The sequence below is a fragment of the Lycium barbarum genome, chromosome 11 (assembly GCF_019175385.1).
Source record: "Lycium barbarum isolate Lr01 chromosome 11, ASM1917538v2, whole genome shotgun sequence".
Taxonomy (NCBI): Eukaryota; Viridiplantae; Streptophyta; class Magnoliopsida; order Solanales; family Solanaceae; genus Lycium; species Lycium barbarum.
The window spans coordinates 7,046,244-7,118,332 of NC_083347.1; the positions used below are offsets into that span (position 1 = coordinate 7,046,244).

Here is a 72,089-nt window from a genome sequence, read left to right on the forward strand (position 1 = left end):
CAGGACCTCTGGGTATTAAGCGAAGGGCAAATATTAAAGACCACCAATTTGAGGGACAAAAATTAAAGACCACCCCAAAAGAAGGGTAATCTGCGCAAAAAAATAAATAATGATACATGCTAAGAGATTAAACTAATTATGCAATAGAAAACTATAATATAAGTTTTATTTTTTAAAAAATAAACTTAATATCCTTGTAGTATGAGTTTGGAGCACGGGCCTCATGTAACTAGTTAGTTTAGTAGATATTATAACAAGACGTCATAAGAATATATCTCGCGACGACCTTTATGGCAATCAAAATATTTTATTACTTCGATGAATTTAAGCTTCTTCTGCAAATAAACACGATTCAGGATGTTATACCATGCTCAACCCCAACAGAGTTTTATTTACATGGGATACGCCGATAATAATTGGCAGTGGACATTATGAGCTAGCCAAGACCGTGCTTAAACCTTTTGACACAAGATTGCCTAGTATATTTACCTTTGCAAAAGGTTTCATCTTTTTTGGTAATAAAGGACACTTCAAGTGTTTACAGTCATCAGAAATTAATTAGTTGACTATAATTGGGGCTAAGTTAGAGTCAATCACAGTTAGGTAGATAGGCCATGAATCAAGACCTTTTAGTCAACACAAATTAAAAACAATCGATGGAGAAGACAATAACCGAGTGTAATCCACATCACAAGTGTCCATTTCAGAAATCATAGTCGCGGAAGAATTCTACAATGCACGTTATCACTTATCAGCATTTAAAATTTGCACCTACTTCCTCCGTTCACTTTCACTTGTCCAGTTTTGACTTTTCACATTGTTTAAGAAATAATAAATAAAATGTGTATTTTACCATGATGCTCATATTAATTGGTATATAATGGTATTGGTTTTGAAAAGAAAATTGAAATGGGTAATTAATGTTAAAGGTAAAACAGGATAAAAGGATTTGTCTTATCTTGATATGTGAAAAATGACAAATAAAAATAAAAATCTATTTTAGAAATAGTGGACAAGTAAAAGTGAACAGAGGGAGTATTTGTCAAACATCATCAAAAGTTGTACATAAGCGAACAGTCCACACACAACATTTAGTTCGTAGCCTGTTTGGACAAGCCTCCCAAAATCAGCTTATTTCCAAAAGTAATTTTTTACAAGTATGTTTGAAAAATAACGCTAAAATAATGAATTTCTGGCTTCTCAAAAAATTTGGCCAAACAGGCTATTAAAATATAATGCCACCCAAAGAGATAATAGCATCTATTGTTATTGTTTCCCCAAGAGTTCTACATTAGAGATGCGGCCTTTCAAGTAAGACGAGGTGAAAGAATCGGAAAAGGGTCCAAGAAGAGCAAATTGGGATCCAAATTTATTGCCAGAGCTTGGACAAGAACAGTTTATTCGACTTAATTTTTTCCTCAAGTATAGCTTGTTGAAAAAATAGGTATTATCTCAAAAAGATGGTATCTTAATTATGTAAAACAAAAGATTTGAGCCTTAATGGTAAAAACATGACTATTGCAAAACCGTTTTCTGGCAATTAACTTGGTCATTGACTAGCTGTTATTGAGCATTATTTCTAATTAAACTACTAACGTTATTTTCAAACAAATTGAATAAGTCTTAAAAGTCTTGTTAATGAGAATTATTGTCTGCTTCTAACAGATCCTTATATTCTTTATGGCTTATATATATCTATATAAAGCTGGAACTTAGTCACGCTTACGTGACAGCCTCACAGATGACAGCCTCACAGGCAAGTATTCTCATTTATCTTTTTCCTCAATTTTTTTGGTTTTCTCTATTTTAAATATTTAAGTAATATGCTTAAAAAACCAACAGTCACCTCATTTAAGAAAAGATGCATCTTCGGATGCCAATAGTGATTGTTCAATTTCCCTTAATATTAATTACTACTTTTTCTTCTTAGCCATATTTTGTATTCCATGTGAGACAGTGTTCATCCAAAAACACCTCCTTGGATTTGATTCCTCTCCTCATCTCCTTGCCACTCACAACTCTTCGTCTAAGAGCAACATTTCAAATGGCCTCCAAATTTCACAACTTCACTCAAATCAAAGAGAAAATTAACATAAAACGGGTCACTTTTTCAGTTTCCCATTTCTTAAACAAAGAATTGTAATGGTTCAACTGATAACTGCAGTTTTGGCACTTGTAGGAGAAAAAGAAATCAGTCGCCATCTTTCGTCTCCTTTGAATGCGCTATCTCCTATAAGTGATAATTTTTGTTCTATTCCAGTGAGAGATCCTCTTCCTATTCAGTTTATGTTAATATACCAAGATGGCTTTCACTAATGGCAGAAATGAAACGGACAAGATGAAGCAGAATAAGGACAGCAAGTATCATATTTTGCGGATAATTTCCAATAGCACCTACGCAAAGGCAAACACTAAACTTTGAAATAAATAAATTCCTGAAAGCAAAAGTTTACAAAGAAAGCCCACGTACAACTTAAATCCAAAGAATCAAGTATGCATGCCTAATCAAAACATGGGAACAGCCAACAGGAAGAGACAATTAGATGGAACAGTCAAATGGCAAAAGGAAAAAAGAGGCGAAGAAGCATGAGGTTTTTCGTGAGGAGCATTTCTTTTCAGTTACTGGAAATTTATGAAGGAAGCGATTGTTGGTAGTATCATAGATAAAAAAAAAAAAAATCGAGGTTTTGTTTATTAGAATTAAAAGAGAAAATGGCAAAAAAAGAAGAAGAAGGAGAAAATAGATAAATACAAATGCTGGCTTGTGAAATATGTCACATCAAGAAGAGCAAGTATCACTATATTTCAGATAATTTCTCATCACTTGATCAGGTTTGATCTCCGATTTGTTAACCATTAGTTTTATTAATTAAATAGATAGCAACAGCAAAACATTTCATTGAAATGACACGGCCCACTTATTGTTGTTTCTTCTTCCTTTTGATAATGACGAAAGTCATTTTGTGATAAATAAAATAAAAGACTCTTGAAATTATTACTGAACAAGAGAGAGACATCTTTTTGTCTTTACAACTAAATTAATCCAAAGATAAGCATCAAGGTTCGTCCTCTTCACTGATGATTTCTGCCAAACATAAGCTTTCACTTACCTGGTTTTCAAAGAACACAAAGACTCTTTATAGAATTTCTTTAGTTATATCGCACAAACCTCTTGGTGTTTGAGAATCTTTCTTACGTAAGTTACTATTACGATATTCATTTTCTTTTCCTTTTTTGAATAGCATGTTCTCCGAGTGAATTGTGGCCTACACATCTTAATTCGTTCTGTTCGTGAAAAAAAATACAGTATTTTTTTTTTTAATCTTTTCTAAGATCGTAATGTTATTACTTAGAGGATTCATAGTTAGTGAGATTTTTCATTGTTAATGAAGAGGACATAGTATTTTTTGTATAGAAGGTATAAATTTTTATATAAATACTCATATATGATTAGTCATTCGTGAAACAAAAAAATATACGCAATATGTATTAATATTTGAATATCTTACTATTGTTTTTTTAGGTAGGAAGACTTTCTTAACAGATTATGGGAGTGTTTCACAAGTTCTACAGTGTGATACAGAAAAGGAGAAATAACATCATATTTCAGTCAAAGGAGATGTACATACTATTAATATGACGACATATTTATTTGAAGAGGACGGAATTTGTGGTAGTAAATTAGGATATAAAATTAGATTTTTCCTACCGGGACAACAATTTATCATAGTGAACTACTTCCATTTATTTGAAGAGGAAGATATTTTGTGGTATATGTGTCCATTTTCAGCACTCTAACTCAACTTCTGTTGAATTTTCTTTTTCAAATGAATAGCATTTTACTTATATGTTGCTTCACGTCTACTCATAGCTTGTGGCTCCTGGTATTTCTTTTAATTATGCTTTTCACCGTGTTTTCCAATAAAGTAGTTTAAAAGTTGCTTATTCTTTCCACACAGACATTTGATCGAAATAGCAATCACTTTTAACTATTTCTTGAAAGAAGAATATAATGTCAGTTAGACATTTATCAAAATGACATTGAGCTTCCTTCTGACTTTGTTTATAAGTATTTAATTTATTAGTGCAGAATGACGAAACCTACAAATTGAATTGTTGGATTAAACGTTCCAAGTAGGCACGTAGTCAAATGGTCTTTTGGATATTTTGCCAGGTCTCATGTTATAGGAGAGTCGTTGGGTTTGGATCGGTTGGCAAACTTACGTAATATTGTTTATTTGCACATTTTGTTAAAGCTCGAAGTTTATTTTGGTGTCTTCATTTGGATAGGATATTTACTCCAATGGCCAAAGATAAGTTGGGCCAATCTTTTCCGTTAGGAAGTAAATGTATTATTGGGACAGTGAGGAGTATATCCCGCAGTACATTTTTCAGGAGAATATTCACATTCATGATGTGCTTTTGTACATTATATATAGAGTTGTAGAGAATATATTGAGCTTGCTCTGACTTACTTTTCGAATAGATGTCGGCATAACTCTGCTATCTCATAGCTTTGTAAGAATAACTTGACAAACTTTTAATGACCGCGCGAAGCGCGGGTCAATTAACTAGTTTCTTACCTATATATAAACGCAAGTCCTATTCTTTTGGTAGATATCTTAAGACAAAAAGAGATTCTTTTCCCATATTTTAGTGTGCTGGGTTTTCTACTTTGTGAAATCTTTGTTAGATTCTGACTCTTAGTTTTGTATTAAAAGAGCTTGTTGAATCCTGGAGGATACACCCACATCGGGTGAAATATCCCACAACGTTCGTGATCAAGTATTTTTCGTAAATTTTCCAACAATCTTAAGGATATCTCCACTTTGTTCTTATGGAGAATAAAAAGTACGAACAGTACAATATTTCTAAGGACACTTACATTTTTGTATGATATAATATCAAGAGTACCAGGTATGTGCAATTGAACTAAATACTTTTCTGAAAATTGCAATTGAATTTCTCTGTGAGTTTCAGTGATTATCTTCTCTAAGATTTAATATTGAGTTGTGAGACAGGTTATTAGTGTAAAAATTATGAGTTATTTGGGCAGTGGAGTGACTCCTGAGAATGTTTCTGTTAACCATTGAAGGTAATTGATAGGAGAGTGAGAATAGCAAAACTGATTTTGAGGATAATGCTTTAAGGATGATGCTGTGATGTGTTTAATAGAGAAAGCTACATCATATATAGCTTGGATAATATTTTTATCTCTAGATGTGATATGCTTATATGCGTTTCGATCATGTTCTAGGTTATTTGATTATTTTCCATCATTAAGTCAAAATGAGATATTTGTTTTCCTTTATCGGGTAGAGTAAATGAGATAGCCGTGAAGAGTTTTCCGGACAACAATATGTGCTATCAATTTTTTTAATGGAAATAATAATTATTTTGTGTGGGACAAATTGAGCCATCATAATCCTCAAAGTAGAAGAAGATTCAGAAAAATGATAATCCCGCTAAGTAAAAATAAAGTAGACTAAGCGGATGATATAATTATTGTGGTCATTTCTCAAGCGAATCTTGTGGCTAATGTGAGACATTAGGTGTTAGACGATTTTGGTGCTACTAAACTTCTTTGTGCTAACAAATTTATTTTGTGCTCTACACTCAAGTTGAAGAAGAATAATGATTTATTTGTCTTGGTGATTCAAGAACTTGAGTAGTCCTTGAAAAAGAAAAGTCCTTCTTAAACTTACATTTGAAAAATATTGGCATTAACTGAGGTGGTACTTGTTCCTGAATATATTTGAACCGATTTGGTTGCTATGTGGTTATTAGGAAAAATTGGATAAATATTTTATTTGAGTTTGATAAAGTGCTAACAAAATTAACATTTTCGTGAGCAATGGATATTTTTACCATAGTTTATTTGCGCTTACTATTTTTTAAATAAATGACGAATATGTTAGTGTATTTGTGTGTGTTTACTATTTTTATTTATTTGTTTATTTCTTATCCAACTCTTAATAAAGATATTACTTTCTTAAAATATTTGTTGATGATGACATAGTGTAAGTAACTTTATATAATTATTTGGGTGAAGTTATATTTATTAGCTTGTTATTTATAAGATGAAATATCTTATGATGAATTAGTAATAATACTTCTTATGAGTTATGAAAATATTATTCCCTTGTCGTAGAATTTTTGAAAATGTGGGGGGCGCGGTGTCTTGTGAGTTATGAAAATATTAGGCCAAAGTCATAGATGGACCCCTAAACTTGTCATGATTTTCCATTTAGATCCCCCAACTGAAATGTTGACCATCTGAACCCCTGAACATAAGATAAACTGTGTCATTTGAACCCCTCGTGCCAGCTGGGCACACGCGTGAAGCTCACTTGCTATGACATGGAAAAATAGACCAATAAAAATAAGTCATGTCATGTTACCCGTTATAAAAAATAAAAAATAAAAAAGTCATGTCAACAAAAAAAATTAATTTTAACAAAAACACTATTTTAAAATCTATTTAAATAATTAAAAAAAATTCAAAAACCCAACTCATCCTCTCCGATAGCCCACTTCACCGCCGCCATTGCCGCCGCTTCAAAATCTATTTAAATAATTAAAAAAATGGTGCCGTTTTTCCTCGGAGATTTATTTAAATAGATTTTGAAGTGGAGCAGCGGCGGCAATGGCGGCGGTGAAGTGGGCTATCGGAGAGGATGGGTTGGATTTTTCAATTTTTTAAATTATTTAAATAGATTTTAAAATAGAGTTTTTGTTAAAATTAATTTTTAATGATTAAAAATTTTAAAAAAGAAAGCGGCGGCGGCGGTGGAGGAGGCAGCGGCGGCAGTGGCGGTGGTAAAGTGGGCTATCGGAGAGGATGGGTTGGGTTTTTCAATTTTTTTAATTATTTAAATAGAGTTTTTGTTACAATTAATTTTTAATGATTAAAAATTTTAAAAAAGAAAGCAGCGGCGGAGGAGGCAGCGGCGGCAGTGTCGGCGGTGAAGTGGGCTATCAGAGAGGATGGGTTGGGTCTTTCAATTTTTTTTAATTATTTAAATAGAGTTTTTGTTAAAATTAATTTTTTTTTCATAATTTTTTTTTTTTATTATGATTAAAAATTTTAAAAAAGAAAAAATTTGGTCTCTCACGCTCTATTTAAAACAGTGAGCTTCACGCGTGTGCCCAACTAGCACGAGGGGTTCAAATGGCACAGTTTATCTTATGTTCGGGGGTTCAGATGGTCAACGTTTCAGTTGGGGGGTCTAAATGGAAAATCAGGACAAGTTAAGGGGTCCATCTATGACTTTGGCCAAAATAAATCCCCTATCTTAAATTTTTGAAAATGTGGGGGTCATGATGTCTTACTAGAGTTATGTCGAGAGAATTTTTCAAAAAGAGATAATATTTTATTGTCTTGTTATTCAAAATGTTTTTGAAAATAAAGTTTTGGAAAGAAAAAAGAAGTTGTTGATGATGAGATCAATTCTAATTTTGAAAAATAATTATTTGAGATGTACCATGAAGCAGGTATTAAATAGATATTTCGTTGTATTAGAGAGATACAGTGATGATACCTGAATTTTTATTCAGATGAGAAGTTGTTTATGTGTTCACCTTTTTGGGGGTGTAATAATATGAAAATCAGCCAAATAGACTACAATGGAATATGAGTTTGTGGTTTGGAGTTGGCTGGTAATGAGACTTATGATACTTATCAGTGAGTATTAAGGTTGAGTTGAAACCAATGCGATTATATATTGTGGGTTCCAAGCAGCATTAACTGTGTGAGAAAAATAAAATTTTCAATAGCAATAAAACATATTCATTTGAGAAATAAAGTGATAAAACAGCGTCGTCGTGAGATGAAATTATTTCATGAGTTATGTGATGTCTGAGGTGAATTTGGCCGATTCATAAGACTAAAAGAAACATCAAGGGGAATGAGACTTTTATCATTTGAGAAGATTAACAATGATGATAACCCAACCTATGTGATTGGAGATCCCATGAGTTAGGTTCATATGGGTAATAACAAGTCATTAGTTGATCAAAAGAGCACTATAAAATTATGTTTCTTCCTATGGTGTGTGAATATAGTTCAAATCTGCAAGGCAAAGTGAGGTTGAGCTATAAACTCTTAATCTATTACCATATCCTTTATAGGTGGTGCATTGCTCTGCAGAATACACTTGATGGGTGGACCTATATAAGTGTGGAGCGGTGTCGCTCCTATGAAATTGTGACAGATTTCTAGAGCACTCATGAATATCATAACACGCGCATGGCCTCTTAACGCAAAACCGCGATAACGATAAAGATTGTGCGAGTATAATGTGATAGAATAAAACCCTAAACTTACAAAAGAATTCTTGGTTCATAGAAGTTTTAAACTTCACCAATTGTTCTGTAAGTTTAATCTTTTTTTATCTAAGTTTGGTTCATAGTCTACGAGACACCAGATTCGACGCATTATACTAATATATGTAAACCCAGCAAAACTTTTTATTTTATTTTATTTTTTAATATTCTTTTTGAGATAAGTGGGGGATTGTTGAAAAAATAGTTATTATCTCAAAAAGATGGTATCTTAATTATGTAAAACAAAAGATTTGAGCCTTAATGGTAAAAACGTGACTATTGCAAAACCGTTTTCTGGCAATTAACTTGGTCATTGACTAGCCTTTATTGACCATTATTACTAATTAAACTACTAACGTTATTTTCAAACAAATTAAATAAGTCTTGTTAATGAGAATTATTGTCTGCTTCTAAGTTCTAACAGATCCTTATACTCTTTATGGCTTATATTTCTAAGTCCTCTTCTTTTGGTGGATATCTTAAGACAAAAAGAGATTTTTTCCTCATATTTTTGTGTGCTAGATTTTCTACTTTACGAAATCTTTGTTAGACTCTGAATTCTAATTTTGTACTAAAAAAGCTTGTTGAATCCTGAAAGATACATCCACACCGAATGAATATCCTTAAAGACAATGTCTTAATTGACATGCCTCAAGCTATGGAGAATTCTCTACAACGTTCATGATCAAATATTTTTCCGACAAAGTTCGTGATCAAATATTTTCCGTAAGTTCTCCAACATAGCTTTCATACTCAATTGACTGTAACTTATACCTTTGGGAGGGACGAGAAGAATATAAAGAGCCATTGCCTCGACTAGGAAATTAACAAGCGCGTATGGACGTATACAGTTCGGAAACACCCGCTTAGTACATACACTACATTTTAAGTGCATACTGATGGCAAAGGTTATTACTCATATACTACAAGTTTACAACTATGGGTGCCTCGACTAGGAAATTAGCACGTGCGAATGGAAAATTCGGACACAGTTTGGCAAACACCCACTTATTACATGCAACTACATTTTAAGTGCATACTGATGGCAAAGTTTATTACTCTTATACTACAAGTTTACAACTATAGGTGCATAATGCTGAAGACAGGAGACGCTGGCAAAACAGTTTTATTTAGAAAACCATCTTCTTTGCTACCTCTAATGTTTCCTCGCGTCCAATAAACTTATCTGCGATGGCCAGCGCAAACTCCATGGTAGTTCCTGGTCCTCTGCTAGTAACGAGATTGCCATCAACCACGACCCTGTTTTCTGCTTCACTTGGATCGGTGAGTTTATTGCACAAAGCTGGAAAGGCAGTGGCCTTTTTACCCTGGATAACAATAAAAAGATGCATGTCAACTAATAGAGCAAAATTAACAGATCAGAAATAAAGTAGTCAAATACATAAATACTGTTATGAAAGCATGCTATGCTGCAAGACTTGCAACAACAAGGTCCTTGTACACTTAATAATGTACTACTGTTACTTTTAAACTTATCAAGACGAACCACTATAACCTAGCTCAACAAGGCTAAACCCCATCAAGCCTTTAAACTGATAACCAGCATAATGTACAGATTATAGTACTCGAGGTAATATCCACTTGCTTTTTTATAGTTCAACTTTCAAAATCCAAGAGCATGAGAATGTCTTCTTACCTTGAGTAGCCCATGGTGCTCGAGGACTAGAGCAGGAGATGCACACATTGCTCCATATGGTTTGCTTGATTCTCTCTGCTTCTTCAGCATGTCAACCAACTTCGCTGAGTTGGCAAATGCTTCGGCACCACCAAGACCACCCTGCATAGTTGTATACTACAGTAAGACAAGAACTTCAAGGAGCTTTTGAAGCAGCATTTCAGAGGATTGCACTCACCGGCAGGACAATGAGATCATAAGACTGTTTAGCAGCTTCATCAAGGAGCACATCTGCTACTAGTTTAACTTTTCTGGAAGCAACAATCTCCAATGTATCTTCCACAGATGCCACTACTACTTGGGCGTTTGCTCGCCGCAGTACGTCGATAATAATAGCAGCTTCCATTTCCTCAGAACCATTTGCAATAGGTACAAGAATCTGTCAAACAAGTAAAACTCCAGATAAATTCGGAAATATTAAGAACTTGAATATTAACATGTTGATTCAGCTCGAAAACTCGAAAGAACAATTCATGACATGCTATAAGTACAACATATTGCTGTTACTTCAGAAGCTAAACATTCTACCTAGAAATGGGACACTGCTATAACTTCCAAAGGTAGAAAGGATTCTACTAACGATAGTTAGCACAAAAGTTTGCAAACCCTTCACTCTGGGGACATGGTTATACACGGATGCCCATAGAATACATCATCCTTTTCTATTTGAGCATATATATCAAGACTCACAAAGTTCCCCTGAGACTTTTTTTTTTTTTTTTTGAATAAAGTTCCCCTGAGACATTTACCAGCTCAATAATGTATGTATCAACATACACATAATAGTAGAAGATCTTAATATATGCAAAGTCCAAGTGGATCACTGGTAAAGAAATGATTAATATATCAAGTACATGAATGAATGTAGATAAAACTGACAGATCCGCACCCTCGGCCAAAATGTTACCTGTGGTTTACTCGTGCATGTCCAATTTACTGAATTAAGCTCCAAAAATGCAAATTCTTCACTGTGATTTGGGCGCATCACCTGAATATAAACAATTCCAAAATTTCATAAATACATGGCACCGAGCAAATACTGGACCACCAGGACTGCAACACGAAAACAACATCTACAGATCTCCGATACCAAAGCTAAAATGATTAAGAAAATGCATTGACATCGAGCATGACGCATAGAATGCTTAAGTGAAAAAAAAAACAAATGGACTTTGAACAAACAAAATATTCAATAACAGAAGAAGAACTAATTTCAACAACTGTCCACATAAAAATAATCATCAGGATAAGATGATTCAGTAGGCCAAATTGATATATGATGAGAAAAGACATGAGGCCTCAACGTTGCATTCTGCATCAACAAAGGTGAGCCCGAGCTCTGGTTTTCAACACTATCCGTCATAACCACTCAACTCTCCTCCAAATGATTTAGCTTCTCTTCTAAGTAGAAGACAACCTTTCTGCTATCCAGCCTCCAGCCAATTATGTATCAGCTTAACACCCACGATTACACCACCAATGTATTCATATTACTATGACATAGAATAGTCAGAAACATCTTTTCTCCCTTTGCAGCATAGTAGGATACATTTTAACGTTTTAGTTAGTTAATCTCTTCCAAACTAGAATCATACCTAGAAGTGAAAGGAATCCATTTCTTTGTTTCAGCATATATGACGCAGATGCAAATCGAATGTCCTGAATATCCCAAATTTTAGAACTACAGCACCATGTCCCACATCATGCCAAGACATTGCTTCCACTTTTATGATAAAACGAAGGGATGAGATTGAAATTACCAGTGGGCCAGAAACTTCATTAGCCTTCTCACTTCCATACAATTCTTCAACCAATGCAACAGCATACTCGATGGCCGTTCCCGGTCCACGACTTGTCACAACTTTTGCATCCTTTTGGACTCTTGACTCAACAGCACTGGCATAAGAAGATAGTTCCTCCATAAACGATGGATAACATGTTGCCTATAGAAAAACAAAGAGAGAAAAGATTTCTAATTTTCAGTCCCTTCAAAAGTAAAAACATCGTTGAATTTTAAGCAGGAAGGAAATGAATGAGCTAACTTTCAGCCCCTTCAAAAGCCCCCATGGTCCAAGTGCTACCGCAGGAGCAGCGCATATTGCAGCATAAAATCGTCCATTTTCAGCTTGCTTTTTTACAATGCTTTCCAAAGTTTTGCAGTTCCGAAGGTTGGAAGCACCAGGCAACCCTCCCTGCAGAATGACAAAAAATGTTAACCCCAAAAAAATAAAGAAAAGAGACATAACTAAGGTAAAAGGATATCTTCATGTGTCCCTGAATGAGACCTGGACAGTATGAAGAAACATTTAAATATCTTACATCATATTGGTTCAGGAAAAGGGATAGGACATGTAAGAAAGAACCTTCTTGCAATATTCATCATTTCCAGCAAAAAAACAATACAGCCACATTAGTTGTGGAGACATCCCCTTTTGACTCTTACATTCCCCACACACAAATATGGACATGATAAAATAATCATCATAGAATCTGCTCACTTACATTAGTAAACTAGATTTTGACCAACGAAACAAGATGGAACCGATACATGTATTTGAGGAAAATCTTACATAACAACTGATCGTAATGATCTTGCTAAAACAACACATAATAACGAACATAGGATTTTACAGAATTCACATATGACCACGGGCTTTTACAGAATTCAAGAGGAGTTTATCTAGAATCCGAACTAAAGAGTCTTGCGTCGAATATCTGATAAAAGTATTACTAACATACAAGTAATAAGAGCTGAAGGTGGAGGAATAACAATACATGGATTCTCAGTCAATAACACTACCTGTAATTTTAGGCAGTGGATAATAATTTAAATTATGTAGGCATTAGCTATTCGGAGTGTTATACCGGGAAATAAACAAATGATTTAGGGGGGTCGTCTGGTAGCTGGTTAGAGTTATGCAGGGATTAGTCATGAGGGAATTGATGTATTATTATGCAGGGTTTAGGGTTTAGTTATTCATGTATTACTATAAGTTATTCCATCTTCTATCCTGCATAAAATAATAAATAGACTCCTCATAACTTATACATGTATTAGTTATGCGGGTCTCTAAATTGCAAACCAAACATTGTATTTATTTTATACATAGAATAACTTATCTCCTAAAAACGTGGTACTTATGCAGGATTTAGATACATGAATAATTTGCCTCCTAACAGTTCAGCCAATCAATGTTCAATTAAGCAAAGCCTAGGTCCAAATCTACCCTCCAATTCTTCCCTAATTAGTGAGCTTGAACAACAAACATACCGGAAGAGAGATAAGGTCGAATTCAGTATCTGCACAATCCGAAATTAGAGCATCAGCAACTATCTTAATTCCATGCATTACTTCAACCTGAAGCTGCTTCTCAACGGAAGCAACAGTAACCTCCGCACCAGCTCTCCGCAATATATCTATCGGCACTATAGCTTCTATCGGCTCTGACCCGTTCGCAATCGGAACCAATACCTAATAACAAACAAATGTAAATCACAACCAATAAAAAATTATTGTAATTTATTTTGCCATGTCGGATTTTCTTATGACAAATTTGATTGAGTGATGTTATAAGAGAAAAGCCCTAAGCTGAGTAATTTTATGGATACAAAACAAAGTTAGAATAACATTGCAACATAATTACTCAGAGTTGAGCGACCTTTTTTAGATATTTACTCCACTTTTTAAAACGAGAAAAAAAAAAATAGCTAACGATTACGAGTTACAGCTATTTTTTATACAGAGGAAAAATAATTGCCTTGAGGAATTTTGATAATTATATATACGTACCTTTTTAGTAGAAGAAGCCATGACTGAAAATGAAGCTAGTCGAGAGAATCGTCTGTGTTTGATTGAGGGATTTTGGGAGAGTTTTATAAAGGAAGGGAGGGGAGTGAGGTGGCGCAATACTAGTGCTGTCATTTTGTAACAAAAAGTGAGGAGTTTTCTGGAGACGCTGAGCTAACAAGGCTCGAGCCGAGGATAAACATGGCTAACTTAGTATGCGTTTGGTTGGCCACAATCTCAATTTCAAAGTACTGATTTGAAATCCGCTTTGTTTATGAAATCTGTACAAAATTTTAATTTCAACTTCAAATGATGATTTCAAACCCTAGATTCTTTAAAAAGTAGGATTTCAAATTTGAAGTTATGATTTTAATTTTTTAAATGTAAAACTTGACTCATAAAATATCTCTCAATCATATTTACATTTACTCTGATCGGAGAATGCATGCTCCACTTGAAGATATTCATACCACGTGAGAGGATTATGCTAAGAGTAGTTCAATTACTACAATTTATGTTCAATTTTTTTTTTATTATTGAACTAATGTTCGATCAATAAATGTTTAATTTTTTAAAAAGATCTTCTAATGGGGTATTATATTTTGTTGTGTCTTAAAGTTTGTTCATTTGGAAAAATTGTAAGAATTTATAAGTTTTAATAATTTTTACAAATTATTATAAAAAAGATACAATTTAAGAAATCTAAATTACCTATCCAAATAAAATTTTAGTTTCAAATTAACCTGATTGTATAGGGGTGTTCATGGTTCGGTTTGGGTCGGTTATTGATTAAACCATAACCAAACCAATTTAGTCGGTTTTTTAATGTCTAAAACCATAACCAAACCAAATAAAATAATAACCACCGGTTTGGTTATTGTCGGTTTGGTTCAATTTTTCGGTTTATGACTAGCAGTCATGAGACTTATCAGTAAAACATTAAAAAGTTGAAAAAAACATATCTTTTTTTTTTGTTCAAACGATAACTTTCATTTATAGTTTAAGGTAGAACATACATCATGGAAAAATTTTCACTATTAGTGATAGTGTAGTACTCAAGTTACCCAAAGTTGTTAAACTGTTACATATAGAGCTAAAAACTAACTTAGTAGTAGTTGCACCATTTTTGTCATCTTAATACACATACCTGGAAATAAAGCAGAGCATGGGAGCTTTTAGTTGTTGTTACAAACATACATATTAATTAAACATAAAAACTACCAAAAATTAAAATGAAAATATATGAAATAAAAAAACTTTGTGTAATGATCCCAAACTTTGAGGCAGTACTTGCATTTTGCCCTCAATTCTCCCATTTTATTAAAAAAAAATTGTGTAATGATCTTTTTCTATCATTATCCCCAAGGCTAGGGTCCCGACTACAAGGAGTTGTTCTTTTCTGCTTTTTAGGAGGATACTCACGGAAGAAGTATTAGGGCATTACCATGTGCTTGAGTTGTAGCAAATGCTGATGTTACTGAAGTATCTTCTATATGAACCTCCAAATCTACAACCTCTGTCATTTTCATATGAAAAATATTAGAAGTTTAGGACCCATTCAGACAAGAAAAAAGAAAGGTATAAATTCAAAAAAAAACTAAAATCAAATAGCTGACAAAAAAAGGCTAAAAATTTAAGTTAAAACATTAGACTCTAACGTGAGCTTCTGTTAGTAGGTTTACACTTAACACTTAAAAGAGCTAAAAGACTTAAAGACATGGGCTTGAACACATTCTTAAAAACACGAGCCTTAAACAATCATGTGAAATAAGTAAACCAAAAATCAAATTAATGATTAAAATGTATAAAATATTTATAATTATTTATGAAAAACTAATATTATACATATAAATAATTATAAAATTTATGTATATAATTTATCGGTTTGGTTCGGTTCGGTTATTTATTCGGTTATTTTTTAATAGAATCATAATCAAACCAAATATTATCGGTTTTAAAAATTTAAAACTAAATTAAACTAAATCAAATATCAGTTTTTTTATTCGGTTTGATTAAATTTTTGATTTGATTTTAATTTTAACCAAAACCGTGAACAGCCCCATATGATAAGGTTAAATAATGTCCAACCTGATTGCATTACACATTGAGAGAGTGATTTCATTTGCATCCAACTGTCCTAAATTATTCATGGGTCCCATGGATGGATGCGTTTTGTGTCTTTTGTGGGTAGGGTCATCTTTACTTTGTGAATCGGTGTCTCACGAGCTATGGAAATGTTAATGGGTGATGCAAAGAGCATCGAAACTTTCAACTTATAGCCAAAATACACGGTAGATTATTGCGTAGACATGACAATCGACGTGACTTTTAGAGCCCGTTTAGATTGGCTTATAAGCTGATCAAATCAGTTGATAAGTTATTTTTTATTTTTTAAGTATTTAATAAAATAAAAAAATGTTTAAAATAACCTAAAAATATAAGTTGGTGAACCTTAATTTTTTTCTTTTTGGCTTAAAAGTCATTTTGATTTGACCAACTATTTTACTATTTTATCCCTAGATTTTTTTCTAATTCCAATATTACCCTCACTACTAAAAATTCTAAACTATCATTTTTCCCTTTTAAGATCTTATTTTCAACTTCAGCACTTTTATTCAAATACATAATTGCTTATTTATAAAATTACTTTCAGCACTTAAAAAGTACTTTAAGCACTTATGCTTAAAAGACACTTTTTTAGCTAATCCAAACAGGCTCACGTTGCTCTTTAAAATGTAACCACAATTTCAAAATTGAAGCAATGAGATTTTCTATTCTCTTATCCTGGGGCTTTAAAATCCCAATTTCTACAATCTAAACACGAATAAAAACGATAACCCACGGAATAATCATGGGAAAACATCAAAATAAAGGTTAGATACTTACCCCCTCATTGAGATGAGAACAACGTCAAGAAAATCACCTCAAACGGAGCTCTAGAACTCAAGATATGATGAAAATACCAAATGAACAAAGTCTGGAATTTGAAGTACTCAGGGCCTTTGCACCTGTGAGCCCCAACTTCGCACCTGCGGACATCATTTTCGCACATGCGTGGTTGCTGGTGCGAACCCCGCTTCGCACTAGCTGTCACGACCCGACTAGGGGCCATAACGGGTACCCGGTGCTAACCACCGAGCACCACTCATTCTACTACTCATCATACTCATTAAGCGTTCATTCATCAAATTCATACTAAAATCATAGGAAAATCATTTTTCATTTGATACATAATTACCTTTATATACATAAGCCATTCGGCTATCAAAATAATACACACACACACACACACACACACACATATATATATATATATATATATGTATGTATATACACGTGGGAAATCGTGAGACCATACTACCCACACATACATATCTACGAGCCTCTACTAGAGTACTAGACATATGGACGGGACAGGACCCCGTCGTGCCCAAAATATATATATACACACGATAGTAAATCAGTGGCACCTCCGACATAATGGAGTGCTCTCAAAATCTGCGTATCAGCTTCTATAAATCTGGGTCGCCTCCCTGTCTACCTGTGGGCATGAACACAACGTCCAAAGAAAACGGACTTCAGTACGAATATTGTACTGAGTATGTAAGACATGAATGAAATGAACATAATAGAGAAGTCATAAAACATAAGACGTAGATATAACCTGCGTAACTTCTAAGGGTGGATGCCTTTCATGCCCATATCATATATTATCATAATACATGTATCATCATAGCGCATACATCATCGTATCATATATATATATATATATATATATATATATATATATATATATATCATCATCGTTAACCCGCGTCCGGGTAACCATCATATGCCGCCCACTAGTGGTGATCATGTCCGGCTTTCTAGGCGCGGTGGAATCGTAAGCAGCCCGCCTTAGCGGTGACATGTCCGACCATTCAGGCACGGTGGAATAACAAGCAGCCCGCCGTAGCGGTGACATGTCCGGCCATTTAGGCACGGTGGAATCGTATCGTCATATAGTCAACATAACTTATCATAACTGCACATCATAGACTTAACATTATTATACATCTCATAGACATATCATCACTTAGCATCATTATATATATATATATATATCATAGTATCGTATTTGCTCATACGCATTAAACATTATCCGTATTCGGTCACGTAGTGGCTCGACAATATCACGTACATGTCTCCCGTACCCGGCCATAACAAGGCTCGGTATATCTCATCATCCTCATTGCCATCACACACATCTCATAAGCTTATCATAACCTTTCATAGAGCATGCATTTGAATTTAAAGACAATCTATGAAAATCATATCATATTCGTAGCATGAACTTCATAAAAATATCGCATGATAGACTTATAATCTCTAAACTTAGCTCATCATTACCGTCATCGTATCTATGGCATATCTCTTACCTTTATCTCATATGGAACCCCCTATGAACATATACTCGTAACTTTTCGGAACATTGGTCATAGGACATGCATTAGAGCTTATAGACAATTTATAACAATGTCGGGGTGACATAAGGTCGAGAACCCCCGATTACATTATGGAGTAATCATATTCATCATATCTCACCTTGAAGGAACTAACATTTTAAGGTGAGTGTACACCATGAACAACATCAAGGGATCGTAAGTAGGATCATTAACTTCATAGGCATCATATAAGGATCATTAGCTTCGTAGGAATATCGTATCATGAGCTTTAGGACTTCTAGACTTAGATTCATCATCGGTATTGTCATGCTCATAACGTATCTCTTTTCTTTATCTTGTATGAAGCTCTTTGTAATCGTAGACTCATAATTTCCGATACGTAGGAAAATCATGGAAAGATATGAGGATTCATACCATAGGAATCATGCCTTAGAAAGAAAGGACTAGCCTTACATAACTCTTTCGTTTAACAATTTCCATCGCTTGATTGTTCTCCTTTAATGCTCACGTTTCTACCTTCAAGAGAACTCGCATTCATATTAGCTAATCGATTATATGAACGTGCTTATTAAAGCTAGAGAAAATTGGGCAGCTTTTCCTTTGTTTATACAACCTTCCCCATATTGTATATCAACTCCCAAACATTTATAATAACATTCACAATATCATAACCAACAATCTTCATTCATCTACATTACCCTCATTTCACAATTCCACTTCAATTCATCCATATTCATGGTCATAGTATACTAGTACGTTTTCTCACATATAATGCTTATCCCATGCCATTAATATCATTCATAACATAACCATATCACAACACATCAAGAATCATGACTCAATTCAAGCTATTACTCAAAATGACACTATTCTCACATTCATGACCCATTTTTCTATATTCTTCTACAATCCAAGTGTTTCAACTTTCAAATATCTTAAACAACATGGAGATACCATAAATCTTACAATAGATGGTGTAGGAATGAACCTTGGGTGGAAACTCCTCACTTGAGCAAAACCCTAGTTTCACCTTCACTTGGATTCCTTGCCTTGGATGAACTTTAATGAGTTTCTTACACTTGATTCTCTTGGATTTATGATATGAACCTTTGATTTGTCTTGAATTTGTGTTGATGAAATATTTAGAACCCTCTAGAACTTTTGAGAGAGATGAAGAAGTGGAAAGAATGAGAAAATAGAAGTGGGAACATGTATTTATACTTGCAAATTAATCAGTCCGTCGGGCATTATATGGACCACTTATACGGTCCGTATAATATTGCACGGTCCGTATAAGTGTCCGTGGTTACCACCATGGAAGACATTCTTTCTGTTGGGTTATGCGGACCTTTATACGGTCCGTATAAAATTTCACGGTCCGTATAAAGTGGTTGTGTAACTCACAGTTTTTCCGAAGTTGTCCTCGTCGTTTCGTTTGATCTCCAATCCTTATACAACCTTCTTAACACTTAGTTAATACTTCATTAACAATCTAAGGGACATTATAACTCTTCTCCAAAACTTCATTAAGCCATCATTAATTCGATACTCGAAATTCTTGCCCGACACAGAACATATACCTTGCTTTCCTTAACAACTTTCGTCTCCTACCTCAAATGTCTTTGAAATCTCATTTAGGATCATCAAATGTTATTTCTTTCTTATCAAAACATCGTATACGTCGTGCCCTTCGTCAGTCTATTCACTGTGCATGAACGGAAAATTTTTCCGAGGTGTAACACCAGTGACGCACCAGCACCAACAATCCTCTCCGACACTAAAATAGCCATAACTCCTTCATACGACGTCCAAATTTGACAATTCTTTTTGCTATTGATCCGTAATTGCGATACAGATCTAATGGTTCAATCGAAACACAAATCAAAAGTCATTTGCTCAATATGGTACCCTTTATGGCCAAAGAAACTATGCCGAAAACATCGAATACGAGAGTGACACAACCCAAATCCATTCGAAACTCATCGGAATCTCACTAAAACTTGCGAACAAGTCCAAAATCATCATACCAACTTCCGAAATCACACCCGAACCTCTTGGGAACCGAACCAACGACTCAACTAAGTCATAAATCACATATTCCGAACCTAATGAAATTGACAAAATTCTGAAAAAGAACTCATTTACCTCTGGTGTTGATTTTGGTCAAACTTCTTCATTTCTTAACTTAAGGATTTCCAAGATATCCTTTTCCTTGCCCAAAACTCACCCGAAATCCTCGGGAATTGTGCCCTCCCGGCAAGTCATAAACATCAATACGAAGCTAATGGAACCAACAAATTTCGAATCCGGGTCTTATTTCTTCCCATGACCATCTTTTCACCACAAATAGGCATATTAAATGCTAAAACCGACTTAATTGCCAAAAACCAATTAAACGAACTCTAAAATTAGCTCTGTCAATTTCTACAGGTCATATATAATATTTCAAATCTAACAGAATCTTCAGATCACAAATTACATCACGTTTTCCCAAAACAAACAATTTATCCAAATAATTGAATGTCAGAATTTCCAAAGTGAAACCTTATCCCAAAGTGAATCAAATGATATCTGTTTGACTTCAAATTTGGCAAGTAAGTCAAAATAATTATTACGGAACTTCTAAAATAGACAACACGCAAAACAGAGTATCGGTTCTCAAAACGACCGTTCGGGTTGTTACAATCAGGCCTAACATATCAATTGGGGTGCACCGATATTGTTTGTAAAAAAAAAAAAAAAATTAACTCAATAATGCGGATGTATGTTGATTACATGTAACTGGATAAGGGTACAAGAAAAAACCAGTATCCTTTGCTTCACACTAATAATTTGTCTAACCAATTACAAGGTACAATCTACTTCGTGAAAATTAATCGGAGTATCACCGGTTGAAAATTAAAATCGAAGAAGAATATATAGGAGAGAAAGTAGGAGAAAAAGACAAATGAGGAAGGAGGAGAACCAACCTTCTTTTATCAACTACAACCATCACCAATTATCACATCATAACAATGTTACCGACTAATATAATCGCCAGTTAATGCTGTCACTAGATTTTAGAGCGTGCTTCATTATATAACCATCCATACAACAATATGTAAACTAACGTTTTATTAAACACTTTTGTAAATATGTATTATTATTAATTTACTTTTTATTATGTACTTATCAATTTTAATTATTATTTTTATATATATTCAGGATGTTGAGTAAGCAAATGTTCAAATACGATATTATTTAATTCTTAGCGCTAAATATGATTTTTAATACTCAAATTCAAGCATCTTAAAGCAAACCGCGCATTAGATCGTCTTTAAATCGATAGTATTTATTTAGATTCAAATGAACTCAGTAAAATGGAAGCGGCATATTAAAAAAAGTTAAATTCACTTCCTCGCGCACATACACATAGTTCAATGAATCTGCCTAACATTTATTAATTCATTCAAGAAGAAGAAAGGTTGCCATGCAAAAATGCACAATTAAGCAATTAAAAGAGAAAAAAATGTAAGTAAGCGGTAAATATTAAAAATTAAAAATTAAAAATTAAATAAAAGTAAAAATAAAAAATAAAAATAATTGCCGCAATGTAAAAATGAACAAAGAGACAAGCAAATGCAAGTGGGTTAAGAGTATATAATGTCACTCACGCACATGTTATTTATTACTATTAAAATAATTTACTTTTTATTATGTATACTTATCAATTTTAATTTTAAAAAGAATATTTAAAATGTTGAGTAAGCAAATGTTTAAATACGACATTATTTAATTCTTAGCTCTAAATATGATTTTTAATAATCAGATTCAAACATCTTATGAAAATCAATAAAAGCAAATCGAACATTAGATTATCATTAAATTGATAGTATTTATTTAGATTCAAATGAACTCAGTAAAATGGAAGCTGGACACTAAGATGAACTCAGTAACATTTATTTATCCATTCAAGAAGAAAAAAGATTGTCCCATGCAAAAATGCACAATTAAACAATTCGATACACTCTAAACGGTCAATAATTGCTCCAGGTCAGCAAGCGGTAAAAACATAAATAAATAAATAAAATAATCGCCGCAATGTAAATAAAATTGAACGAAGATACAGACAAGCAAAATGCTAATAGAGGGTTAACTTAAACAGTATATATAAATAATGTCGTCACTCACGCACATGGCGGAGAGAAGTAGAAAGTGTGAATGCACCTGTTAATGGTGTTAGTGTTTATCTTTTTGTAAACAGCTATTCAGTTTTCTCAAATCCAAACAAAGCCTTAGCCTTACATACAGTCACTCTTTTACTTGTGATGAGTTTTACAACATTAAGGTAAATTTATACCGCTTAAAAATGACCTTATCTTTAGATCATCTTTGTTTTTAACCGTAACGGTGCCCTAAGAAACCCTAAAATGATTCGGTGATATGCATTTTCAAGGTCAGTAATTCTAAGTTCTTCGGATTTGTTGTTTTTTTTTTTTTCGACTTTTTGGATCCGAAAACTTGATGAATTTTGTGCGTTGTTTGATTGAATTTTGTGGAATTATAGTTGAAAAATTGTTACTTGTGTGTTTTCATTTTCGTTCATTTTTGTTGCTGTTAGCTTAACCGGAACGGTTCATCTTCGTTGCTGTTAGATTTTATTTTTCGATGTTTCCTTATATAAAGAAAAACATTTCTTTTTTCGATGTTAGATTTCAGTTATAATTCCATTTGATTTACTGTTTCTAGGCATGTGTATAAAGGCTAGGTTTTAATTTCGGATAGCTGTGTAGATTTATGATGAAAATGCATTAATTTAGGAAATGTAGTACTATCAGTATTCTAGTTTCTTCGGATTTGTTGTTTTTTGTTCGTATCGATTATTTTTTCGCCTTTTTGGATCCGAAAACTTTCTGAATTTTGTGATTGAATTTGCTGAAGTTTAGTTGAAAAATCGTTACTTGTATGTTTTCATTTTCGTTGCCGTTAGCTTACTTGGAACGGTTTTCTCAAGCAGCCACTCTTTATGCATATGTTAGATATCTTTTTTTCAATGTTAGATTCCAGTTATAATTCCACTTATTTTTCTCTTTTTGCGCATGTATATAAAGGCTAGGTTTTAATTCCGCATAACTGTGTACATTTATGATGAAAATGCCTCAATTTAGGAAATGTAGTATCTGAGTGTCTAAAGTGCCTGATTTTCTAATTCTGTATAGTCTTAACACTTCACCTAAACAAAAGGAAAAAAGGTCTGTAGTCTATAATGCTATCTGGCTGCTTGAATTCCGTTGTAACCAATGTCTACTTTTAACTTCAAAGCCACTGCACAAACAAAGAAAGACTTGATTTTGATGCACTAATTCCATCCCATGAATTTGATGTTAGATCCATTCAGTATTATCAAAAGCTAAAAGCGCAAAAAAGCTCTAAGATCCGTCGGGGCTTTAAGCGCAAAAAAGCTCTAAGATCTGTTGGGATTTTAAGCGCAAAAAAGCTATAAGATCAATGAAAAAAGACGCAAATGGAGAAAAAAAAAATACAAATATATATATATATATATATATATATATGTCTAGTCCAAGATTAATAATTATAAGCATGAATATCAAATGTATGAACAAAGTTTTTTTTTTTTTTTAAATGATAAAGTGAAATATCAATTCTTTAGTGTCGCTTCAGGAAACGCTCATTCGCAAGGAAATTTGTCTTAGAGCCTTGATGATGACACTAAAGCGCACATTAAGCAAGGCGAAACGCTTAACATGTTTTGAGCCTTGCTTTAGGGCTTAAGCGTGTTTTAAGCGCGCCTTTGACAACACTGGATCTATTATTAGTAGTTTTCCTTAATCTGGCAGTTGCGGCGTCTGGATTCAGATGCTCCCTGCTCCTGCAATGTTTTCTTTCCTTATTACAACAGCTGCCTCTTATAGGATTAAGCCTGTTACACACTCTAGTTTTTTTTTTTTTTTTCAAGAAGTGAAACACATTTTAGATGATATCCTTTACTTTTTTAATGATCCAGCCATGCCTCTGTAACGGGTAAGGCTTCCACGTCCACTGTGGTCTGTAATATAATTAATCAAACAGGAACACCAAATTCCTTGGTCCGTGAAACACTATAAGCTCCATACTAATTCCTCCAACCCCATCCATCTGGAATCTTTTGTATCGTGTCTTAGGACTTGGGGATAGAAATGATAATTTAACCTTGATATTGGGGGCTAGTCATTGTGGCTAAATATGTTTTTGGGCTTCAGTGTGAAAAAGCAATTGGGATTTGATTTTTCAGAATTGCATTATTGTAGTGTGGGAAGAGATCTGCTTGTTGACTCATTCATCATGGATATGGATTATTGCAGTACTATGAATTTCTTAGAATTTTGTGTTTGTGTTTCTGTTTCTGTGCAGAAGCATACAAGTGGATATTATGTGTCCAGACTACAGATCATTCAGACGATGAGATTTATTTTGTAGCGAGGCTCGGTGCTGGTCTTTCATTCATAGGCGGAGAACTTTAGGATTGTTGTAAAGTAATAATTCAGCAAAGATGCTGTTTGATAAAGACGTTGAAGGTCTGCGTGATGATGGATTTGATGGTTCAGTGAATGAGACTCAGATATTTTCAGATGTGTTCTTCGGAAATGAGAGCAGTACCAAAAGGTGTCTTGTGACCGGAGTGTTCAATTTTGAGGGCGACCTTACTAGCCAGACAGATGAACCTGGACATTTGTGTGGTGAAAATTCTGGTTTGTCACTACATCATGATTCTCATGACATAAAGGAGGATTCTAGAGGAGACCATTGTGGCAAAGAGCTAATCAATAGTCATGTGGAAAAGGAATCTGAGCCATTAGCTTCTTTGGATAGAGCACCTGCAGATATATCTCAGCAACCCTCTTCCTGCCCTTCTCTGAGTGTGATATGTCATATAGTTGAATCTTCGAACCAAGGTGTTAAATCAAGTTCTTATTTGCAGAAGTGGCACACTGTGCTGGACAAAAGTCACGTGCTTGGTGAAATGGATTCATCAAAATTAAGATTGTCTAAAGTGGAAGGAAATGGATGGAAGGATGTAGTTGGTAAAGCAATTGCATCACCTGCTTCTCAGGAGAGCTATGCAACCAAGTTTTTGGTTGGCAGTGCTGCAAAGTCGTCAGGAATTCTCCGACCAGCCAAGCCAAAGTGGAGGGATCATTGCTTTGTAGAACTGGATGAGGCTGAATTGTCAACGATTAAGGATTCTCCAAATGACCCTCGCCCTCTTCTCCGGTACCATATCCATCGTTTGCTGAGAGCAGCGGGATGGGTAATTGGGAGGCGTAAAAGAAATAATAAATTTCATGGAATTGGTGAGTATGTTTACAAGTCACCTGAAGGAAGACCAATCCGTGAATTCTGGAGAGCCTGGACCTTGTGTGGACAGAGTTTGTTTACCTATGCAGATGGTATTTTTCCAGAAAAGGATTGTAGGTTATGGTCTGATATGACACAGTTTTTGAGTGACCTCTCAGGTACAGTGATGGAGATTGAAGAAAAACTGGATACCTTGGAAACAGCTTCTGCATTGGCTCGGCTTTGGAGTCTCCTCGATCCATTTGCAACTGTCGTGTTCATTGACAAGGCATTACGCTTTCTCAAAGAGGGAAAAACAATTAAAGCCAAAATGACTTTGGCCACTGCTCCTGTTAAAAATAACAGGTTAAAGAATGTAGACGCCACAGGAAACCTGTTTGCTGAGAGGACTTTGCAGAACCAGCCTTGCAGCTCTTCTGTTGTCTCAGATAGTGCATTGACAAGTCTTGAGACTGATAAATGGATCCACAAGGAGTATGGTGATGAAAGTTCTCTCAACTTAACAGAGTCACAGATGGGTGAAGGCAAATATCTGAATGGCGCATCTTATTATTATCCTAATGAAAGATCCATGTGCTTAAGGGATACTGTCAGTGGGGGTGCTAATAAATACAGGAAACTCTTGGAAAATGGTAAAGATGTACCGGATTTAGCTCCTTTACCAGCTTGTGGATCTGAAAGCACCAGTGAGCATGTTGGATCTTGTTTGTTTGAAGTTCCTATTAGTTCAGGAAATGCACTAGCCTTGATTGGGGGATCAGATATTGTTCTTACTCAGCAAGATAGCAATAAAAGCTTCTCAAGCAGTGATGTAAAGAGTTCTGATCATGTTGATGATTTGTATTCCAGAAATGTATCAGCGAGTGGTCTTGACGTCCGAAAAGTTCCCAGTTTGGTGGGATCCATGTTGAAGGAGCCTGTGATTTTTGATTCAAACCATAGAAACAGTGAAACAGCGGATACCAAGCGAAATTCAGTCTTGAAAAGGAAGGCTCCGAAGAAATCAAAAAAGTTATCAGAAATGGAATTTACTAATGGTTACCAAGATGACAAGTTTGATCCATCTTATAATGAGAGTGGATTTCATGAAGGTAGTGGATCTGGCATACAAATACATTCAAGACCTAAGGGATATTTAGTAGACTACCTGGGGAGAGCTAGAGGTCATCAAGGGATGTCCTTCCGTTGTTCAGAGTCTCAGGAAAATACTGAACAGATCAATTTCAAGAGGTTTAGGCAGACTTCTAAGCAATTTAGTCAGTTTAATGTGAGTATGAAGGGGTTCAACTCTGGGAATATTGATGATGATAACCCTTTCGAAGGAAATATTGAATGTAAAGCAATTACAAGTAAGCGCAAAATTGGGTCAAAGAAACGTAAGGCATGTCGTATTAGTGACGATGATCTCTTAATTTCAGCTGTATTTAGAAATAAGACATGCAGATCTGGCAACAAGAGGTCCTCTGGTAAAATCAAACCTCTAAGGAAAAGGAAGAGCAAGAAAAGTGGTTGCAAGTTGCTTTTGCGTAGCCTCAACAAGGGTGGAAAGCACTTCACCGAAGCAAAATGGCCTACCTTTGCCTCAAGGACTGTGTTATCCTGGTTAATTCATTCTAGGGTTGTTTCTCTAAACGATATGATCCAGTACCGGAACTTGAAGGATGATTCTGTGGTAAAAACCGGTTTCATTACCCGTGATGGAATATTGTGTAATTGCTGTGACAAGGTGCTATCCATCTCTGAGTTCAAAAGTCATGCTGGTTTTAAGCTCAATCGTCCCTGTTTGAATCTTTTCATGGAGTCTGGTAAGGCATTCACCTTATGTCAGCTTGAGGCTTGGTCAGATGAATACAAGGCACGGAGAGCTGTTTCTCAAACTGCCCAAGCTGAGGAAAGGGACCAAAATGATGACAGTTGCGGGCGATGTGGTGATGGTGGCGAGTTGATTTGTTGTGATAATTGTCCAGCTACTTTTCATCTAGCTTGTTTGTTCACACAGGTTTGTCTTTTGACCCTTTTCACTTGGTTTACTTGTTCGAGCCAATTTGATACTTTTATCTTGCCTTGAATTCATTATTTTCTTGCTCAACATTTAAGTTTAGTCAACTTGTAAATGGTAAGATGTCAAAGATCAGTCCTTATGCTTTATGCCTGGGTTCTTATATGGTTTTAGCCTTTTAGGTGACATTATATTGTGAAAGTATTTTTCCCTAGGAAGGAAATAATATACTCTCTGAAACAGTTTCTAATCCATCTTGATCTTTTAAAATTTCTGATCTGTTTTACCATCAGAGTGCTGGTGAACAGCCAGCATCAACTTTCTAAATCAGCTATACCATATGTAGCTACAGGTTCCTTAGACACGCTCAGTGACCAATATATGAAGAAGAGTAAATGACCTCTTGAAGTTGCCGTTAATCTGTTGAAGGTGAAGCACGTTTCAGTTACCACTTTGCCATGAACCATTTGATATTCAATGCCCATGGATGTGCTGCTTACTGGTTTATTATGTGTTTGCACCACATCTTTGTGTATGTGGTCGCCTCTCTTCCTGAAAATGGGACATTCCCTTTAGGATGAAGTGATTTTAGTAATCGCAAGGTGGAGTAAGTTATGTAAGGGTTATTTTCAAATCCTTCCAACAAATGACCCGTGGGTTTCCTTGTCTTTTGTGTAAAGAAAGACGATCAAACATATGAAAAGAGGTTGTATTTTGTCCACATAGTGGTTTTTTTTTTTGGGGGGGGGGGGGGGGGGGTGGGGGTGAAGTAAATACAATTATATTCGAAATAAGGAGACTGAGGAAGCCCATAATTAGACCTACTAAATCTTTAACAAAAATCTTCACCCTGTTTTTTTTGTTAATTTTGTTAAAAAGTTGTTGAAAATTGTGCCGGGCAACCCTGATCTGCTGAAATTGATCTTCTGCTCTTTGGCAATCAATGAAGTTTAGCATGCTCAGTGTCAATCGGTACTTCAAGAATTCAGCTAGCCTCTTTTTAGCAATCTGAAAAGTTTATTTGGCTTGGAATGCCCCAGTTTGTGTTTATCTACAGTTCGTTTAGTGGCTATCTTCTACTCCCTCTATTTCAGTTTACTTGGCCCTTATACTAAAAATAAATTTTTCGTTTTACTTGTCCATTTTATTAAATCAAGAGAAATTAATGATTTTTTCCTTATCAAAAAAAAAAAAAAAAGAAATTAATGGTTTTCTTCCAATACTGCCCTTTATCATTATTCATTAAATAACTACATGAAATACTAGTAGTTAAATTTGTACTTCCAAGGCATGATTAATAAGATTAATTTAGTAAAATAAACCCCTAATAAATATTTTCTTAAGGGGAGTGTCAAGTCAACATGGGCTAAGTAAAATGAAATGGAAGGAGTATCTTCTACAGTGGATGTTGAGATAGGTGATGCGGCACTCTCTAAAGTCAGAATTCCTACTTATCTTTTGCCTCATTTTTTTGCTTTTTATCCCTTTTATGTTAATTTATGTGATACTTTAAAAAGTCCCAATATTACCTCATTAATTCTCTCATAATTGCACCTGTTTAGAATACTTGAATCTATCTAACAGTCACTATTAAAGAAAGGAAGTTATAGTATCCCAAAAGCCGAGAAGTCACATTACTTCTACTAAACAGTCCAAAAGTCTGAAAAAAATAAGCCAACAACATATCAGAAATTTGGCTAGCCATTTCTGCCAAACAAAAACTTCGTCTGTACCAGGTTCCAGCCACAATACCCATCCATCTTCTCCTTTTAATATTTTTATTCTCCCTGAAATGGCCTTGAAAATTACCCACCACCAGTGCTGTTTCGATGGCTTTTTGGTTGAAAGCCTGCTTGACTGTTGAGAAGATGATTTCCCATGTATTAAAGATATGACCTCTCGGCCCAAGATTGACTTCATGTACTCTGTTATGATCTGCCAGCACTTGCTTCATTCGAGGATTGCTGTTGTTTATCAATTAGTGTATCTGCTGTGGTATTTGGTTTCAATTTAGGAATCTTTTCTGAGTATGTCAAAGAATGGTTAAAGAAATACCAAATATGCTGTTAAACCAGTGGTTCCCCTTTATGATACAGAAGTGATTTTTCATGTTTTTTGCTTTCTCTCCCTTTATATGACTTAAGTTACTGCTTTTGAAGAGAATGCTTAACCAATGCTGTAGATGTCTGTTATGGTCCAACGTAGGTTTTTACTAGCATTTGTTTTTGAAGTTTTCCTAAGATATTGATGTTACTGCAATTTTTTCCTGCTGCGTTATTATTTCATGAATAGAAGAATGAGTACTATTCTAAACTTTTGTTTATCTTATCCTTCTAACTTATATAGGAAGTGTGCCCTCAAAACTTTATTTCAAAAGTAAAGACATTGCTATAACTAACAACTTAACATGCAGATGAACATTGGTTTACCAAAACATATTCTATCTTTCTAACATTTTTATTAGTATTTATTGAGAAAAAGTTTTCCTTTTGGAGGGTTGTCCGAGCATGTATTTGGTGGAGTATATGGAAAGAAAGAAATCAGTGGTGTTTTGAGGGCAAGCAAAGCAACATTCAGAAGCTGTAGCTGAATTGCCTAGCTCTTTACTATTTTTGGTGGAAACAGGAATGTTTAGTACAAACAGAAGATACTTTCGATGTTTTAGACAATATGAAAGAAGTATCATCATAGGAAGAAAGCTTCTATATTTTGTAATTGGCTAACTTGGGGGACTATACAGTTTGGTATAATACACCTGTTAATATATAGAATGTTTTCATTGTCAAAAAAAAGTTTTCCTTTTAGTTTTGGGATAAAGATAATAGTCTTTGGAGAAAAAAATTGAGAACTGACAGTGGAGGTAAATTTAGGAGGCATGTAAATGTATTACATTTAACTTTCTAGAGTTAAAACTTTAACCTTTGCAATTTTTGGTTTATAACATTACCTATAAAAATTTCTATTCCCTTAGATGAGATCAGTAAATGACAATTCATTGAAATTTCATCTTTGTGAGATCGTCAATATTGTATCAAGGTTGTCTTTATTGACTTTTCTATTAAAGAATTTTAAGATAGCTACAACAACAACATACCCGGTGTAATCCCACAAGTGGGATCTGGGGAGGGTAGGACATACACAGACCTTACCTTTACTGTGGGGTAGAAAGGGTGTATTCGAAAGACCCTCGGCTCGAAAGGGAAGAACATTAAAGAAAAGAAAGGAAAATAAAGGAAAAAGACTTTGACGCAAACACAAAAATATATGACAGCAAAATAACTAGATACAAAGCAAATGCGCAATAGATAGTGATATACATCGAAGAATAGACAACTACACAATTACTAATTAGAATATGTGTAGAGGGGGTTAGCCCCTACCTTTCCCACCTACAGTGCGGTATCACTCTACTACCTACTACCTACTACCCTTCTACTTTAATCCTCGACCTCCACACTTTTCTATCTAGGGTCATGTCCTCAGTAAGTTGAAGCTGTGTCATATCTTGCCTAATCACCTCCCCAGTTCTTCTTCGGTCTACATCTACCTCTCCTAACTCTTGCGATAGCCAACCTCTCACACCTCCTTACCGGCGCATCCTCACACCTCCTCTTCACATCCCAAATCACCTCAGTCTCGCTTCTCTCATTTTGTCTGCAACAGACGTAACTCCCACCTTGCCCTGAATAACTTTGTTTATGATCATATCTCTCCTAGTATGCTCACACATCAATCTGAGCATCCTCATCTCTGTTACTTTCATCTTCTGGACGTGGGCGTTCTTGACTGGCCAGTACTCTGCTCCATACAACAAAGTTGGTCTAACCACCACTCTATAGAACTTACCTTTAAGCCTTGACGACACATTCTTATCGCACATAACCCCAGAAGCGAGCCTCCATTTCACCCACCCCGCTCCAATCCGATGTGTGACATCCTCATCAATCTCCCCGTTTCCATGAATTATGGACCCAAGATACTTGAAGCTTCCTCTCTTGGATATGACTTGCACATCAATCTTCACTTCCACCTCCGCCTCATGCTTTACGTCACTAAACTTACACTCCAGGTACTCAGTTTTAGTCCTGCTTAACCTGAAACATTTAGACTCTAGGGCCTGTCGCGAAACTTCCAACCTAGTGTTAACTCCACCGGCGAATAGAGTTTTAAGGTAGCTAAATGTTTAAATAATTAATTTTGGGGTTATGGATTTGGGGATGCAAGAAATTGAAGTATGTAGTCATCCGATAGAATGTTCTAATTTGTTAGATATATAACACGAAAGGCATAAGTAATACTCTGAAGAGCAAATGTGTATAAGAGAATCAAAACAAGAGCATATATGGGCTATCATCACAAGAGATATACGTAGTAAGATGAGCATTTAAGATGTAACTGAGAAAGTACTAGATGATGATTTCCGATTATAGGAGTGTGGATAAATGTGTAGTTATTGTTTGATTACAATGTTTACATCGTCATCTTCTTTATTAAATTTCTTCATCCATGAATGCTGAAACATTTTAGAATTCTTTTAATCGTTCTTGTAAGTTTGATTATCACAATTTTTAAAAAAATATAACACTAAAGTTGTCGCCAAAAATTAAAGGCTATGTTTTCCCCATTTGTTTGAGGATGCTAAACTTTCTTCATTGGTTTTCATAAACGTGTTAAGAAAGGGATCTTGGGTCTAACTCAACCCCACAAGCTAGCTCATTGTGGGTGGATTGCCGAAGACCATATAAGGCGACCACCCATTCCTTTTTCATCTGATGTGGGGCTCTTCAACACCTGTCTCATGCCCGACATCTGGAGCATGGGCAATTTAATATGGAGGCCCAACTTGATAAAAAATACGGGGGCCCAACATCGGTAAACAAGAATTGGGATGGTTCCTGTTCTGATACCATGTTAAGAAATGGGTCTTGAGCCTAACTCAACCCAAAAGCTAGCTCATTAGGGGAGGAATGTCCAAGTCCATATAAGAAGACCATCCATCCCTTTTTCATCCGATGTGGGACTCCTCAACAATGCAAACATATTTTCTAGTTGAACTAGATTTATGAGCCCTAGCTTAATTAGAAAGTAAGACAGCTGTATAGAACTCTTGAAGTATGTATTTTTTTCCTATTTTATCCCAAAGCTGGATTAGATCTCTTTCATTGTGGTTGATTCAATTTGATCCAATTATTAAGTACAGCCCAGCTTGATCCAGATTCCAATCTACTATCCTATACACAAAGAGAAGTTCTAACAAATTAGTGGCATATAGATCATATTTGAGAGGGGAGCAGGATTCAACTTGGTCTGAATGGGCTTTCCTTTCTTTGTTATGTGCTATCCTGATCTTCTGCTTTAATGCTTGTTCACACGTTCCTTGTGAGTTATAACAGTCGGTGAATTGGCTTATTTATTACATGCTATAAACGTAAATTAACATCAATAAGTTTCTTGTGATTTTCTTTTATTTCAAGAAGTTTTCATGCTCTTTCCTGTTTCTCATGGAGAACTAAAGAGGGTGGAAGCCCTTTCTTTCGTCAGTCTTTCCGTATACTTAATTTGTTGATGTCTCGCTTAATTGACATTTGTTACCACGTTTGAAGTCCCATGGGATTATATTTTACCAGCTTTTTGGTACTTCTCTTAGTTCTAATTTTGACGGTATTTTAACTTTTGGTTGAGACGTAAATCACTTTTTTAACTGATAAAATCGATGGTAGTAACTAGTGAGTAATGTTCTGATTCAGATTGGTTTGATAACTTATTTTTACTTTACTTCTTGATTATTTGTTTTTACTTCTTGATTATTTGTTTTACTTTGTTGTTCTTTCCTTTTTACCATTCTCGTAAGTTGTACCATGTTTTTCTCTACAAACATGTGCTATATTTATTCACCAATATTGTTTTGGTTTTTGTGTGTGCACGAGGCATGAATGTAGGACACTCCTTCTAAAATAACATATCCATTCATATGGCCTGGATTTCCTTTGATTTTGTTGCGTATCATATGAAGTTGAGTACTTCATTTTGTTTAACGATACTGGACAAGAGATATAAATTCTAGTAGATTAACTTTATTGTTTTTTGTTTCAGGAGCTTCCTGAAGGGAGTTGGTATTGCCCGCAGTGCACTTGCCCGAAATGTGGGGATGTGGTTAAATATAGTGAAGCATTGAGTTCCTCCAGTGGATTAAAATGTTCACAGTGTGAACATAAATGTACGTTCCCCATGAACTTGACTTGTTTGGTTTCTATTCTTTTCCCATTGCAGGCCTGCAAATGTCCAAATATGGGTATTGGCGCTCTGTTTTCACTTCTTACCAGAATGCATGGTCTCAAATAATAAGATTTTGCATTTGTCAAACTTCACAAACCTCAATCAGAGAATTATCCGCGTTCACATTTAGTTCAGTTATTGGGGCGGGAAAAGTATATCTTACTTCCCCAAAGTTTCCTCGTTTTTCTCTTACTAAATGCCTTGATGGCTTTGATGATTTGTGAACAGATCATGAATCATGCAGTAAACTAAGGATTACCAAAAGTGGACAGGCCTCTGATACGTGGTTCTGCAGCGAAAGCTGTCAGGAGGTGAGCTAGACATCTCAGCTTTACATTTTTTATTATGAAACAAACTTGCTCAATTTTTGTCTCTTTGAAGGCTTTAATGTGTAGTCTTGAAGTGCTATCTGATGGTTATTAGTTCCTTTTACATGTGATATGACTGGGCAGGAGAATGTGATATGATTGTTATATCGTTAAAGTATCATCTGAATCAGTCTACATAGAAGTATCTGCTAAACTAATAACAGAAATTCTTGCACCATGTATAATTATATTAAAACATCTGTTTTCCCACTGCCAGTGTACTATTCTGTGGCTTTGAAACATCAGTTATAGATCTGGCTTGGATTACGTTCACCTGCTAGATCTTTTCTTTGATAAGTGTATTTGATTTTATCATGAAAAAACTTCACCCCGTTAAGTCTTCTACTTGATGGTTTCCTTGAGGTCTGAAATACTTGATCATATTTATTCATTTGAACTTCTCCAAAGTGTCTGAAAGCTTTTCAGTATGCATTAGCATAATGCTTGGATTGTGCCCCCGGCTGTTTATTGGAGTCATTCAGGATGACATCATGATGGAGTATATAATTCAATCTGCTGACCAAAGATTTTGATTAATGAGAAAATGTGACAAACCTTATGTGAACTTCTTCTAAAAAAGGAAATTTATGAAACATTGGCATGGTTGATCTATAGTTAGTTTAAGTAATCAGTCCCCTAGGTGGTGCTGTTTTAGATGAGAACAAAAAATGTAGGAATGGTGAATTCTGCTGAAATATATACTCCTATTAACTTCATTGCAAGCTTGACTATGAATTATTTTAGTCGTCTTTCGAAAAAACTTAATTGATATTCTTTTGCAGGTTTATGAAGGCCTTCACTCTCGCATCGGGCTCATTAATCTTCTGACTGATGGCTTTTCCTGGACTGTTCTGAGGTGCATTCATGGTGACCACAGAGTTCATTCTGCTCAGCGGTTTATTGCTTTGAAGGCAGAATGCAACTCAAAGTTAGCAGTTGCCCTTACGATTATGGAGGAGTGCTTTCTTCCCATGGTAGATCCAAGAACTGGCATAGATATGATACCCCATGTAATATACAGCTGGGGGTGAGTATTTCTGTTTGCCATAAACTCTTTTCTATCTTGGCATACTACTGTGCTTACCTGTTTGGTGTGGGTATATCGCTTAACGCTTATTCCTCCACGTTCTCTTAAAGCAGTTTGTGGAATTACAGCCTACCAAGTAGTTTTTGCTGAACTCCCTGCACTTGATAGATGAGGCATTATTTCTAGCATTTCTTGTTCATTCAGTTCTCATTCAAAATAATTGAATGGAAGGATTGAATGGCAGGCTAACTATAAATTTCTGAATAATATATTTTTGAAATGACAAACGTACTTTACAATTTTATCTGAAGCATTATGTTCTAAGGAATATATGACAATATGCAAACATATGGATGAAGTTTCATTGATTCAATGACCCAAATAAAATGGTGCCTTGTTCCTGCATCCATGGTGTCACTTGACTATGTTCATATCAACGTTACAAAATACAATGATGCGTAAGGTGGTGCTGTCAGACTGATCCTTAAAATCTTTACAGATCACAATTTGCACGATTAAATTATCATGGATTCTACACTATGATCCTGGAGAAAGATGACATATCAGTCGCTGTAGCATCAGTAAGGTAATTCTTTACAATCTTGAAAAAAATTGTACTTTGTCATGCTTATTCTATAAACTCCATACCTCTAAGGCAATGTAGATAATCTCAGAGCATATGCATCTTTTTCGATTTGCTATGTGCTCTTTTACCTTCTGACACACAGCATCTGTTCTTTTGTTCATTTTAAACAAAAAGGACAACAACATACCCAGTGAAATCCCACAATGTGGGGTCTGGGGAGGGCAAAAGTGTACGCAGACCTTGTAGGAAAAAAGATACTTTTGGAGTTGAAACTTCCTACAAGTACTTTAGTATGACATCTTCAGCTTGCTCTTTCAATTTCACGTTTCCATCTTGACCCGATCGTTTGGTTTGTATGCAATGTTTGTGTTTCTTCTGTATGCCTTTCAATTCGAAATGCATCAAGTATTTTCTTGTCTTGTGAGTATTAAAAGTGTTTTCTCCATCGGCTGATTAAAGTGAGAGGCTAGACAGTGGTTTAGTATCATATGCCTATGCATTTTAGGTTGTTTCTGTTGGTTGTGCTTGGCGGACAATGAGGTATTTTTGGAATTCCTTAGAAAAGGTGTTCATCTTTTTTCATCTGGAGGTTTCTGTATAACTGGTGCATTCATGTCTGTCAGGGAAGGTGCTTAGAAGGAAGATACTTTAAGCATTGTTGACTATAAATTTCTGAACTATCACTGTCCAATCCCTACATTTACTATATGGGATGCCAAAAGGAGTTTTAGTTTACTTAGACTTTGTTCCCAAATCCTGAGTCATTGATTGTGACTAGCAAGCCGTGGCTTCCCTGCTGGCTGTTTGATAAAACTGTCACTAAAATCAGGATTTTTTCTGCCACGACAAATCTTTCTGAATCAGAATTTGGTTCTTATGCAGGATCCATGGGGTAACAGTTGCTGAGATGCCTCTAATTGCAACATGCAGTAAATACCGTCGCCAGGGAATGTGCAGACGCCTACTGAATTCTATACTGGAGGTAATGTGACCAGGAAGCAGTGTTTTAAATGCTGTGGGTCCTGCACGGAGTGTTTTACCTATCACCGGATGGGACATGAGCCGTATAAATGCCATGATTTTTTTTCAATTTTACTAATCTATAGATAGTATGAAAATACAAAATAACAACTGCATTAAAATTATATGATTAAAAATTAATAAATTGTTGAATTATTTTAACATAAGTGCTTAACATGCTAGTATACATATGACTTTAGAGAAGTGTATATGTTGGTTTTTTAAAAGATGGGGCAGCAAAAGGGTTAAAAGAGTTGATTGAAAAAGTCTCTCAATATTTTTATTAAGCATAGAGGGGCCTTAATAGCGAATTTAACAACAGAAAATTTGCATAATTTAAAATTCAAAAACCTAAAATATCTCAACTAAACTTATCAAATAAAATTTGAATTTAAACAAAGACTCCTCTTAAGTCTAAACTACTTTTTACTCTGGTAAATCAGCGGTAACTGAAAGTAATTTTCAACAATATAAGATATCATGAGGTACGAGTCAGCTAGAACATCTGAGCAACCCAAATATTAGAAGTAAAAAAAAAAAAAGAAAAAAAAAGAATCAGAATTTATAACGAAAATGGGATTTGTACCTTGTGACATTTGCATAAACCTAGAAGCATTTTTAGTATGATATTTTAAATCATATTTTTCTCTTAAAAGGCTACTATCAATATTGAAAATCTGATTTTAGATGCAACCAGGCTTCGGATAAATCAGAAAATGACTTTTAGTCCAATAGGAATAATTTACAGTACGTAATATAACTCTAGCGTTGTATGCACCCAAGAAGTTAATGTAAAAGCAACTCGTGGTACTATACTTCACCACTGAAAGATTAATCTCTAAAGGAATCAATCTTGACAGGGTATAATCTCCTCTTTTCTTAAAAAGCAGAGAGAGTGAGGGGAGGAGGTAGGACGAGCTTGTCTATTTTGTATGGTTATGGTTCAAGTCTTGTTTATCACCTCTTGCTTGTTCCCTACTTCCTTTTTCGTCGGCTCTGTGACTTGCAATGTATATCATCTTTTATTTTACGGTAAAGCAAGGTTTTGCCATGATTACTTACTAGTTTCCCTTGATCATGGCTTGTAGATGCTGAAGTCTTTCAAGGTTGAGAAACTGGTAATATCAGCTATCCCAGGTTTAGTGGAAACATGGACTTCTGGCTTTGGCTTCGAACCGTTGGAAGATTGCGAGAAACGAAGTCTAAGTCATATCAACCTCATGGTGTTCCCCGGAACTGTATGGTTGAAGAAGCCTTTGTTTCAATCTGCTGATGCTGATCAGCCGAGTGGTGAGTATTTAGTGTTTGATGATCTTAACTTTAAAGAAATCTTCTCTTTCTTGAACGCTACAAACTAGCGAGATGCTAAAAACTGGAACTGATATGTTTCACCCTTGAAAGCAGTTCCTCCAGGAGAACCAGTATCCTGCCACAAACGTGGCCTCACCATTATTGAGCCCATGCAACATTGTGTGCCATCTCAGGATGCCAATGCAGGAGTTGATGTCAGACACCTACCTCAATCTGAGAGTTTACAATTCAGTGAAGATCAAGGTGATAGTAATCTTGCTGGTCAATGTTCCATGACTTCCGGCGAGGAATCAGCTATTATGTTAACGGACAACAAGAATTGTGATATAGAAACTGATGAGCCTGGGCAAGGTTGTGAAGGAAAAACCATTAATCAATGTCCAGAGCATCAAACTGAAACCTGGCTGCCAGACTCAAATGATTTGCAATTAGAGGAAGTCCAAGTTGTTGACTGTCTGCCTGGTGATTGTTCAAAACTCTCAGAGGAATTACCGGTTCTGACATATAGCAGCCATGGGGAAGTAGGTTGTAGAGTAGATAATTTGCAGATAAATGTGGAAAGCCATTTTTGTTTAGATGTATTGCAAGTGAATGAGAAATGACGTTGATTATTTATAATTTGTGTGCCTCCGGGCTGGTGGGACTTTTATCAAGAGGAAAATGAAAATGAGGGCAGAAATGAGGAAACTGAAAAATAAAAAAGTTTACTGTGTTGGCAAAGAACAAATTCAATACTGATCAACGAAACGTAAAGAGGAAAGCGAAACAGCGCCAAAACTAGTTTCCCTTCTCATTATCCGCCTAAGCTACTTTTTATTTTTGCGTGCATCCATACTATGGTTTTACAACAACATACCCGGTGTAATTCCACAAGTGGGTCTGGGGAGGATAGAGTGCACACTGACTTTACCTCTACCTTAGTAGGTAGATAGACTCTTTCTAATAGATCCCAGTGTAATTCCACAAGTGGAGTTTAGGGAGAGTAGATAAGAAGGCTCGCTAACAATTTTCTTATTTAAAACAAGGTTTACTAAGTAGGCGTTTGGCCATGAAAATCAAATATTTTTTCACTTTATTTGGTATTTTGGAGTTGGAGTTTGAAGATGGAATTGTGTTTGGATATAGTTTTTGCAAAGAATATTTGATTACTTAAATGTATTGAAAGTGAAAATAAGTTTTTTGGTGTTTTTCAAATTTCAAAGTTGTATTTAAAATTTTCATGACCAAAGTTAATTTTCACATAAAGGGAAATTATTTTTCGGAAAAAAGTGAAATTTTCATGGCCAAACGGGTAATAAATCTCTAAAAAGTTGCACCCCTTTAAAAATCGAAAGGATGCAATGTCACCCCTTTCAATCTTTTTCCTCGACCATTATTTGTGTTTTTTTTTTTTTTTTTTTTTTTCATTTTTCTCTTCTCATTCTTTAAAATTAACCAACCAGATAAACATATCGTCATTTTCTCTAAATCAATGAACTGATGTACTATCACGGAGATTAGGATCTCACCAGGCACCCTTTAACCTGATTGCCTACAACATATGTAACTAAACTACGTAATAAGTAATAACATGTGCGAAGAAGTAAAAAAAAAAAAAAAAAAAAAAAAAAAAAAAAAAAAAAAAACCTCCGCAGTTGGAGTCCAGGAATCAGACTGTAGCATTAGGATAAGGACAAATAATTCACACAAAACGGTAACTTTACAACGACCTTTTTCTCTCTCAACCAACTGAGCCGAGTGTAGCACACGCGCGGCTCCATGGAGCCTCACGACGGCCCTATGGCGGCGCGTCCGGTGGGGGAAAACGTCTCTAACAAGGAGACGACAGCAACCACTGAAACAATTCCACAAAAACCCTCGTATGCAAGCACAATTTCTACTCCTGCTCCTAACCCACCACCGGACAACCGATTTGGATGTCCATCTGTGTCAACAAGGAGAACATGTCACAATAGAGTTCCTGCAGTCATTTTCAAATCCAAAGATTACTATGGAGTTATGGCGAAAGAGTGTAAACACACTTTAATTGGAAAATTTCTAAAAGGGCGACCTAAAATTGATATGGTTCGGTCAATTTTTTTTTGGAGAAAATCACTTTGAAAGAAGATCCAGTAATAGGGGCATACGACCACAATTCGGTGTTCATAGATTTCAAAAATGAAGAGGATTGCAAAAGAACTTATTTTCGAAGATCAATTGAAATCAATGGAGAACAAATGTGGCTTCAAATGTGGCACCCAGATTTCAAGCCCGAAGAAGACTCTCCTATGGTTCCTATATGGGTACTCCTCCCTAAACTTCCTTTTCACTGTCATGCATGGCATTATGTAAGGCAAATTTTAGCTCCTATAGGAACCCCTCTTATTTTGGATGCTGCTACTAGCAGGAGGACACAGCCAAGTACGGCCAAGGTTCGAGTTGAGGTTGATCTTACTAAGCCCCTCCCAGATAAGATATGGGTAGGTTTAGAGGATGAATCTCATCCTCTTAAAGACTTTTACCAAAAGATTGAATATGAGAGTGTTCCTAAGTTCTGCACCTATTGCAAAAAATTAGGACACTCTTTAATCCAGTGCAGATTTGCTAAGAAAAAGAATGATGATGACAATAAGGATAGAGTCCAGGAAATTGTTGACCAAGCTGAATCTAGTAAGAATAATGATAAAGAGGAGAAAGAAATTACTGAGGAAAAAAGGGATAATAGGCAAGTTGAGGAAAAAGCTGTTGAATTTCATGCTAGTAAGACCAAAAGGGAAAAACAAAGGGAGAAGAGAAAGCAAAAAAGAAGAAGGAATGCTCTGAAAATTGTGAGAAATAAAGGCAAAGAAGGCAATAAAAATAAGGAAATGAACCAGGGGAAGAAAGGAGAAAAGGAGGATTACAACATGGGAAATAATGACAGTATTGATCCAGGGAGCAGGCAACCCCTTAGGAAAGATACTGCCTCTGATGAAGAAATGGAGAAGCAAGAAAGTGACAACAATCAGGAGAAAAACTATCTAGGGGAAGAAGTACATCAAAAGGGCCCTAGAGAAAACCAGACTCACAAGACTGTGGTGGTTATCACCACAAATGACAATGAGGAAAGTAATACACATCAGCTAAGTGTGCCCATCAATGCCCCTATTAAGACTCACAATGTATTTGAGAAAATAGCTGATGACACTGGACAGACTGAAGATGAGGAAGGCAGCATTGAGAATACCTTATCTGAAGAGATTGTCCCTGGAGAAAGCCAAAGGAAGATAATGCAGAAAATGAGCACTGCTACAGCCAGAGAACACCAGGAGAGAACAGAAACAGGTTCAAGTATCAACTTGCACAATATGGACCTCAAAGGAGATGAAAAAAGAGATCAGAATCAGGCTGACAACTTCTCTGATGAAGAAGTTGCTGATAGTCTGATCAATGCTTTTTCCCCAAAACCTGGTATAACAATAGAAGTGAAGGAACAGATCAAGGAAGCTGTGGAGAAAGGGAATTTATCCCCCAAAGGAACTGAAATTACTAGAAGAAAAAACAACAAAAAGGCTAGTACCTCAACCCCTGCCATGGTCACCAGAGGCAAGGGCAGAGGATCAAAGAAGCAATTTTGAAATGTTCCTTATGATTAATACAATCATATGGAACATAAGAGGGATAGGCTCCAAAGGAGCCTTTGATAGACTAAAAAAACTCATTCAAATACACAAAGCCACTTTTGTGGCATTACAGGAACCTTTTGTGCACAATACTACTATCAACAAGAACAAAGTAGAAAGATACAGGAGAAAGTTGGGTTTTGACAAGGCTGCTACTAACAAAATGGTAAAATTTGGTGTTTTTGGGAAGCTGAGTTCACATGCAAGGTGATTAGTGACCACAACCAACAACTTACTATGGAAGTTCAACACAGCAGCAACACATAAATCTTCTTTGTCACTATAGTCTATGCCAAGACTACTGCCAGGAAGAGGAAAAGACTATGGGATAATTTGAGAACCTTGAACAGTCACATTAATAAACCATGGACTATAATGGGAGATTTCAACAGTATCATGGAAGCTGATGAGAAACAAGGGGGAAGACAACATAGACTAAGCAGAAGTATAGATTTTGTTGGATGCATGGAGGATTGCAATATGATGGACTCTAGGTTTTCTGGAGACAAATTCACCTGGACTAATGCTAGAAGGCTAAGAGGAAGGATCCTTATGAGACTTGATAGAGTCATGTATAATGATCTATGGTCTCAGAGCTTCTCTATTGTTAATATCAGACATCTCCCAAGGACAGGGTCTGACCATAGGGTCCTTCTCATGAGGTGTGGTGACAAGGACCCTCCTAAGACTAAGTATTTCAAGTTCTTGAATTTCTGGATTGATCAAGATGACTTCATGAATATAGTAAGGAATTCTTGGCAAATAGAAATAAGGGGCAACCCCATGTGGATCATGCAGCAGAAAATGAAGAGGCTTAGCAACTGTCTTAGCCAGTGGTCTAAGAACCATATTGGCAACATTTTCGATAAGGTGAAGGATCTTGAAGACTAGGTAGAAAGGGCAGAAAATATCTATACCAGTCAGAACACTGATCAAAACAGAAGTCTTCTACATTCTAAATATGCTGAGCAGATTCAATGGATGAATAAGGAGACTTCTATGCTTAGACAGAAAGCCAGGATCAAATGGTAAGAAGAAGGGGACAGTAACACTAAATATTTTCATAGTGTTATAAGGCTTAAGAGGAAAAAAGCCCAGATATACAAGATCAAAAATGAGCTTGATGAATGGATCCAAGGGGATGACAAGATTGCTGATGCTGCCATCAGACACTTTCATAGTTTGTTCTCTCAACCTGATCAGATTAATGATTTCAAGATTCTGGAGAATATTGATAATCTTGTGACCAGTGAGGATAATGAGAGCCTAGTTGTTGTCCCAAACATGGAGGAAACCTATCAAGCCACTACTCTCCTGGATCCTGATAGTGCCCCTGGGCCTGATGGATTTAATGGAAGATTTTACCAAGCTACCTGGGATATTATCAAGGAGGATGCCCATAATATGGTTAAAGATTTCTTTAGAGGGGGGAAACTGACCAAGTTTTTTACCCACACCTGCCTCATTCTTTTACCTAAGGTGGACTCCCCTAGCAAGTTCTCTCAGATAAGGCCCATTAGTTTGAGTAATTTCTCTAACAAGATTATCTCCAAGATCATCTCCAACAGATTGGCCAACATTCTCCCTAAGTTGATCTCTCAGAATCAGACTGGGTTTATTAAGGGCAGACTGATCACAGAAAATGTCCTACTAACTCAACAATTGGTCCAGGACATCAATAAGAACAACAAATATGGGAACATTGTGATGAAGCTTGATATGGCTAAGGCCTATGACAAAGTCTCTTGGCTATTTCTTAAATCTGCTCTCAGGCAGATGGGATTTTCTGAAGTTTTCATAGACATCATTCATAGGCTCATTTCTGAGGTATGGTATTCAGTCATGATCAATGGTATGAGGTATGGTTTCTTCCACTCTACCAGGGGCCTTAAACAAGGGGACCCTATATCACCTGGTCTCTTTGTACTGGCTGCTGAAACCTTGTCTAAGGCTCTAAATCATCTTCACAACAAAGAAAGGTATATAGAATACACTATGCAACAAAAGGGACCTCCGATAAATCACTTATGTTATGCTGATGACATTGTCATATTCACATCTGGGAACAAGAGAAGCATCAAAATAATCACCAAGATTTTGAAACAATATGAGAAGGAATCTGGTCAAGAAATCAACATAGACAAGAGTGTGTTTTTGACTGCTACTAACTCTCCTGAAGCTAGAAGAAGAATGATTGGTAGAACTACTGGCTACAAACATCAGTATTTTCCTATGAAGTATCTAGGTTGTCCTATCTTCCCTCGAAGGAAAAGACTCTCATATTTTGCTGACATTGCTAAAACTGTAATGAACAAGGCACAAGGATGGCAAGGTAATATTTTATCATCTAGGGGAAGAGCAATTATTATTAAGCATGTCTTACAGTCTCAAACTCTTCACACACTAGCTGCAACGTCACCCCCTAAAGGAATCATAAAACAACTTGAAAAATACTTTGCTGATTTTTTCTAGGGGCAGACTGACAACAAAAAGAGATACCATTGGAGCTCTTGGGCAAACATGTGTTACCCTCAAGTTAAAGGGGGCCTAGGCTTTAAAAGTATTAGTGACATTTGCAAGGTTTTTGCCTCCAAACGATGGTGGAGACTGAGAGCAGAAAATAACATATGGGCTCAGTTTATGATGGCAAAATACTGTCAAAGAGGTCATGTGGTGGCAAGAAATGTACAAGGATATCAATCTTTCATCTGGAAAGAACTTTTGAGGATTAAGGCTGAGGCTGAACCTCACATCTTATGGAGGATAAATGAAGCTAAAATGTCCTTCTGGTGGGACAATTGGACAGGTCTGGGCCCACTAGCTATTCACTTATCTAGGAACAATCCTGGTTCTCTCATGGTGGCAGATTGTCTGGTAGGAGATAGCTGGGATTTGGAATTCATTGCAAAGCTTGTTCCACCTGATATCTGCTCTATCATTCAGAAGGTGGACATAGGGCAAAGAGATAAGGTTGATCAAGATATCTGGATGGATAATCCATCAGGAAAATTCACATGTGCCAGTGCTTTTCAGATCCTAAGGAAAAAGCAGCCTAAATCTCCTATATGGAAATGTATATGGAATAAAGGAAACCCCTTTAAAATGGCCTTTATCAGCTGGAGAATTATCAAGAAAAAGTTGCCCATGTATGATAGAATCAAGAACTTCACTAATGAATCTGATCCAATGTGTATTTGTTGTAATGATCCTAAAGAGGAGACTATGCTACATGTCTTCATTGAAGGGGATTTAGCTAAGAAGGTCTGGAAATTTTTTGGAGACTCCTTGGGTATTAAGATGCAGAACCAGACCATTCAAGCAAGGTTTTTAACATGGTGGAATTGTAACACTAAGAACTCCATGCTGAGAGTGGCATACCAGTGCATCCCGGTCTTAATTTGTTGGGAATTGTGGAAAGCTTGGAGCTCTTTCAGATATGGAAACAAGAAATATTCGAAGGCCAAGATTTATTATGAAGTGATTCAACATGTGAAAGGCATCATGAACAAGAAAGGCTACAACATTGAGTCAAGAGACAACTGGAGCAAGATATGTAGTAGCATGGAAGCTCATAAAGCAGTGTTAACTAGCTTTCCTGTTGTTTGGAGCAGACCACCAGTGAATACCATCAAGATAAACACTGATGGAAGCAGTATGGTACTATGCAACAAAGCAGGAATTGGGGGAATTGCTACAAACTCTAGAGGAGACATTATTATGGCTTTTGCTAAAGCAGTGCAATTTTGCTCTAATAATAGTGCTGAAATCCAGGCTGCAAGTTTTGGTATAAACTGGTTAGACCATAATGATAATAACAATGGTATTATAGAGGTGGATTCAATCCTAGTGGTGAAGTGGCTAGATGGTGAATATAGTTCCCCTTGGGAATTCTTGAAGGAAATAGAAGACTTGAGGAGGATTATAGACAAAAGAAGAATCAAAGTGCAGCACTGTTTCAGGGAAGCAAACACAGTAGCTGATTCTTTAGCTAAATTTGGCAGCAACACACAGTTTAGTTTCATTGCTAACTTATTTTATACGATGCAGGAAATCCCAAGACAGGCTAGGGGAGCAGTGAGGATGGATAAAGCTCAACTAGCAAACTTCATAATCAGAGCAAGGAGAAGAACATGAAGTACATACAGGAGTGGAAAAGAAGAAGCAGCAATCAGTTCAACATAGAAGATATCAATCCAATACATAGGAAGGAGCGTGATTTTTTGGACAAGCTATTAACTATTTTTTGCTGGACTAATGGCAGCACCTTCACTAGGAATGTGGTGCAAGTCCTATGTAAAATGAGTAGGTTATTGTTGTACTATAGTTATGATGTCCCGTGAGTTGTTTGTATAATGAGAACATAACTAATTAGAATACTTTCTAATTAGAAGTGTTCTTCTAGCTCATAAGGGTAGATATAAGAGAGGAGGTCCTCACAAATGTAATAGAGGGAGTCATGGCGTAGCCCTCCTCCCATGTATATTTTTGCTAATCTTATTAACAAGGTAGGGGTCAATGCCAAACCCCCCAATGGCCATAGACAATGGTAGTCTATGGAATTGGTTTAATAAAAAAAAAAAAACTGTAGCATTGAGTTTACAATTTTACCCTACAAAGATCCTCCCTGTGAGTATCTTTCTCTGACTATTGATAGCCTACTTGTAGCTTCATGTTTTCAACTTTACTAATTACTACCCCTACAAGTGTATAGTTCTCGTCTCATCAAAGACCTTCTCTTTTGGAGTATTACAATTTTTTTTTTGACGACATGTAAAAGAGATTGGAGAAAATATTATTTTTCTCACATTTCTCGAGCCTGCTTCCATTCATTACCAAATAAACTAAAAAAAGGAAGAAGAAACAAATATAACGTTACATACTTAAAACATAAGTCTCAATATATTTTTGATGGGATTAAAAAAAAAAAAAGATAATGGACAAAAACGCACTTTAGTATTAACTTTTTTTTTTAGTTTCCTATCTAAACTATACCAATTAGTTTGCAAAACAGACATAAACTATCAGTTGTGAGAATTTCGTACCTAAATTATTACCAACTAGTTTTTAAAATACACTTCAAAAATTGATAGTTGAGATGTGTTATGCAAACTTGTCGGTGATAGTTCAACTAGGAAAAGTGAGCAAGTGATAGTTGAAGTGTGTTTTTACAAACTAGTTCGTGATAGTTTAGATAGAAAACTCTCACACCTAATAGTTCAGATAGAAAACAAAAAAAAAATGTAATACTCGATGTGTTTTTTTTTTTTATCCTTAACCCTAAAAAAAAAAGTCAAAAGCAGAGAAACAAATAAATAGAGAGATTAGGAAAGTACATAAATACTATAATAATTCCAAAAAGAGACAAAAGAATAGGAAAACAAAAACTGGCCTAACATTTTGCAAGAAATCAACAAACAGAATGTACATTTTTAACTTAAATAAAACTTCCAAAATGAGAGCTATTACTAAATCTCAACTCCCAAACACACCAATTTGAAACGTAAAATTTACTCTTCTCCCCCCATAAAAACCCATCTAAACCTTTAACATTCAATCTCTGTAAATTGTAACCATTTCTTTTTCAGCTTTAAATTTAAATCCCAAAAAAAAAAACATTTTTTTTTTTTTTTACATTTCAATGCCTTCATCTCCAAAATCTTTCAATGCATGGCCATCTTCAACATCCGTCTACTCCCGTAGATCAACGGTCCTGATTCTCTGTTCCTTAATCGGTTTAGCTGGATTTGTTTTCGGTTTTATTGCAATTTCGAGACAAAGTTTGGGGTCAAAATGTAAATATGCAGAACCTCGATCTGTTTCAGTTGTATGGGATAAAAGTGGAGGAGCTACTGGGAAAGATGATAATGGGGTTTTAGATGAAGGGCAAAAAAGGCATAAAGTTATGGGCTTTGTTGGTATTCAAACCGGGTTCGGGTCAACGGGTCGTCGCAGATCATTGAGGAAAACTTGGTTTCCATCTGATCATCAAGGCCTTCAAAGGTACTTTATTTATTTTACTTTCCGTTTTAGTCTGTTTGAAAAAGAATGTTTCTTTTTCTTTTTTTGGCACCTCTTTAGTTTGAACTTAAACTTTACACGTGTCAAAGTCAACTAGATTAACCCCTGTTTGGATGGTTGTTTCCCGTGGTTCATTAATGTACAGTATGGTATGGTACAGTATGGTGTTGTATTATATTGTACTGTATTAATGAACACCATGTTTGGATAGACTGTATCGTTTGTTGTGGTTTAATAACATTTGTATTGTTTGGTTTGACTGTATGGTACTGTATAATAACTTGTAAGTTTACTAAAATACCCTTAACTCTTAATTAGAAATTAGTTTATATATATTAATAAAACTCAGGTAAAGAATAAAATAGGAACTTTAAAAAATAAGTAGGTAGTGGGTAGGGGTGGTGGAGGGATAGGGGTAGGTGGTTATGGAATGAGGGTGGGGGTGAGGTTGGATGGTGGTGAGGGGTAGTGGGTGGGGGTGGTGGAGGGGTGGGTGGTTGTAGGATAAGGGTGGGGGGAGTGGGTGGTAGGGTGTGGGTGAGTTGTTGTGAGGTGGGGTTGGGCGGTGGTGAGGGGTAGTGGGTGGTGGTTGGGGTGGGTGGTAGAGGAGTGGGGTAGTTGGGGGTGGGAGTGGGTGGTAGGGCGGGGGTGGGTGGGGTGGGGTGGTGTGGGATGGATGGTGGAGGGAGGGGCAGGGATGGGGTGGGATGGATGGTGGAGGGTGGGGCAGGGATGGGGTGGGGGTCAGTGTTAGGGTGGGGGTGAGGTGGGATATAATGGAGAAATGAAATATGTAACCACGGAAAAACCATCAAATCTATGGTTACAAAAATTGGGACTTTTCATGGTTGTATAACCATGGAATGAACCACGAGTTTACAACACCATACCACATAATTTTAAGAACAATGGAAACAAACACGGTTTCATAGAAAACCATACATTAATGAACCACGGGAAACCACCATCCAAACAGGGGGTAAAGGACATTTTGGTACATTTAACGTATTTGTAGTTTAAGATCACAATATCGAAATCAAGGGCTTCAAAGTATTACCTCTTTCTATGTAAATTTGTAATGAATGTAAAAATAAAAAATAAAATCTTTAGTTTATTGATCTGCTCTGAGATTTCTTATTGGGGAAATTTTCAAGAATATACAGTTTTTTAAAAATTATTACACGACGGAGCCCAATCTACGACATTTTATACCTGGGGGGAAGTATTATACATAATGCATCGACCTTGTATAAAGTGTATAAAAGGTGTTTATACGCGTATATGAGTTAAATCGGGTTACAAACTCAAAGTATGGGCTACGTGGTGTATATATCTTCAAAATAGACATAGAGGGTAATTTTTGATGATTTGATTTAATTAATACAAACTTAGCTAAGAAAAAGACACAATGGAAGCTATGGATGTGAGAATTACCTTCATTTTGATATTCTTATTAGCTAAATAAGTATGCAATTTATTGAAACTCAGCCTGAGGTGTTTGGAGTATTTACTGTTTCTGTTAATCATCAAATGTAAAATCTGGTTTAGTTAATGTTATGAATGTTGTATCATTTTCTTTTATTTCTCGGTAGCATTAGTCTTGTGATTTTATCTGCTTGTGTATCACGATTCACTGGTAATAAATTGATGCATATGACATGTGGTTATAAGACATTTTCTTGATTTAGCATGTGGAAGTTGAGTTATTAATAGACACTTTTATCATGCTCTTGTTGAATTGAACTAATAGTTTCCTGCCATATATACCCAAAAGGCGAGACCTTTTCTGTCTTCTTTTGCCAAAAAAAAAAAAAAAAAAAGAAGAAGCTGTTTTCCATTTTCGCTAAGCACTTAGAGCCAAATATTCACAAATGAGTAATGTTATTCCATTATTCATTATGTTTATATGAAGTTGTGCTGCTTGTTTTCTATGCATTTCATAAGTCTATACTTTGCTAAAAGCCAGAAATGAAAATGCAGGTTAGAAGAAGCCACTGGCTTGGCTTTTAGATTTGTAATTGGTAGAACAAGTGATAAATCCAAAATGGCAGAGCTCAAGAAAGAGATAGCAGAATATGATGATTTTTTACTATTAGACATTGAAGAACAGTACAGTAAGCTCCCATACAAAACGTTAGTTCTGGCTACTCTCGTGTAATTCATAATCTTCTCTCTTTTTTTTTTTGGTTACCTATACTTACTCAAGTTGTTTTTTGCAGCATAGCTTTTTTCAAAGCTGCCTATGCACTTTATGATTCTGAATTTTATGTTAAAGCTGATGACGACATATACTTGCGGCCAGGTAATTAGAATTTTGAAGCTTTTCTATTCTTACTGTTCTTTACTTGCGGTTTATGTTTTGCATTTACCATTTTCTATAATTTTGATGTAATAGAGTTGCTTTAATTTTCCGTTACAGATCGCCTTTCACTGCTCTTGGCCAAAGAGCGTCCTCACTCACAAACATACCTTGGATGCATGAAAAAGGGTCCAGTTTTTACTGACCCCAAGCTCAAATGGTGAGTCTAATAAGTTGCCTGCATGCTTATAGATTCCCAGTATATTGTTGTTATCTACTCCCTCCGTTTCAAAATGTTTGTCTAGTTTTGACTTGACATGAAGTTTAAGAAAGTAAAGAAGACTTTTGAATTCTTGTGGTCTTAAACATGCCATGTGGAAAGTTGGAATTATAGAATTGCCAAAAAAGGAAAGAGGCATTCTTTTTGAAACAGACTAAAAAGGAAAGTAAGACAAACATTTTGAAACAGAGGGAGTAGTTTATTTGCCCTATACTAGTAAAACTTAGTCCCTTGATTCCTAGTTGTGTTTCAGTATTATGACTAATAAGATCAGAGTTTGACTATGTTTTGCTTAGAAGTAGGCCTGTGCACAAATCGGTTCAATCCGAATTTCTGAACCGATTCGAAACAATTCGGATAATTTAATTTGGATAATACAATTCGATTTCGATTTACAAATGCAATTGTAAAATATTACGGTTTAACGGTTCGGTTACGGTTTGCTTCAATTATCAACCGAACCGATCCGAACAAACCGAATTTATATGCCACTAGTGACTAATTTGGTATATGTAATGTGGTGTTGGCAGATTTGTATGCTTGCACAAGTTGTCAAGCTCTTGTTTTGCTATTTATATGCTATTATGCTTGCAAGTTTATGGTTTTTTCTTGGTTAATGTCTTGGTTATAAGGCTGCAAGTTTAGGATCTCATTATTTTTTGTTATGTTTACTCTAAAACTGAAATGAAATAGTTGCTTGTTTAAATTTCGAATAAACCGAACAAATCGATTTGTGTAACCGAACCGAAATAATAAAAAACGAATCAAATTGAACCTAGAATGGATCGAGTTTGGTTGAGAATTTTAGAAAGTCGAAATTCGAAATTTCAACTCGATGATGGCCAAAACCGAACCGAACCGATTCGTGCACAGGCCTACTTAGAAGTAAGTACTTACAATCTGAATTAGGTGGCCGACCAAGCTACTACACAAAATCACACTTTACTTAATGTTTCAATCTTGACTCTTAAACAGACCATGGCAGTGAATCTAAAAGATTGTAATAAATCCTTGCACTAAAACAGAGAACTATATTAATGGATAAAAGAGGTGAAGATGTAGGCAGACTAATATCAGTCTTGTTTAAGCTAAGGACACTAGGCTGGATGCTGCACCTTGCATAGATGCGCTTAAGTGTAGACACTCAAGAGCTAGGGCGAGCACCTCATCACCCCTGGACTCTTTCTGGAAAGGAGGGTACTAAACAACAAGCGTAATATTAGTTGTTTAGATGAATGATATTAACTAAAGGTAGGATTTTAGAAATCTAGGATGATAATGTAGCTAACAAGATGCCAAAATGCATTTGTGTCTTCCACAGTTTCCATTCTGCTTTTACGAATTCTCTCCTATCTGTTTTCTCTACAAGTAAATGAATTTCATTGCGGAAAGGGTGAAAAATCGGGTATTTACTGGACGACTAGCAAATGAATTAACCCTTTTTTTTTTTTTGTGTGTGTGTGTGTGTGTGGAGGATGGAAGGGGATAAAGATATTAATCATTAGCAGTATGTTTGCCCGCTGTACATGCTGTGAAGCCCGTGATGATGGTGGGATAAAGTACATAAAGTTTGTTTGGGTTCTGTGGAGAGAAGTCAAATATGCTCTGATAAATAAATCTCATCTGTAATCTGAAATCCAAAAAGTTATATTTAGTTGTCAATGTGGTGTAATCTAAAACTTATGAACACCACATTGACAACTAAATACAACTTAGAGGTTTCTCAATCTCATATATATCCATATTGTGGCATAAAGTTCCTAACCAAACTAAAACGACTCTTGGCAAACAATGAAGTTATTGTAAATGAAATTTTTATCAACACAGCTAAGACTTAATTCCAACTAGTAAATATTGTCTATTTAAATCATTTATTTCCATTATAGTCTTTTTTAACGCAAAAACTGATGGAACTTAGATGTGTAAATTATTTGAGACCATTATTCTCTATGTGATTTTATGTGTACCTCGTCATTTTAACACCTTTAATCATTATATATAGTACAGCATTTAAATGTCAACGTAAGATATGGTTAAACCATCTCAGATGACGTGCTAATTTGCTCATGTCGCTTGTGATCATAATTAATATTGTATAATTTAATATGACAACATATCTATCTTTGACATCACCATTTCAAAAAGGTTTTGTTGTGGATATGTTAGCTGCTCTTAGAGACTCAACATTTACTACAGTATAGGTATTGTTGGCTTCCAATTGTACTTGGCTTTCACTTTTGCATAAATCTTCCAACTCCTGTAGCACTCCTCTATTTCAGCCACTTATTTAAATTTTATTTGCGACATCTTTAAATGTCATGCCATTCTCCTGCAAACTGAGTTGAGATCACTGTGTTGTCTACATTTAGCACTATAATCCCGTCTAGTATCACTTTATTCATTCTTCCGACAGAGGCTAAACTTGTAATGCATTTAGTTTATCTTACCTTTGCTTATCCTAAACCCTATCTCCCTGGAGTGCTGTTGACTTTCTTTCTGGTTATTACAATTGCCACAGTATCATCCGCAAGTAACATACACCGTGTAATCTCCTCTTGTATATTATTGGGTTGCCCATTCAAAACTAAGGTAAATAGGCATAGTCTCAAGGTAGATCTGGTGTAAACCTACATTATGTGAAACTCCTTTCCGTCTTCGATTATTTTCCTCCTTGTATTGTTCTATTGTACATATCTTTTGTGGCATTTATTTGATACGAATCTCTTTATTCTGCAACATCATCAGAGGACTTTTCTTGACTCTCTCATTTGCTTTCTATGGGTCAAAAAATATTATGTGAAGATACTTCTTCGTTATACTATAATTTTCCATGCATGTTCTTAGCAAAATTATAACCTCTGTGAAACTGATGCAGGTATGAACCACTTGGATATATGCTAGGGAAGGAGTATTTTCTCCACGCTTATGGTCCTATTTATGCTCTTTCTGCTGATGTTGTTGTGAGTTTGGTTGCCCTCAGGAACAACAGGCAAGTTAGCTGGCTTTGTACAAAATCCTGTCTTTGATCTATCCTGAAGTGCATAAATTATGTTACCATTGTATTAAAAAATAAAAAGATCTATCCTGAAGTGCACACTGTCACTCCATACATTTTTATTTTCAGAAAGTTAGTAGTAGGTCCTGTTTACTGCTGTTGAATATATTACTTTTGGAATATGTTCCTATTGGCCTGCCAGGTTGGCCTAGGCAGACGGCAGACCTTTATTTTTTCTCATCATATAAGAAAAAAAAAAAAAGACCCTAACTTCATTATAAACTAACAAACGTGAAGAATAAACTAAAATCTTTTCACTTTGTTAGGTCTGTTCTCTTATAACACTCGTGTAGCACTCTTATATTTCTGTTCTTTTTTTTTTTTTTTCTTTTTTTTTTTTTAATGTGTTGCATTTTCATCTATCATGCCATTCTCTTGCAACACTTACCATAAATATTTAAGTTGTCTTTATCAATTAATTCTTCAAATTGAAAATCTTAATTGGTGTTTTGAATAATAAATTAAGATAGCGTAAGATCTTTATTATAAAAGCTGGATACGTATTACGCATCACAGTGCTTTCAGTACCTCTTTCTCTATTTTTATTAAACCTTGTGTCTGCGCTAATTCCCAGTCAAAAAGCATAATAGCTGATAAGCCATCTCCCTTGCTGTTAATTTTTCAGTTTCCGAATGTTTAGCAATGAGGATGTTACTATTGGTTCCTGGATGCTTGCGATGAATGTAAATCATGAGGATAACCGACAACTATGTGAACCAGAGTGTACTCCTTCATCCATTGCTGTGTGGGACATTCCCAAGTGTTCAGGTTTGTCCTCTTATTTGAAAATCAGTGCTTCACATGTGTGCCGGTGTTGATATTTTGTCGGGGATCAATGGCCAAATGAACTTTTGCTTTGATGAACATTAGATCATGAATTTGAACATGCAGCAGGGGACCAATGACGAATAATCTTATGTTTTGATACATGTTAGTTCATGAATTTGAATGTGCAGCACTGTAGATGCAAACTGCTAGTTTTGGACATTTCCTTAAATGACACTTACTTTAGTAAAAGAATATTGGATACATACTATTATCTGAAGAAATATACATTGATAATTTTACTCGTGGAAATATGTTGGTATCTGTTTCTTGTAGCATCTTAACACTTGATTTCTTGATCTTAATCTCGATCTCCTTGTGCAAATGTGAATCTTAGTGGACCAGTTCTTTTTTTGCATAATCCCTTTTACATTTTATTTTATTTTAAATAAGGTGAAGTTTACCCTTTTACATCTTCTATAAGAGATTCTTGCCTTTTACCTGGGCAGTTAAATCATCACTTACACCAGCTTTAGATCTCTTGCAAAAGTTAAATAACTTGCAATACTTGTTCTTGCAAACTAGCTGATACCATTTCTTGACTTAACTTTATCCTCTAGGGCTGTGTAACCCTGAGAAGAAAATGTTGGAACTTCATGCAAAAGATGCCTGCTCCAAGAGTCCTACTCTGCCATCAGATGAGGATGATTAGAGCTCATTGCCATCAAACACATAGGCTGGCAAATGTTTACAGATTGATTCATTCCTTTTGGTTAATGGGCTCAGTCAATGTTGCTGCTGGAAAATTGCTTCTGCGAAATGTCACACATTCATTTTGTAAGTTACCTGTGTAACAGTAGTTGAGGAATATAATTTATTCCGGCGGTTGTTGCATTTATAGATCAGAGTTTTGTAGCAATAGGAGATTTATGGGAGACTATGGGGGTAGTTTGTAGGAGCAAGAGACTTGATACTGCAAATATTTTGTTTGAGTACATCACACAGTTGTAATTTTGAGGTCCTAGAACTTGTTTGATGCACTGTGGAGGAAAAGATAGTAGTACTAATGTTTATCTATGAACAGTACAAGGTTTTTAGAAGTCAATTGTAAATCATGATAATGGTTGGTTTTTTCAGCAAACCAGAATCATGAAAAGGTGTATTTTTTTGCTATACATTTGCAAGGAATTGGTACAACGCACCTTATCCAAGTTTACTTTTTTTCTTTTCGGCAATTGAAAAAGGGTGGAAAAAGAGGATGATTTTCATGGATATCCACTGTTAAGAGTTGTTTGGAATATAACCAATGTTTGCAAAGTAATTGAAAACTAGTCAAACCCCCCTCCATTTTTTTGTGCTTAAATCTTCTTCTTCTAATTCTTGATAAGGGGTGGTTTTGATATTCTAATCCTCGCTTGCTGGGACACAACTTCAAGTAAAAAGTTATTGTTAAACTTGAAAAGTTGTGCATGGGCTAAGCGAAGTAAAAGTTCAGAACCTTCCACTTCAATGCCATCCGTGTAAATCGGGCAATTTGCACGATTGGCCTTATTCAGGGGTGGTCATTAATTTTTGCCCCTCAAATTGCTGGTCTTTAATTTTTGCTTTTCGCCTAAAATACCCTGAGATTCTGGGTTCGAACCCGGCTCAGTAAACAAGAAAAAAATCACAAGGCAAATTCCGCTTTTGCTTTAAGGCAGAATTTTCATGAAGTCTTGCATTGCGATTTTTTTTTTTAAAAAAAGAAAAACTAAGTGATGGGTTTGAACCAAGGACCTCGAGATATTTTCGGCCACTTTTTGAAGCGAAGGTCAAAATTAAAGACCAGCAATTTGAGGGACTAAAATTAAAGACCGGCGCCTTTGAAGGGAATCTGTGCAAGAAAATAGTGTAAATCACCTGGGGCAATTTGCAAGATTGCCTTTCACTGAGGGTGGTCTTTAATTTTTGGCCCTCAAATTGGTGGTCTCTAATTTTTGTCCTTCGCTAAAAATTCCATGGTTTCGGGTTCGAAACTCCAGCTCAGTCAAAAAAATTTAAAAAAAAATTTCAAGGTAGAGTTTGGATTCACTAGGCAGAGTTTTGCCTTAAAGGCAGAATTTTGGCATTGCCCTTCATTTGGGGTGGTCTTTAATTTTTGTCCTTCAAATTGGTGGCCTTTAAGTTTTGTCCCTCAAATTGGTGGTCTTTAAGTTTTGTCCCCTGCCTTTGCAAATTCTGCCTTGCAGCAGAATTTTGCAAATCTGTCCATGCAGGCAGAATTTGGGCCTTAAGGCGGAATTTGCATCAACAGTTTTGCAAATTCTACATTAAGGCCCAAGGCAGAATTTGCAAAGGCAGAGGACAAAAATTAAAGATCACCAATTTGAGGGACAAATATTAAAGACCACCCTCAGCGAAGGTTAATCCTGCAAATTGCCCAAAAAGAATCACCTGGGTTCTCAAGAATTGGGCCTATCGGTTACTAGGCAAGCTTTGGTCTACTTGACAGATTAGCCCAGTAGAACTGAACGACTCACTTCCACCTCGGTAGCACCTCTTCATCAAACTTACTTTTTGTTTTGCCAGACCTAAAAACTATACAGGTACTAATAAATACTAAGCTTTTTTTATTTGTTATGTTGGATTCTGGCTTTCTGAGTCTTAAGACTCTTTGAGTCAACTGATTTACTATGCATATTATGGACATTTTAGATGGATTTCATTTTCTAAAAATGTGAAAGGTCATTGAAATTCTTCTCTTGTTACGCAAACTAATTTAGAGGAATTTCACCAAAAGAAGAGAGACAAATGATGGAGTTAAGAAATGGCTTTGTAATTAAATTTATTCTAATGCTGTAGTTGTCAATGTTTATAATTGGATTCCTCTCAAAAGTTAGAAATGAATGCACCCAAATGGGGGCTTGGCTACATAGGCGGATTGTTGCGGCCTCTTTTTCATCTGAACCCAATATCTTTGACTGGAGTATAAATTTACTAGAATTGAAACAAATAGTATGAACCCCTAACATTAAAAAATACAACAAATTCAATGCTAAAACTTTAAAAGTTAATTCATAAAATTTAAATGTTGGATTCACTTCTGCTCAAGTATAATAGAAGAAATATCATTGTAAACAAAATTCACGTATAAGACAACTTGACAGAATATTTTTACAGTGTTATTTCGAAAATGAAATGTTTCTTTATTTATATTTTCGATGTTTTCCTCTTTAGGGTGGTGAAGGAGGACCCACTAAATTAAGGAGCAGCTAGTGTGTAGATCCTTCTTTATTTATGATTTGTAGAGCATCCTAAGTCAATATTCACGAGACCATGGTCAGCATATTTATGGCAAGCCCAATTGTCAAATATCACATGAGGAATTCTTGGACAACATTCTTCTAAAGCTCCATATTTGATAGTCCTATTTGGCACTCTAATTTGTGAAATTTGAAACTTCGTAACGGTGACTATTTTATGAAAATAGAGTGAAAAGTGGTTAATGAACTTGTTTCTGTGGGATTTTCTTGAGTAGTGATATTTACATTAAATTATATTAATTTATTACGATCAGTGATAAAATAAGAAAATTTCTTTATGTTTGTATTTATTGGATTAGTTTAAATATATATTATGAATAATTTTTGTCCTGAGTTGAGGTTAGGTCTAATCTAGCCAGTTAAGCATTCTGACATACCGATTTCTGTCCTTTGATGTACATGCAATTATTATTTTATGTAATCCTTTTTCCTAAAAGGTGGATGTCTGAACCAAAAATTTAACTCAAAATCCAACAAAAGGTAATGCCAGAGGCATCTTTTCTGAACAACAAAGATTCAGATTAAATATACATGTTGAAAAATAAGAAGAAAAAAAAATACTTAGTAGATGGGAACAGAGGGGCCAATGGCCAGTGAGGAATACTAACCAGAAAGGCACTTAATGGCAAAAAAAGGTCACAACCCAAACATGAGGAGAACTCCATTTTCTTGAATAACTTAAATTACTCTGAATTCTGGTGATGCCCATACACCCCCCACCCTACCCCCAACTACCCCCTTTGTTTATTTTTAAGAATTTAATGTGAATGTAAGAGGAATCCAATGAACTCTATGAGCAAATGGGATAATTACCATGGTTTTAGTTTAATTTTTAATGTTCATCTTGTGATTTTTGCATAAACTAGCTAATAAATCTGACAGAGAACAGAAGTCAGAAGAATATATACCAGCATAGGCTAGCTTCTATAGCTATCCTAGTTAAGTGGAGTAATTATATTAATCAATTAAAAGGGAAAAAATCAATTGGTTTACTTCGATTTGCGTTAACTAAGGTACACATTAACATCATAATTTGGTCAAGCTCGATTCATTTGAAAAATATATAACCTCATTTTGTTTTAGTTGGATCCGAAATATTAGTAATAACTGTTTTATAATTTTTACATGTACAAAAAGTTTTTTTCCAGTAAATAATCCAAACTAATATAATTTATTGAAGCTTAATTTGACATTTAAAACGAACGATTTTATTCTTTTATCAAATTCAGTATAATATACCACCAAGGAATATGGTGAAATGGATGTCATCCCTCTACTCTTAATCAGAGATAGGGTTCAATCTTGAAAATAGGCAAATCTCTGATAAGGAGCGTTTCTCCTTAAATGAACCTCTATGGGACGTAAATATAGATTATTCAGACAGTAGATTCAAAAACACTACATGATTATACAAAAAAAATAAAAATAAAAAATCAAATTCAGTATAATAACTACTCTAGATTTCAAATTAATTTCTTTGTGTCTTTATCTAGGTGGAGGTATTATAAAAGAGGTGCATGAACATATGCAAACATGTTTTTACCAACCAAAAAAAAACAAAACATTCTATATCAAATTTGTGGAGGAGGGGAGCCAATCAAATAATGGTTTCCTGAGAGGAAAGTCTGAAAACAGATGGATGATCATTGTGTCTGTAGTTTTTCTACATGGAACTTTGTGAGAAACCGTACTCTCCAACTTAGGATGTTTTTATTTTTCACGTTAAAGACATCCTAAATTGGAGTAGTACTTTTGTCTTTTTGGCCCTTCAATCACGTGGCCATTTCAGTTTCTTGAAATTAAAAACAGAAAAGAAAAGGCTACGATTTACTTTGGATAATGGCTTGGTGCAAATACTCGTCAAACATGGCATATATGGCCAGATTCTTGTTATTTATTGAGTATGGGACTTATGGCGATAAGAGTAGCAGGATTCTATCAGAATTTACATATCCCTTTCTTCTTTATCTGGACGTTGATATATAAGAGTTAAAATTTTACGCACTAATCGTCTAAAATACTTACTTGATCATATCACTATTATAGAAAAAAGTGTTAGTAGTTTCACGTGGAATGACAGTTTATCTCCTCATATGATATCTAATTTTTTCGAATTGAGTTAAGTCCAAAGTTTTTATTATGATATCGGAATCAGAGACTGCATGACTAATACACTTTTATTGTACATGATATTACGACCTAATATTATTTTCTCGACTATCTAATTGCATTAGACCCAGAGTCCATTTTCATATCAAACAAAGGCATGTCGTTCGAGAGAAATTAAAGAGGATAAGGATAGGTTTGAGAGAGAAAGGGATTGTTCAGAAAATAGGGATATATATAAGCTAAGACAGGCACAAGCTTTTCTGAAAAGGATACCACAAATAAGTCCCCATGCTCTATATCCACATTCCAGAAACAAAATTAATAATTGTGTAATCAGTTGTTACTGAGCGTTATTATTCATCTTCTTCTGCTGTTCTTCAATTGGACATGTGGTTATCACATGCCATTGCAGCAATAGTACTGTAATTCATCGCTCTCGATCAACTAGTCATATCCAATCTCCATTTCTGAATACAGATTCAGAGAACATTATATTTTCATTGGTGGCATGTAACTGAAGACTAATTTGCAGGCTAGCAAGTGGCCTATTACCGAATAGTAACTCAAACAATGCAGAGATAAAATACTGTCGAAAATATTTCCTGGCTATACTAAATATATTACACCCTGCGTTCTAATTTATGGATGATATGTTTGACTAAGCACGAAATTTAAGAATTAAAGTAAGATTTTTTAACTTTGTGGTCTAAATAAACTATAAATATTTATATAGTTTTAAATCATCTCTTTTAGATAGTGGAAGTTTGAAGTTAAATTTATTACCACTGAATATAAAAAATGTGTCATTCTATTTTGGACTGACTAAAAAGGAAAAAGTATTATATAAATTGAGTCTCCGTTATATTTTGGGATCATTTATACTCTTATTGCTAACAAATTATTTTATACTTGACTGTAGCTAGCGGAACTTCAACCTGAAAAAATAATAAAAAGTTATTTTAAGCATAGTTAAAAGTAGATGGGAATATAGACCTCGTTTCCGAAATTCACTCTAGAAATTCTTGAAAAGTCAAATTAAAATGCTAGATGATTTAATTTGCTAATGATAAAGGTAAGAAACGATTCTAAAGTATAACGGCGAGTAAAATTCATAAGGTGTTTTGTACATCGGCAGGTATAAATTTAAATATTTTTCTTAAAATAAAAAGGAAAAGAATTGCCATCCTATAGTACAGAAAGTCTTACATTTTTTGGGGTACATTGAAAGACATAAAACAATGGACATACTAGACGAATATACAAACACACGTTCGGTTAAGGACAAAAATATTGACTACAAATCCAACGAAAATTCGTCACCCTTTCCATCTTTGGACTTCATCAAGTTCAAACTTCAAACTAAGGAATTGGCTATTATTAAATGATATTCTAATCTCATACTCTCACTTTCTTTCATGTGAGGGTAGAACATGGTGTGTTCTGCTAGATCTCATGATTATTATTGGCTAGCTCTGCAATAAATAAAAGGACTTTAACTCACTAAAATATATGCAAAAATATCTATTTCTCTCTTCCACACTCCGAGGTTTGCCAAAACCAAGACATTCTTTAGTTTAGTTCTTAGTTCTCCTTTCCATATGTCAATCACATGGCACCTCAGATTTTGGAACTATCAAATATCTATATACCTCTCCACTCTAATATTGCTGCTCCTATACTCCCTATACTAGTAGCTTTGTCCCAATTTATCTTTTTTTAAAAGAGTTATTTTAAGAAAATACTATTCTCTGTGACCCAATTTGGTGGATGCAATTTTCTTTTTAGCCTGTTTTTAAAAAAAGATACATTTGCATATTAAGAAATAATTTAATTTAATTTAATTTTTTTCCTTTTATCGTAATGGAATAATTTATAGTCACACAAATATCTATGACTTCTTTTAGATCACAAATTTCAAAAATCGTCATTTTTTCTTAAACCCCGTGCTGAGTCAAACTACATCACATAAATTGAGACGGAAGAAGTAACTTTATAAAATATTTATGTCCGATCAAATAATATAATATATATTGAAACAGAGAAATTAAGCAAGGTTGGATTTAGAGTGGCAGAAGGGAGTTCACTCGGACCCCCTTTATTGAAAAATCACGTTGTATATAAAATGTTACAAAAATACTTTATATGTGTATTTTATATATTAAAAAATTTAGGTGAAAATTCTACCTCCGCAACCGGGAATACATTTTTTTCTTTTCCTGGTCTTTCTTTTTCCTAGATTAATCGTTAATCAACTTGTTAGGGAGGTTTTGGTAGCCAGGTTTTAAACTGTGGACGAAGGATGATTAAGGTTTCAAAAAAAGCTGATTAGGGATTTTAATATTCATTGACCAATTGTTGGGGGAAACTAATGCTAGGTGATTTAATATGATGTCTACACATATAGGTACAGTTTGGCATATCAGACTTTTGGTAACTGTCACGTATATTTTCCAGTACTAAGAAAGCTACTCCTAGTCCCCTAGCTACTACTATTACTTTTTTTAATTTTATTTCAAATGTACTATCTCTTTTTTTTTTTTTTAAAGGTTATCTTTTTCAAGCCTTAAGCTGTTAATCAACTCATTATATATTGATTAAATTCCTAAACACTAGACAGCCCCTCAGAATTGGCATAATTGTGATCAGTGATTATTTAGACACTTCTTAACAAAGATTTAGCTCCTAAACATGTCACCCTGACATGACAAATATTGTGTTTTTAATTTATATTTGAGCACGTAAATGACTTAAAATCTCGTTTTTGCTTTCTTTTTCCCTTTTCAACCGCAATATTTAATTAGGAACCTCCCTTTATTTTGTTTAATTAAATGGATGATGGATAGACTAGAGAGGGAATCGGATTCGTCTGCGTATATGTGTTTGTCCCCAAATAAGTGTATTAGTAAAGTAGTGATCAATTATCAGTGCATACTCAACATATAAATCTTTGACGTGGAAAGTAAAAAATGATTTGATTCACAGGCTGTAAAATTCAACCTTTATTTACTGGAAATTCTGCCTTTATACGAAAAATGACATGACTTTACACTGTTTTAGTTCTTGTCAACACTTTATGCTGTGTTTTTGGTCGCTGTTTCATGGAACATATGGATTATTGAGGGCGATTCTGAAAATGTAAATGAAAAATGTTTCCATGCGTAACGAATATGAGGGCAATATTATTATTATATAGTTCAATTTGGATCCCTTATTTCAATTGGTATTTTTCCCGAAAAGCAGATTTAAGATAAGAAATTTAATGTTTCACTAAAATTTTGAATAGGTGTCTCTAATTTAAGTTATTTATTGGAATGTTAATATAATTATGGGGTAAGTTTCATTAATGGTCACATAACTGTGTTTTGTAATCGGTTGGGGTCTGGCCTAAATCCCACCATCCACCATCAGTGGACTTTTACGGGGAAAAAAAATGTTTTGTAAGAGAAAATCACAAAACTTTCACCCTACTAATACAAAATGCACAATTGCCGAAAAACTCTACCTTCCGATAAGTGATAAGTTATGACTTTTGTGTTATTAGGATAAAATTAGTTTTGTGATTTTTTTGTTACAAAATATAATTATATGACTTTGATGAAAAATTATAATTATGTCATCATTAATGAAATTTACCTATAACTAATGGAATGCGTAGAGTATTTCCATTACCTGCTACAACAGGAGGATAAGTATTTTCATTGTCATGCTTCTTTGTGAAAATGAATCATCAATCGAGACTAAAGCTGGTACTAAACGCGATCACACGTGGCTTAACTTTGTGCTAAACACGGACATTAGAGACTAATTGGTTTCTAAGAATTAGCCATTAAAAAATGGCTAGACCACTTTGCTCATTCAATGGTAAATATGACCATTTCCCCTTAGAAATATTTAAGTATTCGATATTGTGGCTAAAAAATAAATCCAACGCTGATTTCATTCTTTTCTTTTTAAATGAAGTGTAAGAATAAAATATTGAGGAGTATACATTAGTTTAGGACTCTCATCATTCACGTTGTAACTTTTGTAAACCCAATGGCTATTGATTCGATTTATAACCATGTACAGTGAACCTTCCCAAAAGATATACTGTTGAAGTGATTATATATTTATTATATCTACATTGAACTGCAATTTTCTCAAAAAGTGTCTATTTACAGAATACTGAATTTATTAATCGTCTCCCTATAGTTTAGTCAATTTCTTCATTTCTTACGAGGTCCTTTTAAAGCCTATATCTTTTGCTTAAAATTCACTGAATATAACTGACAATTTGTAGATCCTCTTTTTTTTTTTTTTTTGTTTCCTTCTGAAAAACACACAAGGCAAGTAGATTCTCTATTATATTGAAGTGTCCATGGCTATTCCTGAAAGTATACATTTTTTCACACTTTGTACATTGCTATTAAGGAATTAATATAGTTAGAAAAAAACATTTTAAGTTATTCACGGAATTCACTGCTGTACTTCCTTTTTCCATATTTCCTAATATCGAATCTGTTCCTATATTTTTTATTCACTCAGCATAAAAATAAGATGTTAACACGCGTATATATCAAATTTACATTTTTTCCCCATAATTGTTGTTCAGCTTGTTTGTACACATTTTTTCATGAAATATCATATGTATTGTATTCTTTTGATGAATAATTTGGATAGATGGTTTCTCGTCGTTTCATAATGCCATGCAATCTGAAGACTTACAATATAACTAAGAAAAAGCAGGTTACAAGATAGTTTTATTACTAAAAAAAAGTTTGGTAAAGAATAAAATAAAATTATTAAATAATAAGTAAGGGCAAGATGAGAAAGAAAGAAAAAAAAATAAGCTACACGATCACACCAGATTAGTCATTAAATAAAATATACCACACTTTTCATCGATTGTTACATAAACAATACAATATAATATATTTAAGTAACAATTAAAATGAATTTTGTATTTAAAATAACAATACGATAAAATAGAGTAAACAAGGTAACAACCATCTAAACAAACTTATAATTCAGATTAGTCTGATCCTAAATTAAGTACTACTAGAAGTTTGAGCTGTCATGTTACTCCATTATTTCATCGTACCGATGAGGCATTAATGAAAGTATGAAACAAACAAATATCTTTGAAAGATGGAGTAGTAATATATCAAGTCGTTAAGATCCAGCGAGTCATGGCTTAATTTGGTCACCATCATGGCAGGAACTTTATTCGTTTTTTATAAAGAAAATAAAAACATGAAGATTCAAGATGATGCCAAATGTAAGTTACAAGAAAACAATGAAAAAAAAGATGCCTTATTAAATTCTAAGAATTAACGTAAGCTAACAAATACAGTATATTCACATTGAGATTTGAGTGGTCTCTTTTTCGAACAATAATTCAATAGTTAACTTATACATATTCGGTCCAACTTAGCTTTCTTACCAGAAAAAAGACATCATTTGACCCCTGAACTTGGCACGAAAACTTAGTTTAACAACTAAACTTAAGTTGTATTTATTTACCCCCCTTAAAAACTTTCAAGTTAATTAAATACCCCCCTTAGCGGGTGACATGGCAAGAAAGTGTGATAACTTTTTCAAAAGCGCGTGGAAGGGGAAAAAATACACTAAAAATGATTCCAGCTATACATATGTCCTCTTCTAATTGGATGACAATTTATTATACTTGATTATACTTTTTTAATATTTTATTTTTCCTTTTTTATTCTTTTCTCTTTCTTCTTCTTTCTCTTTTTTCTCTTTCTTATCCACCACCACCACTACCATACCTTCCTCACCGGAATTTCACCGGAAAATATCTTGGTCAACAAATCAACCCAACTGAAAAATCCCATATTTGTCATCTTCACATTCCTTCATCACAAATTCTATACCCCTCTTCCTCACCCACAAATTCCAACCCAGGTATCATCACTGCCGCCACCGAAGCTGCGGTCACCCCACCCCCAACTAAACCCACCTTCTCCATTCCTTCTTCTGCACACGACCCCCCTCTCCCCCCCCCCCCCCCCCCACCTCCAACCAAATCCACCTTCTTCTTGCTGCTTCCCCCACCCTACCCCCATGCCTCCACAACCCACCTTCTTCCTGCCCCCCTCCGCCCACGCCATTAAAATGATGCAAGATCTAATTTTTTGTTGCCAATACAATAGCTATATCCAACGACATATTTGATGCTTAGTTAGGCGGTTTTACACACACATTTAAAAAAATGGGAAAGAAAAGATAAAAAGGTAAGTAGATGGGTTTGGCCGGAAATTTATTATGTAGGTGACTGCTAGTAAATGCTTTTTCAGGTGAAGACATTATCAAATATCAATTTACGAAAATGAAAAATATGAGTAGAAAGGAAATAAAAACAAATAAATTAAAATGGAGCCCAGTTGAATTGCACGAACTGCCCTTCAAATGAAATTCAAATGGACTGCTGTGTGGCCCGGGAGAGGGGGAGGGGGTTGAAGAAGAAGAAAGGTTGGTGGGTGGGGGCAGGTGGGTGAGAGTTAATGTTGAAAAAAATGTGATTTAGGAATTTTAATAATTGATTAGGAATTAATTAATGTGGAAATATGATTAATAAAAGAAAATCTTTGATAAAGATGGGATTTTTCAGTTAGGTTGATTTAAGGAGGTGGTGGTCGAGGTCGTGATGGCGGCGGCGGCGGCAGTGGCAGTGGTTGCTACAAGTGTGGTGAGGATGAGGAGAAAGAAGAAGAAAGAGAAAAGGGAATGAATGAAGAAGAAAGAGAAAAATTAAATAAATAAAAATAATTAAAAAATATTTAATGACATGGACCAATCACCAGGCGAGTGGTGAACACCACCCAGATCTCAACTAGTCCAGGTCACGTAAGGGGGTATTTAATTAACTTGAAAGTTGTTAAGGGGGGTAAATAAATATAACTTAAGTTTAGTTGCTAAACTAAGTTTTCGTGCCAAGTTTAGGGGTCAAATGATGTTTTTTCTTCTCCTTACTAACTCAAACACAAACTTTTTATTTATTTATTTATGGTTGACCTAGTTAATTCTCAACTTTTTTTGGATCATTTAGATTCCGAACTGATCAGATTTATAAGGTAAGAATTAATCATTAATCATCACCTAGAACAAATAAAAAAATATAGTAAGTCGGCCTGCTCCATAAAGAGTTTTTCGCATTTTGCATCCTTAACGTATGTCTTCTTTTGTGATTTACACCCTATCTTATTTTATTTAATGACTTGCACCCTAATCTCTGTATTTCTTTGCAAAATGATAAAACCATTCTTTTTTTCATTTTTTCTTGAGGGTAAAATAGGAAAGATAGTAATTAATATCTCCCTAACTTTATTTTTCTTTTAAATTCTTAAGATTAAAAAAAAAAAAAGTATAGAACGTTGCGGTGCCGATTAAAACTAGTCAACTAAAATTAATCAAAAACGTGATCTTTACTTGAAGTCCAATGTTTTTTCATCTACGAAAATGACATTATGCTGTAATTAGAAAAAAAAATTAGGGGAAGAAGAAGAAAAGTGGGTTCAGCCATGGCAGATCTCAAAAGCTTTTATGTCATCTTTTTTGTGCAATATTATATTTTTTTACCAAACAATATTTTATGTGGTTCAAGATTTTCATTTGCAGAAAAGTTATGAGCAGATGATTTCAGCAGTTATCATCATCTTAAATGAAACACTACCACAGTACCACTTCTTGTTGGACATTGAAAGTACTCATTTTTTCAAAAGAGTAGAGAGGACAGATTTCTTTTGTTAGAATTAATGGATTATATTCGTGGAGAGTAAAGAGAATCGGGAAAAGGGTAGGGAGGGATGGCTCACTATAGAGAGGAGCCAACTCCATTTTTTTCCGATCAAATATGAACCTTGGCCAGAATATTCAACTCTCAAAGATTTTGGGATATATTAATTATTTTTCCTATTTTACCCTTAACGAAAAATTGAAAAAACGAGTGATTTTATGTTTTGCAAAGAAATAAAGAGATTAGGGTGCAAGTTATTAAAAATAATATGATAGGATGTAAATCACAAAAGAAGATATACATTAAGGGTGCAAAATGCCAAGAACTCGCTCCATAAATGAATAAAGATAATATGTGACACACGCATAGAAAATTTAAATTCAAACTCGAAATTAAATTATCTGTATGTTTCTACCATAGATAATAACACTATAGAGCGCAGAATGTGCTCTTCTATCTATGGAATATCTGATTAAGTACATTGTAGTCCTTGTAATATTTGACTAAGCACATTTAGCTTTCAACTATTTGAAATTTACACTTTTGATCTTATGAATATTCACGATATCCAGAATTATTAACCTTCCACTTTTTACTAAACTTATGTTGTTACTTACTCCATATATAAGGATAAATTTAAGGGTGTCAAGTGGGCCGGGTCGGGCCATTTAGACGTGGGCCACAAGGGGTCGGGTCGGGCCGTAAGTTAGGGGATTGGGCTGGCGGCCAGGCTTGGAGAGGGAAAAGGGTGTCCGGCCCAGCCCACCCCGGATAGGGGCTACACCTCAGGCTAACCGGGCTAGGCCGGGTTTTTTTTTTTTTTTTTTTTTTTTCCCCACCCATTTTAGGAGGATTTATAGTGTTTCCACACTTCCCCTCCAGTGTGACTCGAACCCAGGACCTACCGGTCGTGGGTGGAGGTGCTTAACCACTGAGCCATCCCTCACTTGTCCTAGGCCGGGTTATAGTTAGTGGGTGAGTCGGGTTTTTTTTTAAGTTCTAATACAAAAATAGACATTTACATTTACTAATAATAATAAAATTAACATTTACATCTAATGATAAAATTGCTAAATTAAAAAAAGTTTAGTCGTCGTCAAATTAAAAAAGTTAGCCGTTGTAAATTTAAAAAACTAGTTGTTGCTAATTTTATTTGAACCCCTAAATTTATGAATAACTTCACTTTGGTCATATTTTCAAACTATAAATACCCCTCCACTCTTCTTCATTTTCACACAATTCTTCCACAATTCTCTCTTTATCTAAATTTGTTATTCAACTAGTGTACATTACTTCACCTCCACCTTCTCCTCGAGTTCGAAGATCAACTTCAAGTGCGGTGTGGATGCATTTTGAGCGAGTAAATGAGGAACATGTTAAATGTCAACATTGTGGTGACATATATCTCCACAAGTCCGGAGCGTCGGGTATTAGCCTATTAGGGGGGTGGAGGGGGGTACCGGTGTGTTTCGCAGACACTTGTGAAAAAACATGAAATTGAACTGAATGATTTATCAAAGGTATATTTGTTGAGATAAGTACTATCACAATCTAGTATATACTATATACTGAAAATGTATCAAAGGTATATTTGTTGAGAAAACAAGATTGTCTAGCTTTAAAATACAATTTTAAAGAAAACTAATGTGCTCCGTAAAAAGAGACTCTTAATTATTGGGATACAATATTTTTAAAATATTTATTATTAGTAATAAATGTAGTACTTATCTTATTTTTTTTTATTTTTTATTTGAAGTGGGTCGGGCCAGGCCGGTGCCGCAGTGGGCCATCACCCAGGCTACTAGTGGGCTGGGCTGGTGGGCTGTCCACCTTATCCGGCCCAGCCCCCTAATAAATCCCACCTAGCCCAGCCCCTTACACCTCTTAGTGGGTTTGGGCCGGGCCAGGTTTACTGGCCCGGCCCATTTGACACCCTTAGGATAATATACTTCTAAAAATAGGTCAAATATGACATATTTTCTACCAAAGGGATCAAAAATACATATTTTAATTAATTGAAGGTTAAATATGTTAATTCATATATCACAAGGATCAAAATCTTAATTTACCCATTATTGATGGACCGAAAGTATTATTATCCCTAAATTAGAACTTAAAGATTGTATTAGCAAGCCTTGAGTATTTTTGGTAAGTTGCTAATAAGTGAAATAATTGTATACGTATGTAGTACTAGTACTTGTTAGCACGAGCATACGAGTTAATGTTGTTATTAATTACCTAGGCATGTGATATGTTCTGGATCATAATATAAATAGTACTCTAACTCTCTTTTACGAGTTTAAAATTCTCGCCAGTTAAAATAGTAAAGAATTTTAATTTACATTATCAACGAAATATTGCTTTCTACACTATTGTATTTTAACAGGGCTTCAACCGACTATCCTTTTGTCTTTGATTAAACTATCCTCAGTATAATTCAAAAATGATACACTGTTTTGGCTTTTCGGTCCGTTACACTGGTCTGTAAATGGAGTAAATATCTTAAAAGGTCACTCAACTTTGAGAAATTATTTAGCAATGTCATTAAATTTTGCTACATATCAATAAAATCATTCAACTTTGGTCTTTACTCTCATAAAATCACTCAACTAAATATGTCATCAAAAAAATATGACATGACAATATTAATTAATTTTTTATGCCATGTAGACATGGACCCCACAAATTAAAAAAATCATATTCTAATACCTCAACATCCACCCACCAACCCTTCATTTAAAACTCATTTTCTTTGTTGTTTCTACATAATTTTTATGTGTGCTCTTATTCTTTTTCTTGAAATTATTTTCTTATTTATTTATTGCACTGTCCTTCTTTTTAGCTTCTACAATCTTTCTTTTCATCTCTATTTTCTTATCTTTCTACTTTGTTACGTATATCTTATTTAATAGATAAGACTTACTCATACAAGAAATTTACACCAAATCAATATGTATGAAGTTTATTATAATTAAGAAATAAATAAAATAAAAATACATATTAATTAATCATAATTAAAGACTATATAGAAACACGTGAATGTTATTATTGGTCTGGCTGAAAGGAAGAGGCCACATAGGACCGGTTGGACCCTTTCCTTTTGTAAGCAACAACATTTTTTTTTTTTACCCAAAAAAAAACGACAATTTTTTTGGTTAATATACGTTGGAACTAAGGTTAAAAATAAATTTGTTGGCATTAGTGTTTTTAGTGAGTCAATTGAAATTTAACAACTCAGCTCTCACATAAAGTGTCTAAAAGTAGTGGATTAATTTTTATACATTAAATTTTAAAAAAAACTGAAATGTATATCCAAAATTAAAATATGAATTTATTTTATTTTATTTGTGGGATCCATGTCTACATGGCATAAAAAATTGATTAATATTGTCATGTCAAATTTCGTTGATGAAACATTTAGTTGAGTGATTTTATGAAAGTAAAGGCTAAAGTTGAGTGATTTTATTGATATGTAGTAAAATTTAGTGATTTTTATATTGTTAGAAGCAAATGCACCAAAAAATAGGGTAAAAAAAAGTTAGAAGCAAACAATTGTTAATTCTTTTTTACAAAGCCTCTGCCTTGTTTTAATCATATGATAATTAACTGTCTCTTTGCATGACTGCCCACTAAATTAGGCGACACAACACTGTTACTGTTTGAAAAATTCACTCAAAATGTCGTTGTTCAGTTAAGCAACAATCATTTACTCTGACCAATACAAAACCCATAAGCCAAAGATTATCCTAATTGGCAATTAAACGACAACAATATCTCATTTCCTTGTAACTCAAGTCACGATTTAACTTATTTTCCATACCTTGAATTAGTTTAAAGATGCACATTAATTTCCCTTTGCAGACGAAGATGGTTGCTTTAGGGGTAACGTACCTTAATCTCCACCTGTAAAGTTAATATTATGGAAGTTACATTAATGATTTGAATTTTGTTTTGAAAAAGAAATTCGAGCAAGAATCATTATATCACTTAAAATACTTCTCAAACAAATTCTTCCATAGGCGTTTGGACATACATTATTTCCAAAATATTAAATATTAATGTTACACCTCGGAAATTTTCGTGTCATTTGCGTCGAAGTAAACTAACGTAAGCCTAGAGAGATTATGGAACACTTATAAGGTTAAGGAAGACTTTTAACAAGTGCTAAGAAAGTGTCTAAAGGTTCCGGGATCAAGTGAATCAAAGGAACTAAATTTGTCGAAACTTTAGGAAAACTTGGCTGAATTCTGGACATGAATTTTTGGTCCAACTTGAGGGAGGTATATCTCCGAGCAAGTTATGGAATGCATAACCTATGTAAATTCAAGTTCACCAAGTCTTCTTTCTAATGCAATTGACAGATCGCAATTCTGAGAAGTACGGAATAAAGTACAGCCCGTACAAAATTGTACGTCCCATACCTCATTTTCAGTAATTTTCCAGAAAGTTGGAATTTTGACCTTCCAAGTACGGGATGAAAGTACTGGACGTACATTGAAGTACGGCCCGTACATTTTGGTCGTACTTTAAGTCGGTGGAAAATTTTCCTTGGCCTATAAATACATTTCCCACAAGTTGGGGTTCATCTGTTCATCAAAATAGAACCCTAGTGACCCTCTAAGCTCTCTCCATCATCCATAAATATTTCAAATCATTTCAAGAGAAGATCAAGCTCTAAATCCTTAACTAGTTCATAAAAAGTGATTGTTC

The 72,089-nt window shown here is 34.9% G+C and overlaps 3 protein-coding genes across 5 annotated transcripts; 2 read left to right on the forward strand and 1 right to left on the reverse strand.

Annotated features, from left to right (window-relative positions):
* Nucleotides 1-9,222: 9,222 nt before the first annotated feature.
* On the reverse strand, nucleotides 9,223-14,018 carry LOC132617193 (protein DJ-1 homolog B-like). The gene is made up of 8 exons (XM_060332145.1): nucleotides 13,812-14,018; nucleotides 13,293-13,493; nucleotides 12,064-12,213; nucleotides 11,782-11,964; nucleotides 10,929-11,009; nucleotides 10,200-10,400; nucleotides 9,983-10,123; nucleotides 9,223-9,653 (listed from the first exon to the last, which is right to left on the reverse strand). Exons 1-8 carry the CDS (start codon nucleotides 13,941-13,943, stop codon nucleotides 9,456-9,458), a joined length of 1,287 nt encoding a protein of 428 aa, XP_060188128.1. The 5' UTR covers nucleotides 13,944-14,018; the 3' UTR covers nucleotides 9,223-9,455.
* Nucleotides 14,019-22,397: 8,379 nt separating this feature from the next.
* LOC132618192 (increased DNA methylation 1) lies at nucleotides 22,398-38,902 on the forward strand. 3 transcript variants are annotated; one of them, XM_060333256.1, is made up of 9 exons: nucleotides 22,398-22,688; nucleotides 24,644-27,587; nucleotides 33,681-33,804; nucleotides 34,092-34,174; nucleotides 35,014-35,258; nucleotides 35,758-35,844; nucleotides 36,727-36,826; nucleotides 37,953-38,154; nucleotides 38,266-38,902. In XM_060333256.1, the coding sequence occupies exons 2-9, from the start codon at nucleotides 24,783-24,785 to the stop codon at nucleotides 38,775-38,777; spliced, it is 4,158 nt and encodes a 1,385-aa protein (XP_060189239.1). In that variant the 5' UTR covers nucleotides 22,398-22,688; nucleotides 24,644-24,782; the 3' UTR covers nucleotides 38,778-38,902. The 3 variants fall into 3 exon arrangements, with proteins under 3 accessions (XP_060189239.1, XP_060189240.1, XP_060189241.1); XM_060333257.1 differs by having other exon boundaries at nucleotides 22,398-22,580; XM_060333258.1 differs by having other exon boundaries at nucleotides 22,399-22,688; nucleotides 38,269-38,902.
* Nucleotides 38,903-47,179: 8,277 nt separating this feature from the next.
* On the forward strand, nucleotides 47,180-55,505 carry LOC132617660 (probable beta-1,3-galactosyltransferase 14). The gene is made up of 7 exons (XM_060332713.1): nucleotides 47,180-47,816; nucleotides 49,815-49,967; nucleotides 50,054-50,136; nucleotides 50,254-50,353; nucleotides 53,289-53,402; nucleotides 54,094-54,236; nucleotides 54,854-55,505. The coding sequence occupies exons 1-7, from the start codon at nucleotides 47,455-47,457 to the stop codon at nucleotides 54,943-54,945; spliced, it is 1,047 nt and encodes a 348-aa protein (XP_060188696.1). The 5' UTR covers nucleotides 47,180-47,454; the 3' UTR covers nucleotides 54,946-55,505.
* Nucleotides 55,506-72,089: the final 16,584 nt, after the last annotated feature.

Bases quoted from the DNA above. Each gene is read 5' to 3' on its own strand.
- LOC132617193 (XM_060332145.1), bottom strand. From the start codon at position 13,943: ATGACAGCACTAGTATTGCGCCACCTCACTCCCCTCCCTTCCTTTATA. The intron at 11,010-11,781 runs GTAATTTCAATC...GTTTATATTCAG, and splicing joins ATGAAGTTTCTGGCCCACTG to GTGATGCGCCCAAATCACAG. The intron at 10,124-10,199 runs GTGAGTGCAATC...ACAACTATGCAG, and splicing joins ATGATCTCATTGTCCTGCCG to GGTGGTCTTGGTGGTGCCGA.
- LOC132618192 (XM_060333256.1), top strand. From the start codon at position 24,783: ATGCTGTTTGATAAAGACGTTGAAGGTCTGCGTGATGATGGATTTGAT. The intron at 34,175-35,013 runs GTGAGCTAGACA...ATTCTTTTGCAG, and splicing joins GCAGCGAAAGCTGTCAGGAG to GTTTATGAAGGCCTTCACTC. The intron at 36,827-37,952 runs GTAATGTGACCA...CATGGCTTGTAG, and splicing joins TACTGAATTCTATACTGGAG to ATGCTGAAGTCTTTCAAGGT.
- LOC132617660 (XM_060332713.1), top strand. From the start codon at position 47,455: ATGCCTTCATCTCCAAAATCTTTCAATGCATGGCCATCTTCAACATCC. The intron at 47,817-49,814 runs GTACTTTATTTA...ATGAAAATGCAG, and splicing joins GATCATCAAGGCCTTCAAAG to GTTAGAAGAAGCCACTGGCT. The intron at 50,354-53,288 runs GTGAGTCTAATA...AAACTGATGCAG, and splicing joins ACTGACCCCAAGCTCAAATG to GTATGAACCACTTGGATATA.